This window comes from Helianthus annuus, chromosome 16 (genome assembly GCF_002127325.2).
Source record: "Helianthus annuus cultivar XRQ/B chromosome 16, HanXRQr2.0-SUNRISE, whole genome shotgun sequence".
Taxonomy (NCBI): Eukaryota; Viridiplantae; Streptophyta; class Magnoliopsida; order Asterales; family Asteraceae; genus Helianthus; species Helianthus annuus.
Window position 1 is genome coordinate 179,538,361 of NC_035448.2, and position 70,291 is coordinate 179,608,651.

General features: G+C 37.2%; 2 long non-coding RNA genes across 7 annotated transcripts; one reads left to right on the plus strand and one right to left on the minus strand.

Moving 5' to 3' along the window:
- Window positions 1–36,967: 36,967 nt before the first annotated feature.
- On the minus strand, window positions 36,968–43,551 carry LOC110918178. Of its 6 annotated transcripts, XR_004883091.1 has the most exons (14): window positions 43,166–43,551; window positions 42,783–43,052; window positions 42,427–42,491; window positions 42,020–42,143; window positions 41,855–41,947; window positions 41,392–41,576; window positions 40,316–40,498; window positions 39,664–39,758; window positions 39,255–39,512; window positions 38,839–39,152; window positions 38,684–38,734; window positions 37,948–38,211; window positions 37,759–37,825; window positions 36,968–37,493 (listed from the first exon to the last, which is right to left on the minus strand). It is a non-coding gene; the product is annotated as an uncharacterized LOC110918178 (long non-coding RNA). The 6 variants fall into 6 exon arrangements; XR_004883093.1 differs by lacking the exon at window positions 39,664–39,758 and having other exon boundaries at window positions 39,284–39,512; XR_004883089.1 differs by lacking the exon at window positions 39,664–39,758.
- A 1,599-nt stretch (window positions 43,552–45,150) lies between these two features.
- LOC110916093 lies at window positions 45,151–46,508 on the plus strand. The gene is made up of 3 exons (XR_004883095.1): window positions 45,151–45,252; window positions 45,654–46,261; window positions 46,396–46,508. It is a non-coding gene; the product is annotated as an uncharacterized LOC110916093 (long non-coding RNA).
- Window positions 46,509–70,291: the final 23,783 nt, after the last annotated feature.

Sequence of the window (70,291 nt, forward strand, 5' to 3'; positions counted from 1 at the left end):
CTATACAGTATATTTACCCTTCGTTGACATTTATAACCCTCGAATTTATATACATTCAAGGTTTGTCAACTTTAGTCCTTTATTTAATATTTAATGCCACGTGTAAACTCATGACACGTGTTAACGCATTATTGGACAAAATTTCGAGGTGTTACACAGATGCTTTGGCAAACTTAGGATCATCAGTCAGGATACCGAAAGGAACCCAGATACCAATACTACATATCCTATATCTTGCAGTGGATCTCTTCAAGTCTTAGGATAAGGAAATAGAGAGTATCCAGGATCCTGATGATGAATATCCTGAGGAGGATCCTAAGTCCTGGACGGCTCCGATCGTAAAATATCTCAAAGAAGGACACATCCCAAAGGACGAGAATCCTAAGGCTTTCAGAATGAAGGTATCTCGATTCACTGTTATAAATAATGTTTTGTATAAGAAGTCTCTTGCCGGACTATACCTGAGGTGCTTGGAGGATCCCGAAACTAAGGACGTACTTCAGGATATACACGAAGGAGATTGTGGCAACCATACTTGTCACACCCCGATATTTCCACGTACTACCGGTGGGGAGTATCGTGACGTAGTTGATATCATCATAGTCAATAATCACAGTTTAATGCACAGCGGAAGTCTTTGTAAAAATAATAATACAAACCGAAGTGAAAAGTATAATTAAATATTATACCAGCGGTTGTAAGTGGATCCACAGGCGGATCTAAAACAGAAAAATAAATTATGGTTCGACAGACTTTAAACACTAAGAATTTGCAAGATTCTTGGATTAGTGCTCAGGAGCTTCCAGCCAATTTCGCATAGTACCTGCCACTTAGTCTTTTTGAAAAATACGTCAGTTTACACTGGTAAATACAATTAAGTGACTCTTTTGAAAACCTTTATGAAAATTGATTAAAATGCACAAGGCACAAATATCCTTTTATAACTTGGGACAATTATATAAAATAATCTTGTATACAGATTCACATGTTTGTCGTACGTTCAGGGCCCGGGATAGAAGCCGAGAGAAGATTAATAGACACACCACTAATATAAACCCACAAGAAGTTTCCTCACGAGTGGGTATATCATTTTACATACGCAACTGTCAGGTGTATGCCTACACCCGTGCTTAAGTCGTGGCCATTTCAAATGAATGAGCCGAGGATATCCAGGACACGGTCATTAACCCCCAGATGCTTAAATTAAACCAAACAGATTATAACGGGTTATCTCAATGATTTAACCACTAATCGATTAAATATTCAATACCCGACCAAGCGGTAATAATTTATTGTATCCCAAGCCCGTATAAGGGAAAATAAGTTAAAAGTATTTACCTGAGCTTAAAATGTAAAATTTGTATTCTCATCCGTATCCTACTCAAACAAGTGTAGGTAGCTTTTACTAGGCTCCTAATCTAGAATGAAGGTTTTAATAACCTATTAGATTACTAACGGGTCTTATTTAAGTTATAACCTTGGACCGGTTAGTTTTAAGAAAGGTTTACGGTACGAAACGCAAGATTAAGCGGTGACCGGATTGGAATGTAATTTAGACTTGACAAGTATGGAGACTTGTATAAAATGGGTAAACTAAATACATTCTGGATTTTGAAGTAAAAATGATAAGGTTTGACCCGTTTCGGCTAATTCATGCAAACTAGTTACATAAACCGTACTGAACGCGTATATGCATATCGGGTAACCGGATGAGTCATATACAAGTTTCACAAGTTAATATGCTTTAAATATGATATGATATCAGTAGGATGTAAAAAATTATGCCCCAAATGAATTTAAGACTAGTTTAAGTCCCGTAAGGTTATTTTGGTCATTTTAAAGTTTATAAAAGAGATTTAATAGTAAACTGAGGTTCTGGTCTAAAATATTCAGTAAAACTATTTATTTTTTCACGTTTCATCAGTAAGATATCATATATATGTGAGGTTTACCATTTATAGCCAAACTATGCACCGTAGGGGCATTTTGGTCATTTCACATATGCTTTTAAGGTCAAATTTGGAAGTCTGAGTTCAAGACTTATACTTACTGTTAAGTATTTAAAATTCATTTATAAAATCAGTAGGTATCATGTCTTAGGTGCTAAATATGATTTTAAACCATACTATTCGCCTAGTTTGCGTAAAAGTCGATAATTGACGATAATCGAGATGTTTATGAAATTCTGAGATTTTGATCAGCCTTAACTGTTTAAAATATTTTATTTAATATATAACATCAGTAGGAAAAGTTTTGGTATGTTATTGATATGTAAATCTCATTTTATAAATGAAAAGGGCATTATCATCAATTACCGAATTCATACAAGAACTCTATGTTATGGTCAGTATAAAATCTGACCAAAAATTCCAAAAAGCACTAAAAATTATATCATAACAGTAGGTAATGAGTTTGGTACAAAAATTTGGGTTTAAACATGATTTATGTTAAAAATGTAATTTAATTAACAAAAAGTTTTGTTTTACGATATCTTGCATAACTTTTGTTTGAGACCAGAAACTGATGTCAAATTTATTGGACATACTTATAAATCAGTAATAAAGCTTTTTGTCCTCTCACCTTTTCAAAAATCTTGTTTTTTATAACATAAGGGCATAATAGTCAAATTTAAGCATATTAACGAAATCATGCAAATAACTCAGATTTCTATGGGACCATGTAGTATAACCTCAGAGGGTTTACTAACATATGCTACGGTCACAAAGGAACCTTAGGCATAACTAAACTAAGCTAATTCGGGTCAGAACTGAAAGTCAAAGCAAAACTCAACTTTTGCGACTTTCGGTTGCGAACCGAGCCTAAACTCAGAATTGTCGGGTTGAACATGTCTAAACATGTTCTTATAATATTTACCAAGTTATTTAAGTGACAAAACATGTTTCATAACTTCTGCATTATCAGTTTTAATTATATTTTGAAAAATTGACTGTTTTGACTTTTTGACTAGTTGCATTAACCCGACAAGTGACTGAGATAACATGATAATTAGGAGGCCCTTTTAAGGGTTATAACCTACTTAATTACCAAAACATAGCCATTTTCAATTCAAATAATGGCTGGACCAATTTTGATTAAATTAAAAGTCAAAGCAGAAATATGCTATCTTTGACTTTCGGTCCTTAAACTAATAAAACATGAACTACAGGAGCCACAAAAAGGTCCTTAGCACGAAGATTAAACTTAAGAGAGCTTCCTTAATGGTCAGGATGCTCTAGGGAATGCTCCAAAGCTTCAGCAATTGAGAAATTCTTTGAATGAGCAAGAACAAGTGAAGAGATGAGGCCCTTTTATAGGAGAATTGGATGTGCTAAGATTGATCTAAGTGTCCCAGGTGAATTATGATGCTTCCATGTGTCTAAATGGTTTTACAAAACCATTAGCATGCTGCTGTTTTCAAATCTGGTTGCAGAGATTGAGCAGGGATTGCATGGATTGCATGATGGCAGCTGCCAGTTTTGGCTGGAAATCGGTCCCCGTCGCGCCACGCGACAGATCAGGCAAATCCTGGCGCGCCACGCGAGGCTACAAGATTTAAAGTTGTTTTGTTTTGTTGCAACATCGGTCCCTGTACTTTCATAACTCGATTAACTGACATTATCAGCAAGAAGGGCCCACATAAACAGGTCAGAAATGATCTTGGGAGTAAAGCCATGCATTCACATGTTTTGGATTTGTTGAAAAGGTCTCCCGAATGAAGAATTGTCACTTTTATACTTTTAACCCCTCTTCTTGGAAATTGCAAATTATTTCACATAATTGTACCGAAATCTTAAGAAATCATTATCTGATATTCATGAGTGTATAATAATATATTACAAAGCCTCGGGATCATTAAAAGGTCTCTCAGAGGTAAGAATTAACATGTTGACACTTTTAACCCCTGTGTTTTGTAAACTTTGGATTTTAAGCACAAACGGCTTCTTGTGTCTGACAATTTATTTAATAAAGATTACGAACATCACATGAGATCAATCAGAGGCACAAGTTTGGCATGTTGACACATTTGGTCCTTCCACATACATATATTCATTATTAGACAACTTTAGTCCCTCAAGATAACTTTTAACATAATCAGGGTTTATGACACGTGTCAGCACTGTATTGGACATGATTTTTGCAAGGTGTTACAATACTGGGGGCAGATCATTATTCTCAAAGGTGCTAAGACATGATACTATTGGCCAACGATGAGGAAAGATGCTGCAGAGTATGCTTGAAGATGTGATGTGTGTCCAAGGCACAACAATATACTGCATCAACCCGCTGAACCACTATATCCTATTGCTTCCCCTTGGCCATTAATGAAATGGGGGTATGGACATAGTGGGAAAGTTGCCAAAAGCTCTAGGAGGAAAAGTTTTTGTGCTAGCAATGACAGACTATTTTTCCAAATGGGTTGAAGCTGAGGCATTTGTTCAAGTCAGGGATCAAGAAGTAGTGTCTTTCATAAAGAGGAATAGCCTGACAAGGTTTGGGGTACCAGCTGAGATAATTTGTGACAATGGCTCTCAGTTTATCAGTAAGGGACAACCAACTTTTGCAAGAGTTGGGGAATCAAAATGATCACATCCACACCGGTACATCCTCAAGAAAATGGACAAGCAGAATCCTCAAACAAGATAATTGTCAACAATTTGAAGAAAAAATTAGGAGCTAAGAAAGGAAGGTGGGCAGAAGAGTTACCCTTTGTTTTATGGACTGATAGGACAACAGTAAATAGTGCAACTGGGCAAACCCCATTTTCCTTAGTGTTTAGAGCAGAAGCGGTGATCCCGACAGAGATGGTGATACCTACAGCAAGATCCAACCTCCGGGATCCTGAGAAGAATCCTGAAGCTCTATGCCAAGAATTGGATAGTGTCGATGAGACTAGGGATGCAGCAAAGTTAAGGATGGCAGCATACCAACAGAGGATATCCAGAGCATACAACAAGAACCTGAGGACTAGAAGGTTTTAAGTCGGAGATTGGGTGTTAAGGAAGGGTTTTCAGAATACCACTAATCATGCTGACGGAAAGTTAGCTCCCAAGTGGGAAGGACCACATGAGATTGAATCAGAATCTGGGAAAGGAGCATACCGGCTTAAGAATATGGATGGGGATATACTGCCAAGACCCTGGAATGCTATACACCTTAAAGCCTATTTCAAGTGAGTTAAGAATTTAATTTCTAACTCAGGATGGTATGAATTCTATCTCTTTTAAATATAATTTTATTCCTATTGAACCCAATATTGACTTAAGCATTGGAGGGGTGTTAGCCAAGCTAACACCCACCTTAGTTTAAGGTTGTTTTGCAGAATATGCTTCGGGAGATAACTCCAGGATATACACTCAGGATGAATCGATAGATTAGAGGATTGGCCCCCTCTCTCACATTTAAGGGATTCTGATCCCTTCACAGGTTTAAAGGTATTTACCTTTCTCTCGAATTGGGATTAAACATGGTACGCGTGTGGTGTTATAGGTTTTGATGTATATTTTTAGCCCTTTTTTACACGTTAGTCAAGTTTTAAATTTATAAAACACCATATTTTACTAACACCAAACACACATATGGGCAAGTGCACCCACCGTGAGCGTAGTATAGTGTTGTTAAGATACCGAGGTTGTCCAAGGACACAAGAGCTTTTAGTACCGGTTTATCCTCAATGTCTAATCAAATCAAAAGTTTAGAAAAATGTTTTAAACTAGAAAATAAAAACTAAAATGCTGAAAAATAAAAATAAAACAGATAGACAAGATGAATCACTTGGATCCGACTCGTGTTTAGTGTAACCTTTGATTACTTTCGCACTTTTGCACTTTTTAAGAGATTATCTTAGTTATAGTAGTAGGCCCCTCTTTTGAAGGTGACGTTACCCTCAACCCAGTAATTTGAGTCAGCAAGGATACAATCCTAAAGGGTTGGATTATTGAAAGATAATTAATTAAGTTATTAATGCGTAATGTGGTAGGCCCCTCTTTTGAAGGTGACGTTACCCTCGGCTAAGTAGTTTGAGTCAGCAGGGATACAATCGTAAATAGTCGGGTTAAAGTTTTAATAGTAGTTTACGTATGAGAGGATCAAGGAGTTCGGACCCCCGCCATCCAATACCTGTGTGTATTGAAGGAGGTCCTACTAAAGTTGACCCAGGTCCTTGCAGGATCTATACACTGAACAAGGCAAGACTCTTACCAAACCATTCCCTTAACCCCCGACCAGGTAGCCAACATATCTCCATATAGACCGTGGAGATATGAATGGTGAAAATCTTTTATTTTATATAGACAGTAAAATAACGCCAAGACACCACGGACAAATGATAAGGAAGATTCACCTTCAACATAAGAAACTAGTTATTAAAGTCATTAACACATAAACAAATAAAAAGTGCAAAAATATTAAAAATAAAAAAGTATTACACTAGACACTTGTCTTCACCAAGTGATGTCAGAGACTTAGGCAAACATGGCCTTTGATTGTCAAGAACTCTTACGATCAATCTTGGATCCCGAGACTACTCACACACTCTATGATGGACGATGGATGATGGTGGTGGATGTGGGTTGTGATTAGGGGTGTTCAAAAGTATCCGTATCCGAAACTCCGATCCGAAATATCCGATATCCGAATCCGAAATATCCGAAAAATCGGATATCCGAAATTTCGGATATCCGAAATTCGGATATCCGAATTTTTCGGATTCGGATTCGGATAGTGATTTTCAAAATTTTCGGATATTTCGGATATCCGAAATATCCGAAAAAGTTAATTTTCATTTTTTTCGGATATCCGAATATCCGAAGTATCCGAAAATATCCGAAATATCCGAAAAATATCCGAAAATATCCGAAATATATCCGAAATATCCGAAAAATATGCGAAGTATCCGAAAAATATCCGAAATACCCGAAAAATATCCGAAAATTTACATTCGGATATCCGAAACAATCCAGAATATCCGTTTCCGAATATGAAAAAAATAACAAAAAAATAGTAAAAAAATTAAAATTAAAATGAACCGGATACGGATTCGGATAGTGAAATCTAGTATCCGAAAATTTCGGATATCCGAAATTCGGATATCCGAATTTTCGGATATCCGGTTTTGAACACCCCTAGTTGTGATGGTGGTGGTGGGTGGGTGAAGTGTGAGAGAGGTGGTTTGCCAAGGGATGCCTTTGAAATGAACCAAGCACCCATATTTATAGCCTGCACAGAAGCCTGGACACGGCCCCGTGTCCACCCTTTTCTCTTTCTTCATTAGTTGCAGTTTGTCTGTATTAGCTCCACACGCCCCCGTGTCCGCTGGGCACGGCCCTGTGTGCAGAAGTGTGTCTGTACTATCAAGATTTGCTTGGATTCTACGAATCTTAGCGTTAACCATGGCCCCGTGTTGAGCTGGGCATACCCCCGTGTCGGGAATAGAAGCTTCTATAGCTTTGTCTTTTCTGCAGACAACTGGACACGGCCCGTGTCCGCTGGGCACGCCCCGTGTCCGCTGGGCACGCCCCGTGTTGAGCTGAGCATGCCCCGTGTTGAGCTGAGCACAGCCCCATGCTCAGCTTTCTTCTTGTTTTTTGCTTTGGAAGATGCTGTCGAGGGGTCGGACATGCCACGTTTCTTCCTTTTCTTTGTATTTATATTGGTTTTGGCTGTATATTTGTTCCTTTTGTTCGTTTAAGCTCATTTGATCCTGTAAATTCAAAAGAAGACAGAAATACACTTTTTCCAACATTAGTACTAAAAAAGGGTTAGTTTTATGCCTTATTTGATGTAATTTATATGTTGCATTTTACACACATCAAATACCCCCACACTTGAATCTTTGCTTGTCCTCAAGCAAAACTCTTTATAATGTGGCTTACACACCCAAATGGAATGGGTAGAAGAGAAGGTTTTGGGCTTGTCTTGAGTGTCGGGAATCCAAGATTTTTATTAGGTTTTATTTTATTTTATTTACAATCCTATTCGTTATGATTTATTTAGAACATTACATAAGAGAAATTACTTATTTCGGCATAACATGCCTCTTTAAAATTCTATTTATATACAAGTTCACATACCTCACGGGAGATCACTCAACACTTGGCCGAAGATGTATTTTGTGAAACACTCGAGATCGGCATGGAACTTACTTCTACCATATGCTTGCCAAGCAATCAATCCTCCTCCTTTTTAACTATACACCTTTGTAAATATCAAGAGGACTTTTGGGGGAAGGGTTAGGCTTGGGTTAAAGGTAGGTGATTGGGTTAGTGGTTAGTAGAAAAAAGGTTAAAAGCGTAAAAAGCGTCGGTTGTCGTGAATTCTCTTTTTTTTGACACTTATTCAAACTAAGCATATTCAAACAAGATTTTTAAGGAACTTGTTTGGTTATTGCAAAATTCTTTCTCTGTCTTTTTTTTTTTTGCACAAGATAACCGAGCTTTTTACTAAAACAAAATGGGTTTGAAAAGAAAAAGGTTTTGGTGGGTAAAGGGTGTTTGTTTTGTGGGTTTAGAAATGAAAAGGTTTAGGCTCAAAGGGGTTAACTAAGGGGATTTTGGGTAGATGGTAAAAAAAAAAAAAGAAAAGTAATTGTGTTGAAAGAAAAAGGGTTAGTCCTAATGTCTGTATCATTTACTTACTTGGGTTTAAGTTGGTAAGGACGGGGAATGTATTGTCATGGTAAGCTCTAGAGTCGTAAGAAAGCAATCGGCTATTCACACAAGAAACGAAAAATGAGCATTTAGTTTAAAGATGTGTATTTGTATGCTCAATAAAGGCTCAAAACTCACTTTTTGTGGGAATGGGTTTTTATGTGATCAAGTATATATAATCAAATTTTAACTAGATTTGTCATGTCGTTTTATAATTTTCTTATGTTGGTTCTTTTTATCACGACGCTATCGGTTGTAAATTTGTAAAAATATAACCTTTTTAGAACTTGTTATTCCCAAATTAAACCAAGACAAGTAAAAAAATGAAAAGTTTTTGAAAAAATTTGGGATGATTAGCGGTTCCAATAGAATTTTGTGTAAGGCTTGTTATTAGGACTTGCAAAATTCAAGGTTTTAGCATCCCCCCACACTTAAATTACACATTGTCCTCAATGTGTCCCAAAAAATAAGTTTTTCGGTTGATTAAAATGTGTAAAACTGGGTTAAAAACAAGATTTTATATTACTGGGGAGCTGAACACGAGGTGTGTTGGGCTGAGCACGGCCCCAGACTGCAAGTACCCCAAAAGTAAACAGAAGGCTGGGCACGGGGGCGTGTTCAATGAGCATGGCCCCGTGTCCAGATATCTGAACTGGGCATTTTCTACAGCTCCTCGGGCACGGGGGCGTGTTGGGTTGAGCACGGCCCCGTGCTGAACTTGCTGTAATGAAGAAAAATTGTTGGGAGGCTCTGTTTTTGTGCATGGGGTGTGGGTTCAAGTTTCCCTTAGTAACCTTCACCATTTCGAGTGTGCTTTATTCCTGAAAATTAAAACTAAACTAGAAAACATAAAAGTTAAACTAATCTAAAACTAAGGATAGTTCCGCGGAATGCCTCCGTGGTGCGCCATGTTTATAAGGGTCCTTGGCTAGACCCTCCTTACCGGGTGGTTCTGGCTCATCTTCAATTAGGGGGTCCTCGTTGCCGATTGGATATTTCATTGATCGTTCAAGATCGACACACCTTTTGAAGGCCCCTAATTGAATGGGTAAGTTGTTTTTCTTCCAATTAATCAAAGCTTTGTGGGTTTTCACAAAAGGTTGTCCCAACAATAGAGGAGCATCATCAAGGATGACAAAGTCGGATGGGATTACCATTTGGTTGGTTTAGACCAAGACATCCTCAACTACCCCTATTGATTTTATTACTTTCCGATTAGATAGAAAAATGGGTATTTGAAGTGGAGAAAAATCACTAATACTTAATGTTTCGAAAATGTAGTTTGGCATTATATTAACACAAAGATCTTTATCAATTGTGATATTACTAATAAAGGAGTTTTCAAAAAAACATGGAACCGGTGTAATGTTAATTTCAAATGGATCTTCTTTTTTTAGCACAGTTTGATCATTTGTTAACTTAATGCTTACTGTTTCGTCAATTTTAGTGTTAATGTTTAGCTCTTTTAAAAACTTAGCATGAGTGGGTACTAAATAATGATTTTCGAAAGAAGGTGACAAGAGATTAATTTTTTTCAAAATTAGATTCTTCTTGAATTTTAACGTTGCCGGACTCACCCTTTTCGTTGTTTAACTCATATGTCGGTTTTTCATTTACTTGTTCTTCCATTTTTACATTTTCAACTATCTGTTTTTTATTTAATTCTTCTCTTGCGCGGGACTTTTCTTCCCTTGCGCGAGATTCTTTTATGCAACGTTCGATAGTTTTAATGTGTTCTATTATCCTATCCGCTATGTCAGTGATAGAGTAAGGATCAGGATCCTCAAAGCTTGAATCCAGATGTTCGATCTTTGGCTACTCATAATACTCATAGGAAGTAGATGGTTCACACCATTGTTCTTCATTGTAAGTATATGATGGATAAGAGTCGTAATTTTGTTCTTCATAATACTCATATGAGGTGGGTTGTTCACGCCATGGTTCCTCATAATAAGCATATGAAGGTGGTGGCTCATATCTTGATTCCTTAAAGCATGAGTATGAAGGCTCATACCTTGGTTAATCAAAATATGAGTATGAGGGAGAAGGTTCATACCTTTGGTCTTCATAGGATGTGTATGAAGTTGATGGCTCATACCTGGGCTCCTCATAGTAGGTGTATGAAGTGGATGGTTGAAATAAGTCACAATATTGAACCGAGTGCGGGTCACGACAAATGGTGCAATAGTCTTCCCTATAGTCATCCTCCCCATAGGTGTAGTTGTAGCCTCCTGAGTATTGATCCATAAGAATCACTCAGCAGACCACAACAGAGTCTCGGAACCAGAAAACAAAAATAAAAACGGAAACAGAGGCTGGACACGGCCCCGTGTTCAGTGGACACGGCCCGTGTTCAGGATCTGTATCTGGGCGTTTGAATAAAAGTTACTGGTTTTGTGCAGCACGGGGGCGTGTTCAGTGAGCACGACGCCATGTTCAGACTCTGTATCTGGGTGTTTTATAAAAAAATGCAGCACGGCCCCATGTTCAGTGAGCACGGCCCGTGTTTAACCTACTGTAAATGCAAAACTAACTAAAATGTAGAAAAATTGTGTGCGCGTTTTAAAAAGGTTTTGAAAAACTGATTAGGCCGTCAATTTTAAGCTTCTTAAAATCCTTGTGTCCCCGGCAACGGCGCCAAAAACTTGGTGCGCGTGTGGTGTTATAGGCTTTTATGTATATTTTTAGCCCTTTTTTACACGTTAGTCAAGTTTTAAATTTATAAAACACGATATTTTACTAACACCAAACACACATATGGGTAAGTGCACCCACTGTGAGCGTAGTATAGGGTTGGTAAGATACTGAGGTCGTCCAAGGACACAAGAGCTTTTAGTGCCGGTTTATCCTCAACGTCTAATCAAATCAAAAGTATAGAAAAATGTTTTAAACTAGAAAATAAAAACTAAAAATGCTGAAAAATAAAAATAAAAATAAAACAGATAGACAAGATGAATCACTTGGATCCAACTCGTGTTTAGTGTAACCTTTGATTACTTTCGCACTTTTGCACTTTTTAAGATATTATCTTAGTTATAGTAGTAGGACCCTCTTTTGAAGGTGACGTTACCCTCAACCCAGTAGTTTGAGTCAGCAAGGATACAATCCTAAAGGGTTGGATTATTGAAAGATAATTAATTAAGTTATTAATGCGTAATGTGGTAGGCCCCTCTTTTGAAGGTGACGTTACCCTCGGCTAAGTAGTTTGAGTCAGCAGGGATACAATCCTAAATAGCCGGGTAAAAGTTTCAATAGTAGTTTACATATGAGGGGATCAAGGAGTTCGGACCCCCGCCATCCAATACCAGTGTGTATTGAAGGAGGTCCTACTGAAGTTGACCCAGGTCCTTGCAGGATCTATACACTGAACAAGGCAAGACTCTTACCAAACCATTCCCTTAACCCCCTACCAGGTAGCCAACATATCTCCATATAGACCGTGGAGATATGAATGGTGAAAATCTTTTATTTTATATAGACAGTAAAATAACGCCAAGACACCACGGACAAATGATAAGGAAGATTCACCTTCAACATAAGAAACTAGTTATTAAAGTCATTAATACATAACAAATAAAAAGTGCAAAAAGATTAAAAATAAAAAAGTATTACACTAGACACTTGTCTTCACCAAGTGATGTCAGAGACTTAGGCAAACATGGCCTTTGATTGTCAAGAACTCTTACGATCAATCTTGGATCCCGAGACTACTCACACACTCTATGATGGATGATGGATGATGGTGGTGGATGTGGGTTGTGATGGTGGTGGTGGGTGGGTGAAGTGTGAGAGAGGTGGTTTGCCAAGGGGTACCTTTGAAGTGAACTAAGCACCCCTATTTATAGCCTGCACAGAAGCCTGGACATGGCCCCGTGTCCACCCTTTTCTCTTTCTTCATTAATTGCAGTTTGTCTGTATTAGCTCCACACGCCCCCGTGTCCGCTGGGCACGGCCCCGTGTGCAGAAGCGTATCTGTACTATCAAGATTTGCTTGGATTCTGCGAATCTTAGCGTTGACCACGGCCCCGTGTTGAGCTGGGCACGCCCCCGTGTCGGGAATATAAGCTTCTATAGCTTTGTCTTTTCTGCAGACAACTGGACACGACCCCGTGTCCGCTGGGCACGCCCCGTGTTGAGCTGAGCACGCCCCGTGTTGAGCTTAGCACAGCCCCATGCTCAGCTGGGCACAGCCCCATGCTTAGCTTTCTTCTTGTTTTTTTTGCTTTGGGAGATGCTGTCGAGGGGTCGGACATGCCACATTTCTCCCTTTTCATTGTATTTATGTTGGTTTTGGCTGTATATTTGTTCCTTTTGTTCGTTTAAGCTCATTTGATCCTGTAAATTCAAAAGGAAGACAAAAATACACTTTTTCCAACATTAGTACTAAAAAAAGGTTAGTTTTATGTCTTATTTGATGTAATTTATATGTTGCATTTTACACACATCAAAACACCCCGCCTGGAGCACAAGTTATCTAGGGATAGTTCAAGATAGCGGGACCAGTCCATGTAAAAGTGGCTGACAATTTCGTTATTATTGGCTATATCCTGGATCCTAAAGGTATATGAGGATTGATCACCCTCTTTCACGACAGGGTATTTTCATACTCTCTAAGGTTTAAAGGTTTTCACCTTTCTAAGTCTTGGAGTTTGTACACTCTCCCCTGTAGCGCACGGAAATCTGGGATTATCCCCAATATACTTAGGGTTTATCCCCAGAATGTTGAGGATCTATCTCCAGGATATTTAGGGTTCATCCCCTGTAATACTAAAGTTATACACAAGTGTAAAATCAGTTGCGATTGATTCCTAAGTATTTAAAAACAACATGTACAGGGGACATTCCTCTCAAGGCATTGTGAAAAGCTTAAAGGATCAAGTTTGGACTTGGTTTATTAAGTTTCCCAGACTGGGGACATCTTCGATGGAAGGGTTGCAAAAGAATTGAAGTCTAAGGATTGAGATGTATTCTATTTCTGGTATGATCTCTCCTTTTTATTCTTTGGATGCCTTATTCAAATTATCTAAGTTTTTGGAACTGTGTTCGACAAAACTCTTGATGGAATGTTTATGAGTATCCTGACCAGGATATATTCTCAGGATATTTGGTCAGAATATTTGAAATATTAAACTAAAACTAAAAATTAAAACTACATTCAAATCAAACAACACATAATAAGATTTGCAAAGTAAGAATAAACAACAATGAATAAGGCCCAAAAAGGTTAGTTTATTATTAACATTGCAAAATGTTGCTGTTTTTGGTTTCATCTCAAACCGAAATCCATCCACCAAAAACACAATTAGTCTTAACCATATATACTTAACAATTGAAGGCTTCGTCTTGAAACTCAAGATCCCTCTACCTTCAATTGTTAAACTGTTTAAAATAAAGCATACTAATGATTGATGACCTAGGGCTTCGTCCTGAAATTCAGGACCCCTCCACCTTTGGCCATCAAATTGTTCTAAAAGTGCAGGAAAGTAAATTGTTTAACAGACAGGAAATTAAATTGTTTGACAACTACCAAAACCATCAAGATTAAAAAGTGGGCTCCGGCCTCGGTATCAACATCCATCATCGCCCACTTCGCTGCTTTTAAGGGGCAGCAGCCTCTTCAATCATCGCCTCATCGACATCCTTCCCAGCATCCACTCCAGTATCACCACCAGCATCATTCCCAGCATCAGCGTCAGCATTGACCACCTTTTCAGCCACCTCAACAGGCTTCTCGATCACGGGCTTCACAGGATACTCCACGGGATTGCCACCAAGATCCCTCAACTTCGCCTCCCAAGCCTCAACATTCCATGAGGGGCATTCGAAGCCCATGGCCTTGGCCTCATAGGCCATTTTCAACCTAGCTTGGAGGAGGGAATGAAAACGGAATTCTTGAGGCCTTCCCGGTATGAAGCCTATCCTGCTCATGTTGGACCTGGGCAGCATCGGACTTGGCTTGAGCCTCGAGGGTGATCTTCTTGATGGCAGCCTGGTGTTCCTGGGTCATTGCTTTATACATGGCTTCATAGTGCTCCGACTTGGCAGTGGCAATTGCTGCTTGATCCGCGATGGTGGTTTCAGCCTTCTTCAACTTAACCTCCAACATCTTGTTCAGCCCGCATGAATCCTCGTAAAGGAACACTAGCCGCTCGAGACCTTGTGACCAGGTAAACAAATAACAATATATGTACTCAAAATATATATTTGGCATATATATGCAGGATATAAGACAAGGATACCTACCTGGTTGAGGAAGCCAGTCATGAACTTGCTAGACTCTGAGAATCCATGGTTCTTAAAGGGAAAGACATCCAAGGCATCGGGGGAGTCTGGTTCCTTCCTTTTACGAGAACTAGAGCCGCGTGGCTTTGAAGCAGTGGAAGGCTTGGGGACAGCGGCAGCCTTGGAGCTGGTGGATTTCAACGTGACTGCTGGTTTCGGATTCACCTCATGTTTGACTTGAACAGCGCCAGAATAGCTATCCAACTCTTCAAGGTCAAAGCCTTTTAGGTTTATGACTGGTGCTGCACAAAGGGAAGAAACACTAAGTCTTTATATATTTTTTCGGAATATAATCAATTGATAAATGAAATAACTTGTAAAATTATGCTTACCAGACATGTCGAAACTTGATTTATGGCTTGAGCTTATGAATAACAGGGTAAAGGTCTTTTCACTTTCTGGGAGCTGGTAGATTTCCTTTATTCTTACTTCTGATTCAGCACTTGGAGGGGCCTATTCCTTGAAATTTGCTACAAAAAGAAAATAGATATATCAGGATGTCAGTTTAAGATATGGTTTCAGGATACGACTGGGGATATCCCTAAACCCCTAAATCCTACCGAAGGTCAACCATTTCTTGGGAAGGTCAAGACCCTTGTCGATGGAACCTCTTTTTACAAAAAAGAATTTTCGTCTCCAATCATCCTCGTTCTTGGTAGCTTTGAGAATGAGGGGATCTTTGGAGGTAGAAAAAAGAAGGAATCGGCTGGAACCATTGGACCTCAAACGGTATGCAATCGGAAGATCTTCGATGCACAGGTCAGGCATGTGACGAGATTTAATCTGGTCCAAGGTAACTAACACACGCCAAACCATAGGCATTGTTTGGGCATAACTAAGGCCATTGAGTTCGAAAAAGCGAGATATGAAGGCTAGGAAAGGATATCGGAGCCCTATTGAGAAAGGATAAGCAAAGAAGCATACCCACTCGTCGGAATAAAAGTCCGATCGGACCTCTCGGTCGAACGGACGAATAATCGCTCCGGCGAGGAAGTCTCCAGAAGTTCGTAGGGCTGCGATATCATCATTATCAAACGAACACACCTCCTTTGAGGATTCTTTTAGCAGGTTCTGTTCATGGAAGGTAGGAACAAAGTCTGCCCTTTAGGATCTTGTTCGGCTGGCCATGGAGGATCTTAGCAAAGAAAAACAGAAAAGAGAAGGAAGAAGAATACCTGAAATTTGCTCGGAGTGTTATGGTCATAATGCAAATAATTCGAGTAGATATAGGCTGGATATAGGGGGTATTGAATAAATATCGCGTGGGAAGTTGCAGCTTGTCATTTCAACCATCTTATTAACTTAATTGCCTCGATCCAAGAGATACGATTTAAAATATATCCGTTTGAATTTGGGATTCCAACAGATATATTTTGGGGACAATTGTTGTGGGTGGTTTTCTGAACATATATCCTGGATTATATTCTGACTGTATTACTTTTGATTATGATTAGGATACCGGATCAGGATATTGGTAGCATCCTGATGCAGTATATTGGTAATAACTAACTAATTCACGTGCAGATTAGTAAGGCTCGCTTATAACGGTGAAGAAGACTGGTTCTCCTGAAGACTCACACTAAGTGGTTGAGAAGAGAACGTTGAAGCCACAAAGAAGGGGTCTCCAACATTCAAAGGGCAATATTTGAAGCATCCCCCATTTTTAGGATAGGTTGTTATTTCTTTTGCTATATAAAGGAATGATCGGATCAGTAGGAACACACAATTTTTTACGTACATTTCTCTGCTCTCTACTAGCTACAATCACTCACCTACACTTACACTTACACTCAAATCTCATTGTAACACTTAGTTGATCCGCATCATATCCTACACTTTATCCTGGAGTTTGAAGTAATAAGAAGAACAAGGCAGCTGCGATTGTCAGCTCCCGAGGTTTTGTGCCGGCGATCTAGATTGATCAAGGGCTTTCCTCGTATATCTCGTGTCACCCTTTACTTTTCTGCTCATTGTTTGATTGCTGATATAGCTCGGTATCCTGAGCTATATCCTGAAAACTATTTTTGCAAACAACCAAACCAGGATATTTTCAACACACATTGTTAGCACACTACCTCACTTAACTAATTTGATCACTAAATTGCTTCGGTAATTTTTGACCAAAACAGTTACATTTTGTTAACTTAACTATGAGCTTTGGTCTCTTACATAGATGCCACTTTTTTAAGTTTTAAGTCATGTAAAATTACCATACTACATTTAGCCTTTATCAAAATAGACAAAGATAAAAAGAGATAATCAGGAGACGTCAAACAGGATCCGTTGGCCAAGACGAATAGTGTTTAGCCTACACAAAAACTCGCGATAAGTATACGGAGTTTGAGAAAACAATAAAAAGACACATGTAAAAGTGAGGGCTAAATAGCCTACAGATGAAAAGGCATAGGCTAAATAGCTGGCAGATAAAAAAATTTATGCTAAAATCAGGAGGCTAAATCTTACTCGTTGGTTATTTAGCTGACGCTTTTGTCTATTTTTTCCAAAGCGGAATATACATGTTTATCCAATTAACTTTAAAGATCAACTTGTCTATTTTAACAATTTCCCTAAATTAAGGATTTAGTTGATGAAGTTAAAATTGTTATTCAACTTATATGTTAACAAACAAGCATGTGATTGTCCAAAACATTAAGTTGACAATGTAAAAATTCGTTATCTAGCTAAATAGCCATTAGAAGTTAGTTTTGAAACCCTTTAAATATGAGGGTCTCATATGTTAGGTTTATACGTTGCAACATAGATCTTAAACAGGAAAGTTCATATGTTTTCAGAAAAAAAACGTTCAAACGTGACTAAACGTACATAATATCCAAGTCAATTACTGTCACAACCCCCGCCCCTACCCTGGATGGGAGCCGTGAATAGTTCAAGCGGTACCGGTGTTTATTAAAAGGAATAGTGGATTTTAATACTCCAAACTGTTAGTCGTTGGCGACAATGATCCCAATTTTAAAAATAACTAGTGGTGGTCTCATCTTTTCACATATTGTAAACCAATGGACCTTTACTAAACCGAAAAGGATAAGGGGACAAAAAGAAATTAAGGTTCTGTTAGTAAAAGTCCATTAGTTTACAATATGTGAAACATAGGACCACCACTGGTTATTTTTGAAGTTGGGACAGTTGCTGGCCAATGGCTAATAGTTTGGATTATTAAAATTCATTATTCCTTATTAAAATCTTGGCAACAGAAACTTCATCAGGATCATTTGTCAGGAAAAATATCAGAGTTTTTAAACACCGAAGTTCTTATTTCATAATTTGTAGGATAAAGCCCACAATTACATAAAAGGTTTTCGTAGGGATAAACCCTTAATTACAAAACACGTTTCTTTATTCAGGTGACATAGCCACTTATTTAAATCCTTTATGCCTCGTAGCACTTTCCATTCCTTTCACAGTAAATTACCTGAAACGCGTTTAAGAAACATTTGAACAGAAGGAAATAGTGGTAAGTACATTCATTTGTAGAAAACGACACATTCTTACAGTTACAATATTAAGAGTTCTTACATTGTTTATATCTTACAACTACCTAATAGTATTTGTCACTCGACCAGATCTGTGACTGTGGTCATATCACTATTGGCACGTTATGTCCAATCGCAATGCTTATCAAGTATTGTATACAAACCACACACACTAACAGTAGTTTTTCCATAAGAATACAAAGACTTAATCCTTGTAAATGTAATGTAAAACTGGAAAAAGATTTACGGTTTTAGAAAAACATTTTCAATGTTGTCAGGAAAAAGTGAATTTCTTACCTTATAAATTTTAGGGTTTTCAAGCCTTCTGGTTTCAGATCCTAAATACAGAGAATGTAACACGTATTAGTGTAAAACCAAATCAAACCTAATAATAATTACAAGATCAAAACCATAACGTAGGTTTACAAAGACTCACCTTATTCAGCAGAGCTTTGGCTTTCGTTAATTGGTATACTGATCAATTGGACATGGTATCGTTCTGGTGATTAGGGTTTAGTATATATAAACAGGCAAAGTGTTTATAAATCAAGATTAAGAAACGAGAGTGAGCAGCTTGAAATTCCCATAAACTGCTCTATTTATAGCTGCTTTTCTCCTACGTGCCACGCGGCAGGATAGATTAACCCTATTGCGATGCGCGAATGGGTGATCTTATCCGGCTGGAATCTAGCTTCGTCGCTCCACGCGACAGCATAGATCAACTTTGTCGCGACACGGGAAGGGACCATCTAGGGCTTAGGTGTGCTTTGTCATCCACGTAGGTCTGCTGCGTGGCACCACATGGCCTCCGTCAAATCTCGCCCTGTCGCGTGGGGCGACAGGCTTCACAAATCTTGTCGCGTGAAATCCATTTTTTTTATTTTTCATTTCGGTATTCGTCATGTGCCTTCGGGGTTTCGATTATTGGTTGATCGGGATACTTTTGAGGGTTGTTACATCCTCTCCACCTTGTTTTAATCTCATCCTCGAGATTTACTGAAACAAGTATGGATATTTCTGTTTCATTTTCGATTCCAATTCCCAAGTATATCCTCTCCATATCTTGAAGAGGTACGATTAAGGATTCATCAGCTAAACATTTTCTTAAATTGCATACATGAAATACATCATGTATACCAATAATTTCTTCAGGTAACTTTAGCTGATAAGCTACTAGTCGAATTCATTTAATGATTTCGAATGGTACAACAAACCTTGGACTTAACTTTCTTTTCTTATCAAATAGAACTATTCCTTTCCACAAAGAAACTTTTAGTAACACTTTTTCTCCGACTTGAAACTCTAACTGTTTACGTCGATGATCTGCATAACTCTTTTGTCGATCTCGAGGTGTTTTTTTAATATCTATTTAACTTGAATGAAATTGTCGGTTGTTTCTTGTACAATCTTAGGACCTGATAGTTGCTTTTCTCGTATTTCCACTCAACATATTGGAGTTAGACACTTCCTTCCATAAAGTGCTTCAAATGGGGCAGCATTAATACTTGTTTGATAACTATTTTTATAGGAGAATTCCATACGATTTCCACCAAAATCTATTACACATGCCCTTAGCATGTCATCAAATATTTTTATAGTTCTTTCACTTTGTCCATCAGTTTGTGGAGAATAGGTTGTACTCGGATTCAGTCGTGTTCCCATGCCTTTTTGAAAACTTTCCAAAAATGAAAAATGAAACGACTATCTCGATCAGATACAATGGATAGCGGGACTCCATGTAATAAGATTATTTTGTCCACTTACAGCTTAGCTAATCGTTCCATTCTAAAGGCTTCCTTCATTGGTAGAAAAAGAGCTGACTTGGTTAGTCGATCGACAATCACCCAAATTGTGTCATTACCTTTTCTTGTTTTGGGTAATTTGGTAACAAAATCCATTGATATCGGTTCTCATTTCCATACTTGCATCTCCAATTGTTTAAGCAAACCTGAGGGTTTCTGATGTTCAGCTTTAACTTGTGAACAAGTTAAACATTTTGAAACATAACTTGCTATCCTTCTTCATTCCTATCCACCAGAAATTTTTCTTCAAAACCTAATACATCTTATCACTTCCAGGATGCATCATATACTTAGATTTAAATAAAATAAAAACAACATGGTAATAAAACAGGTATCGTACCGAAATACCGTTACCATACCCGTACCATACCAAAATATTTGGTACTATATTCGGTACCTAGTTTTGTTTAAATTCGGTACCTAGATTTTTGGTACCAATACAAGTACCGTACCGTGTCACACCCCCACCACGTAAAACAACAAAACGTGACGGAAACGTCGGGGAGTGTTGTAACAGAATCATTGTTTCACAACCATGGATTAAATAGTTTCATTTTATTGAATAAATGAACTCATTGTTTTAATACAATCAAATAAGTACAACTATTATCTTTCAAGTTTTAAAGTCGCTAAGGCACGAGTCCATACTAAGTGTAGCATATGTCATCAGTCATCACAAAGCAGCACCTGAAACATGTGTAAAAATAGGTACGTCAGCATAAAAATGCCTGTGAGATACATAGGTTTTATTTTATTTAGGATTCATGACTTATAAGTTTAAAGAAAAAGAATGTTTTAAGAAAAGTAGTCATGATCCTTGAAAAAGGTTTTCTTTTATAAATCATACTAAAATTTATAAGAAATCAGATGATACAAAGTAATAATACATAGGTAATTAAATAATTAAGTAAAATGAGTTTGTATAAAATATATTGTTTGAAAAACAATATTTTGATAAAAAAATTTATAGTATATATAAAAATATACTTCGGTTTTAAGAAAGTTGAATAAGTAATATATTAAAATATATTTCAGTTCCAAAATTGTTAACCCAAGTGTACTAAATAACCCCACGGTATGTAATGTGATGAAAACACTTATATATAAGAAGTACCAGCGGCGTATCTACCATGTTTTCATCATATTACACCCGTCCCGTTATCTAAACACTAATCAAAACCCAATTGTAAAACAAATAGTATATTAAATATATTTTAGTTGTTAAAAATAATAATTTTCCGTAGTATATCAAAAGTATACTTTGGATTTATAAATAACATATTAAACTATGCTTTGGATTATGAAAATAACATCTCAAACTATGTTTTAATGATTAACAAAATATATGTTGGTTTTTGTACAATATCCCATATGAGAGCATATCAAACTATACTTTTGGGAGCATAACTTAATGTACAAAAATAATGTGATTTAAGAATTCATTCAGACCTAGTGCATCAAAATACACCTTTGAGACTATAGGAATACCACAAAGGCAATCCCTATTTGGATGGAGCAACAAATTGGTTTCAGACATTCCATGATAACAGGAATGGGGTGTCAAATCCGATAGCGCTATATCATACTACCAACCGGTCTGGTAAACAAAAATAAGTACTATTCCAACAATTAACTTTATAATCTTTGAAAAATCAGTATTTATACCATAGATAATCATTCAGTTTGTAAAAAGATAAGTACTAGTATGTATAATCAATTATACTTTTGAAAACAAGAACATAACAGATAGGTACACATGCTTGACCCCAAAACATTGAAAACGGTAAAAGAGGGGACTATGTACTCACTTGAGAGTGCTTAGAAGTCTTGAACAACTACCAAGCAAGCTAGAGGGAGCACGGAATCAAACGGCACCTAATATTGATAACTACATAAATAAACCGGACCTAAATCGGGAGATCGGATAGTATGAGGTCTCGTGAAACAAATGAGCGTGGGAACTCATATGATATGGTTTAACAGGGCCTACATACTAAAATGAAACATATCCTAAGTGCTTACGACCTATTACGACCCGTTTAGGTAGCTCACGCTACTTTAACGCGTCGTTCGCGTAAAACGCGCTTGGACCGCCTAACTAGTCCTATGACAAGTATTATATGCCTAAACATGTTTAATTATGTTGCATAATCAGTTAAGTGACAAAAGTTTGGGTTACATATGCTTAAACATCAATTATGCATAAAAAGGGTATTTTGGTAATTTTCCTAAGGCATATAAACTACCTATCATACAACTACTTAAACGAAGTAACCATAAGGTATAACCTCGGAAGGTTATTCCTTATATAACTATGGTCACTAAACATGTTTGGTCGGATCCTAAAGATTGACCAAACGGGTCTAGTTCGAAAGTCTAAGCGGGTGTTTAGTCCGCTTGACTTACGACTCTACATAAGAACTAATCTAAAAAGTGATGAGCTAAACATGTCGAAACATGTTTAGTTACGTTAGAAAACAGGTTTTGATATCAAAACAAATGGTTTTGATACCCTAGAGTAGTTTGGTTACAAAATACGTGAGAATACGCATTTTGGCCGAAACTACGACTCGTCACGGAGCCTAGATAACGTGGTAATCAGCAGGTATAGTCACTAGGGACCATAACCATTGTGATTACGCTCACGTTATGAAGTTCAAACGAACTTCGCATTGACCATAAACTGGTCAAAGCAAAAAGTCAAACGCAGTTTGACTTTCAGACTCGAAAAGAGATAAAAGAACAAAAGAATACTTACAAAAGGTCCCCGCAAGCTCTTGATCTGATTTACCTTCAGGTATGAAGTATAAACTTCAACTTATAGGATTTCTAGAACCGTTAGGATCGTTTCTTGAAACCCGAGCTTCGATCAAAGCCCTACACATCATACCCACTGATTTGTGAAACTATGGGCATCCAAAACAAGCACATGGAATCAAAGAAACCAGGTGCTAAGGTGTGGAACAGCTGGATCAAGCTGGAAAACAAATTCTGATCTCTGGCACCTGCTTACGGACCGCAAGAGGATGTGCATACGGTCCGTAAGGCCCTTGCAGGTCAGCAAAGTTTGAAAAATGGCAGAACAGGCCCCTGCACCTCCAAACTTGCTATTTGATGCATTTTTGACACGTTTAAGCCCCGTTAACCCCATTTCAAAGCTCTAAAATGAAGTTAAAGTATAGGGAACTTAAAACACGCACAAAAATATCTTGGATATCGGTTCGTTTGGCCGTACAGTTGCGTTGTTCGGTAAATTACGACGGAAGTTGTAACGAACGCAAAAACGATCCAAATTAAGCGACGAATGGAAGTTTATCATGCCAATCACTAAAACATAATATTTTAATGATTACATAAATTTTTGGATGTCCGGATGTATTCCGGACGTAAGATATGAGCGAAAATGCAAACTTGTGCACTTTTTGACGCTTTTAGTCCCTGTATGACCAAAAGTTTATTTTTACGCACCAAACACCTCAAAGCCTATTTCTAAGCTATGTAAAGGATATTTAGGGCATGTTTAACTTATGATCAAGTTCCGGAATGTTCGTTACTATACAAATCGATATAGTTTCGCAATTTGACACAATTAGTCTCTGCGATCGAACAAACTTGATTTCAACACACAAAACCATCCAAAACTTATTTCTAAGTTATGTGGAGGTTATTTAAGGTATGTTAAGCATATTTCACTATTCCGGAGTATTTGTTGCATTAAACTGGTTATATTTACGCATCAGTGCGCGTATAACCTTCTAGAAAGCGATTTAGAGCTTGAAATCGGACAAGAATTGATATGTGCAAACGATACACATATTTTTACAAATCCCAAGTATGAAATACAATATTCCATTGGTTTGGAATTTGTTTGATGGTTGAAGTGACACAGGTGTCACAGTCTCCCCTACTTTAGGAAATTTCGTCCCGAAATTTAATTTTAGAGGAAACTTGTGAAGACAGCTGTGACTGTTTCGCTTTCAAATAAATCCATTGAACCCTAAGTAAAACTCTGGGCCATGTTAGGATTTTTAGCGAAATTGTCAACCCTCAAAGTGAAGTCCTTGTAGTAACAAAACATGGGGTTTCGAACTACGGATGAAAGAACGTTTCTCATGAAGACTTATCATAGGAAACTTGTGTGTGCATGAAATCTGAATTGGGGAGTGTAAGATAAAATGACATCAGTCAAGGTCCAAGACTTCTCCCGTATCATTACTCTTGTCACTATAGGTCTTAACACATGAAAATACTTCTTGTGGTTTCTGTGCACTGAATTCCATAATTATGTAGGCCTCCATAATTACGTAATTCCTTGCACAGTCCGCACAGTTCATTTCATAATGCGTAGGGGAAAAAATCAACTGAATAAACATGAAGCGACTTGACTAGACCACCAAAGGATCTTTTTAACTAGATCAACGAACGACCCTTTTAACTAGATCAACATATGATCTTCTTAACTAGACCGTCGTATGATCTCCTTAAATAGACCACTTAAGGGATCTTTTCAATTATATCATCACATGATATTCCTATCCAGATTTTCAAATCAATCTATTTAACTAGACCACTCAAGGGGTCCAATATTTGAATAGTACTTTAAAACCAAAGGGACTTTAACTACAATGTAGAAGTCCATTAAGGATTTAAGATAGTACCCTTAGATATCTTACTATGAATCCCTCATATGAGATATGGAAGATTCTATGAGGATTTGGATGGATCACATAAAAACACAAAACATATAAGAAAACACATAAGCACATAATCACATAATTGATTAACTTGATTATTAATTTGTTATCTTTGGACACGGATATTTAAAGTACACCAGGAATCCAATTCGTGGATTTCATTTGGCACTTTAAACATAAGAATCTAACTATGGAGATAGAAAGATCTTTAATAGTAATTCGGATTTATCCTTGTTGAATCGTAATATACGTATTAAGGCATACGAATAATTCCATTAAGGGCTCCGATTTGAGCGATAATCATCCATAAAGATCTAATTGTGAAGATAAAAAGATCTTATATGGATTCTGGAATTTGTGTAACGAGAAGTGTTTCGACACCTTGCACTAGGCGTGCTTAAGTCGATAAACAAGGTAGAAAGTTCATGAGGTTGAGGCGCTAGATATGCTAGGCGACATATGAAGCAGAGTTTGAAGGTTGAGCAGCAACAGGATTTGTAACAGCTTTGCTTTGGATTGCAAGGCGGTACATGTTAACCAAATGTCCCCATCGTCCACCGTGGGTACATTTGAAACAAGGTATTTGATTCGGATGATAACGGTGGCATTGATTGCTCTAAGGAGCGGTTCCCTTGTATGACTTCATCCCTGAGACGAGTCATAGTGATAGCTAAATCAACGGCCTTCTGGTAGTACAACGCCTAATTGATGGGCAATTGCAGCACCTAGTTTGGACATTGTTGTTGCGATGAAGATGCACCATGAAGAAAATGGGAGACATGGGAGGAAACAAGGGAAATGAAAACAGAATAACAATGCATAAAATTGCGATCATTTGTTTGTTACCTAAGGCAAACAAATGAGACGGTGAATAATCAAAGTAAATGGGTCAATATAATGTATCGCGAAGACATGCTCGCCTATAAGTGGACACTCACCCCAAGAGTTCCCAGGTAAGAGTAACTGGTCCGATACTGCAGATTTGTACGAACACTCTAGCCTTAGACAGAAGACCCAGGGTACAGGCACCCACCCTTCCAGTTTGCACGTGTTCACATTATTTAGACCCAACTTTGACGGGATTTTGAAAAATTAAAGGGTTCAAAACCATATAATAAATCATCCTAGAACAGATGATTAGTTTTCAAAGTGGGATAGAAATTTGTGCTCTTATTGTGGTTGTCACCTAAGGATAAGTGACGGTATTGTTTTAAAAGCTAAACACAAGGTAACTTGTGTTAGGGTCCTAGGAAGGTTATAGTCTAGGTCAAAGCATCACTAGTAACCTAATTCCCTATAACCATTGGCTCTGATACCAACTTTTCTGTCACACCCCGACCACGTAAAATAACAAAACGTGGCGGAAACGTCGGGGAGTGTTGTAACAGAATCATTGTTTCACAACCATGGATTAAATAGTTTCGTTTTATTGAATAAATGAACTCATTGTTTTAATACAATCAAATAAGTACAACTATTATCTTTCAAGTTTTAAAGTCGCTAAGGCACGAGTCCATCCTAAGTGTAGCATATATCATCAGTCATCACAAAGCAGCACCTGAAACATGTGTAAAAATAGATACGTCAGCATAAAAATGCCTGTGAGATACATAGGTTTTATTTTATTTAGGGTTCATGACTTATAAGTTTAAAGAAAAAGAATGTTTCAAGAAAAGTAGTGATGATCCTTGAAAAAGGTTTTCTTTTATAAATCATACTAAAATTTATAAGAAATCAGATGATACAAAATAATAATACATAGGTAATTAAATAATTAAGTAAAATGAGTTTGTATAAAATATATTGTTTGAAAAACAATATTTTGAAAAAAAAAAATTTATAGTATATATAAAAATATACTTCGGTTTTAAGAAAGTTGAATAAGTAATATATTAAAATATATTTCAGTTCCAAATTGTTAACCCAAGTGTACTAAATAACGCCACGGTATGTAATGTGATGAAAACACCTATATATAAGAAGTACCAGCGGCGTATCTACCATGTTTTCATCATATTACACCCGTCCCGTTATCTAAACACTAACCAAAACCCAATTGTAAAACAAATAGTATATTAAATATATTTTAGTTGTTAAAAATAATAATTTTCAGTAGTATATCAAAAGTATACTTTGGATTTATAAATAACATGTTACACTATGCTTTGGATTATGAAAATAACATGTCAAACTATGTTTTTAATGATTAACAAAATATATGTTGGGAGCATATCAAACTATACTTTTGGGAGCATAACTTAATATACAAAAATAATGTGATTTAAGAATTCATTCAGACCTAGTGCATCAAAATACACCTTTGAGACTATAGGAATACCACAAAGGCAATCCCTATTTGGATGGAGTAATAAATTGGTTTCAGACATTCCATGACAACAGGAATGGGGTGTCAAATCCTATAGCGCTATATCATACTACCAACCGGTCTGGTGAACAAAAATAAGTACTATTCCAACAATTAATTTTATAATCTTTGAAAAATCAGTGTTTATACCATAGATAATCATTCAGTTTGTAAAAAGATAAGTACTAGTATGTATAATCAATTATACTTTTGAAAACAAGAACATAACAAATAGATACATATGCTTCACCCCAAAACATTGAAAACAGTAAAAGAGGGGACTATGTACTCCTTGAGAGTGCTTAGAAGTCTTGAACAACTACCAAGCAAGCTAGAGGGAGCAAGGAATCAAATGGCACCTAATATTGATAACTACATAAATAAACCGGACCTAAATCGGGAGATCGGATAGTATGAGGTCTCGTGAACCAAATGAGTGTGGGAACTCATATGATATGGTTTAACAAGGCCTACATACTAAAATGAAACCTATCCTAAGTGCTTACGACCCATTACGACCCGTTTAGGTAGCTCACGCTACTTTAACGCGTCGTTCGCGTAAAACGCGCTTGGACCGCCTAACTAGTCCTATGACAAGTATTATATGCCTAAACATGTTTAATTATGTTGCATAATCAGTTAAGTGACAAAAGTTTGGGTTACATATGCTTAAACATCAATTATGCATAAAAAGGGTATTTTGGTAATTTTCCTAAGGCATATAAACTACCTATCATACAACTACTTAAACGAAGTAACCATAAGGTATAACCTTGGAAGGTTATTCCCTATATAACTATGGTCACTAAACATGTTTGGTCGGATCCTAAAGATTGACCAAACGGGTCTAGTTCGAAAGTCTAAGCGGGTGTTTAGTCCGCTTGACTTACGACTCTACATAAGCACTAATCTAAAAAGTGACGAGCTAAACATGTCGAAACATGTTTAGTTAAGTTAGAAAACAGGTTTTGATATCAAAACAAACGGTTTTGATACCCTAGAGTAGTTTGGTTACAAAATACGCGAGAATACGCATTTTGGCCGAAACTACGACTCGTCACGGAGCCTAGATAACGTGGTAATCAGCAGGTATAGTCACTAGGGACCATAACCATTGTGATTACGCTCACGTTATGAAGTTCAAACGAACTTTGCATTGACCATAAACTGGTCAAAGCAGAAAGTCAAATGCAGTTTAACTTTCAGACTCGAAAAGCGATAAAAGAACGAAAGAATACTTACAAAAGGTCCCCGCAAGCTCTTGATCCGATTTACCTTCAGGTATGAAGTATAAACTTCAACTTAGAAGGCCAAAATCAGATCAAGTTGTGGGTTTTGCAAGTGAAGGGTGGGGGGTATTTATAGGATTTCTAGAACTGTTAGGATCGTTTCTTGAAACCCGAGCTTCGATCCAAGCCTTACACATCATACCCACTGATTTGTGAAACTATGGGCATCCAAAACAAGCACATAGAATCAAAGAAACCAGGTGCTAAGGTGTGGAACAGCTGGATCAAGCTAGAAAACAAATTCTGATCTCTGGCACCTGCTTACGGACCGCAAGAGGATGTGCATACGGTCCCTAAGGCCCCTGCAGGTCAGCAAAGTTTGAAAAATGGCAGAATAGGCTCCTACACCTCCAAACTTGCTATTTGATTCATTTTTGACACGTTTAAGCCCCGTTAACCCCATTTCAAAGCTCTAAAATGAAGTTAAAGTTCCCTGAACTTAAAACATGCACAAAAATATCTCGGATGTCGGTTCGTTTGGCCGTACGGTTGCGTTGTTCGGTAAATTACGACGGAAGTCGTAACGAACGCAAAAACGATCCAAATTAAGCGACGAATGGAATTTTATCATGCCAATCACTAAAACATAATATTTTAATGATTACATAAATTTTTGGATGTCCGGATGTATTCAGAACGTAAGATATGAGCGAAAATGCAAACTTGTGCACTTTTTGACGCTTTTAGTCCCTGAATGACCAAAAGTTTATTTTTGCGTACCAAACACCTCAAAGCCTATTTCTAAGCTATGTATAGGATATTTGGGGCATGTTTAACTTATGATCAAGTTCCGGAATGTTCGTTACTATACAAATCGGTATAGTTTTGCAGTTTGACACAGTTAGTCTCTACGATCGAACAAACTTGATTTCAACACACAAAACCATCCAAAACTTATTTCTAAGTTGTGTGGAGGTTATTTAAGGTATGTTAAGCCTATTTCACTATTTCAGAGTGTTTGTTTCATTAAGCTGGTTATATTTACGCATTAGTGCGCGTATAACCTTCTAGAAAGCGATTTAGAGCTTGAAATCGGATAAGAATTGATATGTGCAAACTATACACATATTTTTACAAATCCCAAGTATGAAATACAATATTTCATTGGTTTGGCATTTGTTTGATGGTTGAAGTGACACAGGTGTCACATACCGATCCCATCCCTACTTAAGTATCATCAGTCCTTAACTTTGATAAGTTTAATATTTAGTATGTTCCTTTTTTTAATTAATTTGATGATGATGACTAGGGTTGTAAAAAAACCAAACGTTTAGTGAATAGTTCATGAACCGTTCGGCAGAAAGTTCGTTTGTGCTCGTTCATTTAATAAATGAACGAACACGAATAACATAAGGCTAGTCTGAGAAAGGAGGTGAGCCAAATGTCTCCTCATAATCCATACCATACCTTTATGAGTACCCTTTGCTACAAGTCTGGCCTTGTACCGTTCAACAGACCCATCAGACTTTGTTTTAATCTTATATACCCAACGACAACCAATTGCATGTTTACTAGGTGGTAATGGAACCAAATCCCATGTATGTGTCTGTTGAAAAGCAGTGAGTTCTTCAACCATAGCATTCTACCAAAGAGGATTAGAAACAACCTCTTTATACGATCCAGGTTCAGATAACTGATGTATGTTTGCGATAAAGGAAGCAAACGAAGCCGAGTAAGTAGAGTAGGCAAAATCTGGTAACTTGGTGGACTTAAATTCACGAGCGGACCTCCATAGAGGTGGATCTGTCTGAATTGGCGAAGAAGTTGTCTCAGGCATAGTAGATCCTGAAGTGGTGTTTGACGAAGTATGGGTGTCTTGAGCTGTGTTTGACGAAGTATGGGTATCTTGAGTTGGCCCATCAGGTTCTATTGGCCTATCATATTCTACTGGCCCATCTGGTTCAATAGTTATAGTTGGAACATCAGAAGATGTAGACGCATCAATCTCACAATCAAAAGAATCAATATTTAGAAGATCTGATTTTTTTACATTTTGCGATTTGGATGGAATCGAATAAAAAGGAATATGCTCGAGGAAGATAACATGCCTTGAAACATATAATTTCTTAATTACAGGATCAAAACAACGATATCCTTTCTGTCCAGTGCCATAGCCTTTTGGACCACTAGCATAACCCAAAAATACACATAAGGCTGACTTATTCGACAATTTGTCTCGCTCAACATGAGGACGAAGAACAAAGCAAGCACATCCAAAAACCCTTAATTCACCATAATCTGGGAGTTCACCGTATAGTTTTTCAAAAGGAGACATTCTAGAATTATAAGCAGTGGGGATCCGGTTAATCACATGTTGAGCAGTTAGGATTGCTTCTCCCCAAAAAACACTCGGAACATCGACAGATAAAAGAAACGAGCGAGCAGTCTCCATAAGATGACGATGTTTCCTTTCAGCAACACCATTCTACTAAGGGGTGTCGGTACAAGATGACTGATGTATTGTGCCATCAGAAGCAAGTAACTAGGGCAAATCATTAGACGTATATTCACCCCCTAAGTCACTCCTGAAACACTTTATCACAGTCGAATATTGCGTCTTTACATAGGCTCTAAAGTTCTTGTAAATGCCGAAGAACTCGGATCTACGTTTCATAAGATACACCCAGGTATAACGAGTATAATCCTCGATAAAGGATACATAATAGAATGACCCCCCCTAGTGGATACTGGTGATGGACCCCACACATCGGAGTGCACAATGTCAAAAGGAGCAACAGAACGAGAACTACTTTCATCAAAGGTAAAGCGGAGAACTTAGCAAGTTTGCAACCACAACAATCGGAGATATCATAAGTATTCAGCTAACCCAAAGCACCCGTAGAAACCAAAAACTTTAAACGAGATGCTGATACATGCCCCAAACGTGAATGCCACCGATAAAAATCAGAATATGAACTACTCAAACGAAAGGAAGACAAGTCAACACCAGAAGCAGCCACATCAAATTCTCTAAGTTCATCTAAGACATAAAGTTCACCTACTCGATGACCAGTCTCAACCACCCTCATAGATCGTGAATCCAACACACAACAAATGGAATCAGAAAAGAACACCAAATGACCAGATTTGCACAACTGACTAACCGAAACAAGATTTAAAGCAAGACTAGGGATATAATAGACATCAATGAGAGAAATATGAGGGGTAACAATAGATCCAACACCATCAACTAACATTGATGTAGCACTAGCAGACATAACTGACGCAGGTGAACCAGAAGTCAAAGATATAAACAATGATAAGTGGGGTGACATATGATGAGATGCAGCAGAATCCAAAATCCAAATGGATGAAGAAATACCTGAGGTATTAGATGAAGACATGCCTGAATTGTAGGTGGTCATAAGTTGCTGAAAAACTTGAGGATCTAAAGCAGGCATTGGGACATGACCGAAGTGTGCATTCAGATGTGAAAAGCATTGTCTCTGTTGTGTTGTCTTGTTAAGCAACAATGGACACTGAGACTTCCAATGGTTTTTCTGTTTGCAATATTCACATTGATCGAAAGCAACTTTCAAGCCACGTGTAGACGAAAAAGAATCATCCATGATGAAAATAATTGAAACCCAATAAAAGTAGTGCCACAAAAGAAAAAGGTCACCAAATAGGAAACTCAAATCAAACCAATCAAGTCAAGTGAAGCCAAACTTTTGATCCAAACTAACTTTTTGCAAAGAAATCCAACAATATGCAAAAGACCAACTTTTCGCCAAACCTGACAATTCGCAGTAGACCAACTTTTCGTTAAATCCAACAATTCGCCAAAACACAACAATATACGAACCCGGGTTACTATTAGTTTTCAATGGCCCAAACAATCAAAACAAGCAGCGGAAGCAAATACGAACCCTAATCCAAGCAAACAAATGCAATCTTGTACTAGAAATAATCAAGGTTGTCAATCGGACCAACCTTTGCTTAGTTTCCACTAAGACCATGCGTAGTGGTAAGGGTGAATAATGCTCCCACCCTTGGGTGTTTTCCGCCATGTGGCAGTCCAGTCAGCAAGGGGCATTATTGGGCGTTTTTTTCTAAAATGGGTGTATTGGGGATGTGGGTATTATGTTAAAAAAGGGTGTAAATAATTAAATAAAAAAAACTAACCAAAAAAAGGGAATGGCCAAGAAAAAGCGGGAAGCATGTGATTGGCCAACAATTTTCCATTTTGGCTTGATTCAAATCACGCTTTAGGGGTTTTTTTTTTTAAAGAAACGCCAAATCACGCCATGGGGGTGGGGGATCGGCGTTTTCCGACGTATTTAGGGACTTTTTTTGAAAACAAAACGCCCACTACGGACGGTCTAACAAAACCTGCAAAGGAGATCAAACAAAGCAATAAAATAATCCTTGACCAATTATTTCTTTATACCAAAAAACAAGATCTATTGTCGCATACTCCCAAACAAAACAATTAATAATTCTTCATCACTTTCAAAGAAGAGTTATTGGATTTTAATAATCCTAAGTTTCACCTGTTGGCCGATAATAATCACAACTTTAAAAAATCACTCCAATAATCCCAACTTGTAAAAATTTGGCCGCCATTGATCTTCAAACATATAAGAATTTGATCTACTCAATAGATTCGATTACACCTAGAGACTCTTTAATTGATTTAAGTGCACCTATGTTAGAAAAGGATCAATGACGGCCAAACTTTTACAAGTTGGGATTATTGAAGGGAATTTTTAAAGTTAGAATTATTACCGGCCAACAGGTGAAAGTTATGATTATTAAAATTTAATAACCCTTCAAAGAAAAGAAAACGTAGAACCTCTATTGTATTTGTTGTCACATACTCCAAAGAAAAGAATTAAGGGTCTGTTTGGTATGGGGTAATGGAATAGATGAGAGAATGGAATGGACGAGTTAATGGAATGGACAACGGAATGAAATGGATCATTCCATTCCGTTGTGATGTTTGGTTACTCATAGGTGAATAGAATGAATCATTACTTTGTCCAACTTGATACACAAAAAAATATGAAGTAACGAAACACAACTGTATTAAAAACGACAAAAATATAATTGTCTCAATAATAATAATAATAATAATAATATATTAATGATAAAAAATTAATAATAGATTTTTGATATATATTAATATTAGTATGAATATTAATAAATATAAATATAAATATAAATACAAATAAAAATATAAGTATAAATATAAATATAATAATAATAATAATAATAATAATAATAATAATATTTAGAACATATATACCAAGGAATGAAAATTATTATATTTGGAAGGAGTTACATTCCTTTGGAATGCTCCATTCAATTACCACATTATAACCAAACATGTTTCTTTTCATTCCATCAGAATGATCCATTCCATTCCACCTTTAATTCCTTCGTACCAAACGTTACCTAAGAATTCTTTACCGACAATTTATTATACTCTAGCCGCCAACTTTGAAAACAAATCCAAACAACAAAAAGTGACAAGGTGCGATGAGCAAGATGGGACGGTGCGACAAATCTTCAAGCCGAACAATATTCACTGAAAAACACTACGTTTTAACGTTTGATAATAGAAAAGCATAAGTCACAAATGAAAGAGAAATATAAAATAGATAGCCGAGCTATAGGCTTACTAGCTAACGGACTTAAGCCCACATTAAACAAAACTTATTTAGCTAACCAAGAATTTCATTTGTACTAGTGAAAAGTGAACACCATTATAAAAAACGTGAACTTATGTCAACTTAATTTGTTTCAATTGGTATACTGCGAATCAGAAGCGTTGGTCAATGTGAAAATGAATAATGTTATTAAAATAAACGTTAACTATATCAACTTAATCTATTTCATTCGTGTGTATCGAGAATCAACGCGTTGTTCAATATCTTGAGATAAACAACATTAAAGTAAGCATTAACTATGTCAATTAGATTTGTTTTCAACTAGTTTTTCATAGCACACGTTGAGGGGTATTAAGCCAAATTTTTTCTTTTATATACATATGTGTTTCGATTACTTGTATTTAATACTTATAACAACATGATCTGAAAAAACATTAAATCAAGTCAACCAATTAAAACAAAACACTACCAATACTTTTGCTAAAAAAAACTAAAACGATGAAAAGACTATCTGGGGCAAAATTGTAATTTTTCAGGACAAATGAGTGTGTGTCAGGCAGATAAAAATAACACCGAGTCTAACAATTAAAACAAAACACTACCATAGTTATCTTAAAAAGAAAAAAAAACAAAACGATCATATGACTGTAATTTTACACTAGGGTTAAAATCGTAATTTGATGAGAAAAAAACAAAAACAATGGCAAAACTAAAAATTTGAACGGATGGCAAAATCGTAACTTTGATGGGAATAAAAAAACCAATGATAAAACTATAAATATAAACGGAGCAAAATCATAATTTAGCTGGACTAATGAGAAAATATCAGACAACTGCCTACACTATTCCCCTCCATACCTTTTTGACATCATTTCCCTCCATGGCTTCCGTATCTATATAAAAACTAGTCTAAGTACCCGTGTAATACACGGGTGGCTACACAACAAAAAAATTTATACTTTAATACGTAAATAATTTATTACATATACATTCAAATATAAACATAAATCGTAGAAAGTACGTGATATAACGAAAATACATGAAAACCATAAATATTTCACAACTCATTGAAGATCTCTTTATATACAACATTCACTGTTCGTAAATAATTTATTTATTTTGATGGCTTTTCTTTTCTTTAGAAGGTTGTAAGACCCAGCGAGTTTCGCGGGTGATTTAACACACAAATATATAACTTAAAATTGTTGAAATATACCGTCCAGTCTAACAGTCTAACAGATAGATAAACAATCACTATATTAAATATAACTTTGATTTCACTTGAAGGATAAAAGGGGGGGAAATATTTTAAAGATAGATACATAACAGCCGAAATAAAGTATGTGAATCATAACATAAGAATATAAATACAAAACGTCCAACCTTTAACCGTACCTTTGACTCGTAATTACTAAATTATTTGATATTAACATATCACCTTAGAGTGCGCCATTACTCCATTGTGAAATAAATAAATATTGTTAATAGACCATTTGGGCATGCCTACATTGTTATTGTTGAATGCTGATGATCAACCTAACTTTCCTATGACGACAAATGTAAAAGGAGAGAAATCATGTAAGTGATAGAACTATATGAAATGATGTAAGAAAAGCGACATGCTCTTACGCCTAGGGGTGTTCAAAACCGGATATCCGAAAATTCGGATATCCGAATTTTGGATATCCGAAATTTTCGGATAGTAGATTTCACTATCCGAATCCGTATCCGAAATTTCGGATATCCGATCCGAAATTTCGGATACGGATTCGGATAGTGAATCAGATATCCGAAAATCCAACTTTTTATTTAATTTTTATTTTTTTATTATTTTTTTCATATTCGAAAACGGATATTCTGGATAGTTTCGGATATCCGAATATAAATTTTCGGATATTTCGGATATTTTTCGGATACCTCGGATACTTTTCGGATATTTCGGATATATTTCGGATATTTTCGGATATTTTTCGGATATTTCGGATATTTTCGGATACTTCGGATATTCGGATATCCGAAAAAAATGAAAATTAAATTTTTCGGATATTTCGGATATCCGAAATATCCGAAAATTTTGAAGATCACTATCCGAATCCGAATCCGAAAAATTCGGATATCCGAATTTCGGATATCTGAAATTTCGGATATCCGATATTTCGGATATTTCGGATTCAGATATCGGATAATTCGGATCGGATTTTCGGATACGGATACTTTTGAACACCCCTACTTACGCCCTGCGTCTCAACTGAGGACCTTATCGCCTTAGTGCGCCTCGGACTTTTAAAAACCAAGCGCCATGCTAATCATCTTTGTCATCCATTAGTGACCAACTCGACCACATAATTAATTATAGTTAGGGACAAACATGTAGTATGAGAGTAAACCACAACAACCATCCATGTAATTAACCTAAGAAAAATTTGTTAGTCACAACGTTTTTCTTTTTACTTGAAAAAAGTTATTTTTATTGTTCATAATAAAAAATAATGTTTTTTTATAACTTTGGCAATGCATAAGTTCTAAGTGACAAAAATATGATGTTCCTTATTACGTGTAAAACATCTAAGACAAAGAATGCTTGCTTTAATGAGACCATATTAACCATGAGAGATTCTTAACACCATAATCAACCATTTTAAAAGGAACATTATGATTTGTTCTGGTTTGCTAGTTATAATTCTTAGCACCATAATCAACCACTTTGCTAGTTATGATGGAACTATCTGCAAGTAATGTCACCATACAAAGGTTAACCAAAACACCCAAAATAGATTTAAAGAAACACTTAAATTAACTTCATCATTTATGCTAATAATTTTAATAGCCACATTACAAAAATTATCTGAGAATGTGATAATACTCTTTCAATCCTAAACAATATCACAAGAGGTCTGGCAAAGACATGCCAGAGTAGTATATTGAGATATAGCATGTATATATCACCAAACCTCATAACAGAATAATAGATCTGGTCTTACCAACGCGCAAGACTTAGGACTTGGCCTCCTCTAAACCCACGCGAACCACTATGTTGGCGGTAGGGATGAGCAAATGGTACTGGGTACCGGTACCAAATTTCCCGAACTGATTCGATTTTCGGTACCGATTTTTACCTTCAAATACCGGTAGGTACCGGTACCCAAATGTTTGGGATTTTTGGTACCGGTACCGGTTGGTATCGATCTCATCCCTAGTTGGCGTTTGGTTGTCAAATTCAACTCAACGTCCTCGGCTAGCCCAGATGGTCTTGATTTAACCAACCAATCTTTAAAGATTCATACACCACAAAATTGAGACCCACATCTGGTACCTGAATGCATCACAAAAAAAAAAGAAGTGGACTTGTTAAAGCTCTTGATACTTTAGAAGTACATATATGATTACAAAACCTGTACTTTTTGGTTAGGGTCTGCTTGACCAAAAACATTTTATGTTCGAATACTATTTTTTAGTCTTTTTAGTGTGTCAAATACCAATACGAAATGAAAAGCAATATAGTTTTTTAAGATCATAGCCCAAAATACTTAATAACAAAAGGCTAAATAAAAAAAGGCAGAACTTTAAGATTCAAGTACCAAATGATCATCTTCAAACGAAACCTCGAGCAAGTATAACCGCAGATGCATAAAAGGTTATGAATAACTGCAGATACATAATCATCTTAATATTGATCTCTAATTCTCTATAGTCGGTAGTTTAAAGAAAACACTTGAATAATCTTGTTAATGGAGCCGTAGAATTAGCTAATGCTGAAGAGAAGTTACCTTTAGAATTGGTGGAAGAATCAAGGTTCTCCACATAAATCCGAGAAAAGCCCATGTATCCTTTGCATTCCAGTTTCATCTTCTATTCAAGTGGAAGCGAAAAAAGACTTTTTACATTCTTTAAAAACAGTTTGTAACACTTGTTCCTATACTCCATGATTGAGATGAGGTAAAAGAAGCCCTAGTTTGTGCATATAACCAGTTGGTGACAGTGTCTCTTTCATTTTGTTTCCTTTATTTTAATGCTTCTTGAATTGTCCATACCTAGCCACACAAATAAGAAGAGCAGACTAATTTTCAATGGTCAATATACAAAGACAAAGTAGAATATATTGATTATGTTACAAATATATCTAAATCAATACTTTGAAGCATATCAAATTTTTATTCAAATATAGATTTCTTAGGTTTGAAGAACACAAGTTTGACTTTCATGGTTAGAGTAACCCAATTAGACTCGTTCATAACTCCTTGGTCACAACGATTACATTTTCCTTTTTTAGGTCAAATTAAGCGTAATGGGTTAACCTGACTGAAACACATTTTGACCAACATGTTTACTATTTCTATAAATATGTAGTCTAAATAACTAAATACGATTTAAAAGATTTAATGAATTGGTATCTGTTTAAATCATTTCATTTAATTTTACACATTCACTTGTTAGAAATAAAATTGACTACTAATAAGAAAACACGTTGCAAATGCAACCTCGTTCATATTGAAAGTTTCATACCTCGAAGAAAATGGCATCCTATTTTATCCAACGTATAGCTCTTGTCCACCTCTTTTCATCAAGAACAACCACAAGACCGAAAAGTATTATATACGTTAGATCTTTTGTATAAATAAACGAACAGATGGTAATAAAGTTTATTTTTGTGATTGTACCTCATCAAACGCTATAAATATATCGATGCTTGGTTGACAAATGGTGAAAATAGTTCTTCCTGTATCCACCGTGTTCCTAACCGTTATCATCACAATGGCTGCAGCCATGTTCTCATCACAGTGGCTGCAGCCCTGGCATCTAACTCGAGGGTTGGCTCATCCATAAATAGTATAGACGGGTTAGCCACAAGCTCAACAGTTATGGTCAACACTTTTCTTTGATTAGTTGATAGCCCGTTGACACCTGGTAACCTGACTAATGCATCCTTTATCGGGATGAGTTCCATAAGGTCCATCACCTCATCAACAAACATCTGTAGATTTTTAAAACAATAATCACCATTCCTAAAACTGGAAAACAAGATTTTTTTTTTAAATAGGCTTATTGAGCACAGTAAGGACTCGTAAACTGTTACATGAGGTGAATGGATGTCGTTTTGCTCACAATAACTGAAAATTCAAGCAAATGTTTCTTTTTCCTTTGGATACCCAGAAATCTTAACATCGCCTTCAATATACCCGCCTTTGTTTCAACCCGCTAACACATCCATGAGAGTAGTTTACCAGCACCACTGACACCCAGTAGAGCTGTGAGAACACCTGGCCTCAAAAGCCCTGCTGACGCCTTTAAGTAGCAGCAACCGGCCTTCACCCACCCCTTGATCTTTCATTTCCTACAATAGTTTTATAGGTTACTTTTATAAGTTAAGTATACATAAAACCACTAACATATCTTTGACTTTTAAAAAAGCAAAATATACAAAACCACTAACTTATATTTTCTAGCCACCTGAACAAATTTAAAAAGGATATTCACTTAAATACCTTTCGTTAGTGATTATTTTCCATCATAACTCATCCCATGTATAGTGAACCAATTTCAATATCACGTAATATCACCACCATATATCGCCTTCACCCTATGTATGTATTTTATAGAAAATTTCATCAATATTCACACGTAATTTGAATAACCTAAACTAATACAAAAGGTAGAATCAGATCTACGAATTCCATCAATATTAACACGTAATTTGAATAACCTATACTTTTCTTCGTAATCTTTTATATAATTCAGTTTATTCAAATGAATTCGAAATCGATTCGAATTCAAATAACCCTTATTATTCGAATTCGATCGAGCTTTAAACTTTCAAATTCGAATAAGTCAATTAGAACAATTCGAAAAACTTGATTAGAATAATTCGGATAACTCGATTTTGACCCCTAAGGAACTACTACTTCACTATCCCACTCCACAGCCTTTTAATTAGACTATACTATTATCATTTCTAATAATATTTAACACATTAAATATTTATGAAAAATGATAAAAATAACAAAAGAGTGTCCATAGTGCAACAAAATAGACAAATGTTACCAACCAACATTTAAATTATCTAACTGAATATATATATACAAATAGTCACTGAATGCCTACATCAGTCTCTATAAAGATGGAGAAGTGAGAATATACCCGAAAGCAAAATGATTATGAACTTGCGACTATTTGGCGATCAATGTGTTGAGTGGCTTCCTCGATAGAGAGTAGCTGTTGCATCAATGAGGCGAGTTTTGCAACATTTTCTTCTTTGATATGAGCTGGCACCTTCTCCTCGTACCCTTGGCACTCATCGCCTTGTTTAAACTATCATTTTGCCTGCTCAAATATAGAGACGTCAATCAATGAGGGAAACTTTCGACCCGTTTACTTACGAATGGGTCAAATCAAGTTGGAAATATAAATAAAGAATGCTAACTAAAGGATCAAGTCGAACGGGTCAAATGTCGCTAGAAGTGTATTTTTAAAGTATAAAACCTTAAAAAATTATATTATTATTAGAGTTACGCCCCAATTTAGTCCCTGAACCATAATCGTAATTCCACTTTTAGTCCCTAGGTTTCAAGATTGAACATTTTAGTCCCTGAACTATTCTTTGAGGGTCAATCAAGTCCAATTGACCAAAAAAGTTAATAATTTAGTCCCTGAACTATCACCGTAACTCTCATTTTAGTCCCTAGGTTTCAAAATTGGACATTTTAGTACCTGAACTATTCTTTGAGAGTCAATCAAGTCTAAGTCTAATCGACCAAAAAAAGTTCAGAATTAAGTCCCAATTTAGTTCCTGAACTATCACTGTAATTTCGGACAACACAAAAAACTTAGAAATTAACTATTTTGTCCGAATGTTGTAGGAAATATTTTGGGGATTTTTTGTATTATTTATTCGTTGGAAAGTCGTCGCTAAGTTATAAGAAACTTCATTTTTCGGTATTTTGTCAGAAACTTGTGCGAAAACTTCCACGTTTTAGCAGTGGATATTATGATTTTTGTTTGGGTAAGATAGTAAATATGATATTAGAACGATTATGAGAAGGATATATAATACTATCTCAAAAAATGACAATGGGCTTTTAACCTCTTTGACCCATTACCCAACCCACCAACTTTCCACGCCTAAAATGGATTCCACAAGATTGATTTCCCATCCCACTACTACTACTATTATTACATAAAGAAAACATGTAACGACTAAGAAGAGGTTTGCTTACTTTTATTATTCTGTAAACTTAGCATTGAGCTTCTCTCGCTCCTTGTTAACATCAATAACTCCTTAATTCTTCAGATAGATACACTGAAAGGGCTTCATTTACAACCGCCACTGTGCATCCGACTGTGCATCCGACTGGAGCAGACCAGTAACTTTCAAGGGGGATCCTCCCAAATGGAGGTTGCACTATCCGAGTACAATCGATAAGATCACAAAACAAATGTCACTTTCGTCATAAAGAATTCAGAAAAAAAAGAAGAAGAAGAAAGATACATATTTTTCCCACTATCTTGTTAACCTTCAAATGGAAATTAAATATTATTACATACAGATTCTAGCCTCCGAGAAACCATACATCATGAAACAACTACAAATCACAATAAATCATGTATCTATATTCTCATAGTAACCAAATAATCCAAACACTACATCAGTTAGACCATACAAACAAAACACGCATATACCAGACTGGAGAGACGTTGATTCAACGACGCTTCAACGAACGATTGAGCTTGTTGATTAGTGTCAACAGTAGCATTCAGTGAGTTAATCAGCAACTGCTGTAAATAACTGTGAATAGATAAATACCTCATCATTTATACATAAATAAAAAAACAAAAAAATCATACCTCATCACTTCTATTAGGAAGCTGGTGACAAATCATATTCGATTCGTTGTAAACAGGAAACGCTTCTTTAACCGGACTTCGATAAGCATCCTCATCGTTCTGAGCTTTGCAAAATCCCTAAGAACTATCAAAACAATACAAATCTCTTAGACACCAGTCAACTATATGATATTAAATTAGTGGTATTATAATACAGGAAGTGTTAAGTATTTACCATTGGAACCGTCTCAAAATATTATGTTTTGACCCGTTACGAACCTCAACCCACACATCTTGCCACCTCTACTACTTACCATTTATTAATTACCAATTAATTACCACCATAAGTCCATTTATAAAAATGACTGCCATCTTTTATATCTTTAACGATAGTAAAATACCAAATTAAATCTATCATATGATTTTACCTTTTGATTGTCTTCCACAAAGAATCTAAAAGAAACCAATTTAATACTCATATCTTGACCGTAAGCTGCATCGCAAATTGGATCCCATCATTAATAACAGTACTTACATTAGTTGCTAAAAAAATTCTTTAAAAGAAAGTTTTATATAGCTGGTGTAATTGGCATAGTTGTCAAACTCGTACAAATAGCATTAAAAAGAGCAGACTCGGTCCCTAACACGAATCACAAGTGACTCGCATCAAGCTTTACGGATTTTGGACCGACTCATTTAGAGTCGACTTGATTTGTAACGATCAGTAAACAAAAAACAAATATTCTGCATTTTTTATCCAAATCAGTAGTCCATCATTTCTCACCTCAAAACATGCAAGATTATAGTTGTATTTCTTAAAGAAAGATTCATCTTCATCGGTCTCTCCTCCCCTGATTTGAGTTATAAAAATCTCCTTTTCTTTGAGTGTATCTCAGATTTGAGTTATAAAAATCTCCTTTTCTTTGAGGTTTAAAGATTCATCTTCATCGGTCTCTCCTCCTCAGGTGTAACACTGGTCTACAATTTCATATCCATCACTGCTTTGCATTTTTTGAGGGAACACAATTTGGTTCCTGTCGAATGTTTTGAATCCCTAAAATACAAACGTGTATGAACAATGAGAAGATTAAACTACATTAATACAATCAACAATACTGACAATACTGAAACAAATATCAAAATTAGCATCATCAACAATTTAATTACCATACAACAGTTCCAGTCCACTCGGGTTAGATCTCAAAATCCGCCAATAACTCAAAATCGCAACAAAGAGTGTCACCGCCGTCGAGAGTTCATGGCAGAACCCTAGTTAGTATTCTTTTAAACGCCACTGGTAAACATTTAACACCATAATAAAATGAAAATCACACTTTACCTGGCAATCCTCGAAAACAAAATAATCGGCCGAGATAGAGAGAATCAGAAAGGCGATGAGGAGATTATCGGATAGAATAGAGATTAGATGATTGATTCACCAAAGATTTGACATTGTCGTGTATGATAATTAGGGTTAGTGAACGACGATGATTCTGTCCAAAGAGAAATAAAATTTAGGGTTTCTCAATGAAGAATAAGGAAATGAGCGGTGATTGATTTGATGATAATGAATGAGGAAAAGAGAAATATTAAAAAGGAAACAAAGTGGCGCTCAAAAACCAATTCTCTGGATTTAGAGCATTACCACATCAAGGTCAAAAAGTCAACATTATTTTGCTTTAATATAAGAGATAGATTTTCATTTATTTATCAACAATATTATAAAGATAATAAATAAATTTGATGAATGATTCCTGATAATATATTATGTTATATGATATATTATTATAAACACAAAAGAACGATATATACTTAAGAAGATGGTTTGTAGGTCTAGATAATCTTTTAAATATGAATGCAATTTTCGAGATATGATTAAAATTGAAACTAATAAGACCGTGGGGTATGGTGGGGCTTGGGTTGGGGGCATGAGTTGACACGTGGAGTTGGAGCCCCCCACCGGTGAGTGACGTGTCCGTGGGGTATGGTGGGGCTTGCGTTGGAGGCGTGGCTTGGCAGTTTATTAAAAAAAAATTACAAAAGCTCGCTATGACATGGCGGTGGATAGCGAATAAGAGGCCGCCACATCAGATCTCAAGCTCACCCCACGCCCGGCTTCAAACCCAAGCCCCAAGGACCACGCCCCAACCCAAGCCCACCCGGGGTGGTGGCTTGGGCGTTTTCCCCCAACCCAAGCCCCATACCCCATAGTCTAAACCAGTAGTTATACTTTTTTTAAACTCAAGACCTTCCACTTCTCAACCTAGATGTTTTTAAAGGTTTTACCTTTACTAATATACTAATAGACCACCACCCTATGGGTAGTAGTTATACTTATAAAGGTCTAGTTCTTTATTCTGCGTGACATATGCGTATCTTTAACGTGCATCATGTGTCTGATTATAAAATATATAACGTTCTCTAAGGTGCATAATCATGTGTAGCACGGCAAACATGGAATTTATTATCTTCTAGTTAATTACACATGACATGATAAGAGTTTATAAAAAATAAAAGTCAGAATTATGTTTCCAATAATCAATAAAACAATAGAATACAAAAACACCTTCCTTGTGACCAAAACATAAATCCGGTATTCGAAGGCTTGAGAATAGAGTCAACGACAAGTATCAGAGGCGTCTCTGAGAATTCACGTATCCTGTTCGAGCTTGGAAAAATGAGGCCTTTTGTTAGGGCTTGAGAATAGAGTCAACGATAAGTACCAGTCACCCTACTGCTAGGCCACAGGCAGTGGATTAAAAATTCATATAACTAGTTGGGCATCCTTTGGTGATAACTGGCAGACAGGAAAATGAATAGATTTGGATAACGATTACCCTTCTTTATGTAACAGATAAAAAATCTGAATAAAAAGGTTAAGGATGTGGTTATCAACTAATTTGAGATAAATATGTATAATTTTTATTTTTAATCATAATTATCAAATCTCCATACAAGGTAAAAAAAATGGTATATCTATACCTATAATAAAAGAAAACGAATTAGGGACACGTGTCCTCACCATATTTACTTTCACATATCTTTTGCCTCTCAAACAATATATGACCTGAATGTAATTTCTCGCGGGCCTAAACCGATCCATCAACAATTTTGTGGATCCTATAAATCTATTATAAGCCGTTGCAATTATAGTTGAAACCCTACTTTTCCATCACAATTCTGCCCCCATTCGTATTCTCGAGAAGATCTTAAACACGTTTATCACTCTGAATTCTGCAAACTATATGTCAATTGTAAACCCTACAACTCAACTCTTTAGATCTTAGATTCATCTCAACTAGCCTTTTACAATTAACGATTGTTCATTGTTTTAAGTCTTTTTCTAAAGTTTCTTTCACTCCGAAGACGAACAAATTTTCTCTATGTGATGTTCTTAATGATTAAAGATGATATACATTTGATGCAGTTTTATAATTATCGGGTGATGTTTTGTGGGAATATTGGAATGTTTACAAACCTGGTTAGTCAACACGGATAGGATTCATAATTCTTTTCTTGATGATGATGCATGTACACGATTTGTTTTGGGATTAGTTTTTACAGTAATTCTTTGATACAATATCACTTCAAATATTTTAGTTTCTAATTAGCTAATTAATTAATATTTGATCTATGATATCTTGATATACTGCAGATTTTATCCACTGAGCAGGAGTCTTTTGCATTCTCAAATTAAAGGTGTTTGTTTCTTTTCTCCTTCATCTTGCTTAATAAAGGTGTTTGTTTCCTTTCTCCTTCATCTTGCTTAATTTGATGTCTTATTTTATTTAGAAGAGAATGAATCGCAATATCACTCACATAATATTAGATCGATTAAAAAGGTAATTCTTTGTTCCACAACCCTTAGCTCTGGTACTGCAAATCTTTGTTATTTGTTTGTAACTTACGCTTATCAAAAGGAAAGCATTTTGTTTGTTTTCGTATTTTTAACATATTACATCTTTTTATACGGTTTTTTTACTAATGCGTGATTTAATTTATATCAAGGTTTTGTTATTTGTTTGTAACTTACACTTATCAAAAGGAAAGCATTTTGTTTGTTTTCGTATTTTTAACATATTACATCTTTTTATACGGTTTTTTTACTAATGCGTGATTTAATTTATATCAAGGTGTTCTTGAGTTCTTCTGAGGGTTCATGTGGAATCTGTATTCATGGGTCATGGAGGCTACTGATCATGGTTATGAAGGGGTATCTTTTGGGAAGAAATTGAAAGACAAACAAATTGAAGAATGGAAAGGGTATGCATCATTTTTCTTAGAATATAGGTCAACTTAGTCAATTTGAAATAATTACATAAATGACTATGATATGTTATGTTATATCAATTACAAGCTCATAGAGAAAAAAGTAAAGTGATATCCTTGCCATATAGGTGCTAGAAGACTTGGGCGTATATATGTTCTCGAAGACTTCTTAAGAATGCTCGATAACCAGGTAAAATATACCAAAACTTAACCTTTATATTTAGAAATACAATTGATTGTTTGTATTATTTTTGTTGGGTCGATGCATGCTTTTGTACAATTAAATGGCTTAAAGAAAATGGGTCGAATTTGTCCCACAATGTATTTTTTAGCGTATAAAACCTTTTGAATCACATCACCAAAGAATTTAAGTGATAAAGCAAACATTGTACTTTTGTAATTTATTAATTTTATTTAATTGATAAACTATCTGTAGAAGCATTGGACAAAAACTGAACCATCTTGATTTAGACCAAAGTTTCTTTTTTTACTCATTACCCCTCTACAGCATATTCTCATCATCAATGTATATAAATGCAAATTGTGAAGATTAATCTTTTCATATTGGAGCAACAAGGGCTCCTTGAACGCATGTAAGATCTTGGGAAACAACAAGATGCTCTTCAAGAGGAACTAAATTTTACAAAAATATTTGTTTCATGAGAAGCCTATAGAGAAGCTGGAAGAGACTGTTAAAGCTTTTATTAATTGTTTAGATTAATGCCATAGTTTAAGATAGATTTGCTTTTGTTAATTATTTAGATTTAGATTAATGCCATAGTTTAACGTATAGATGTTTGAATTATAGTTGTAATATTTCTTTTTTCATTATTTAATTTCATACATGTTTCCTTTATTTATAAACTTATGAAATATGTAAGTTAAATTGTTTAACCCGTGTAACACACGGGGTTCTAACCTAGTTATGATGATATAAGATAGCATAGTACCGAACGTATATTACTAAAAAAAATCCAATGCCTTTATTTAGGGTAGATTATCTATCAATAAAGGTATTTTAAATAATTAATTTGTTAATATTTGACATATTAACTTTGAAGCAACATTTAAATTTTATAAAGTTCTATTTTTTTGGACAAACTAATCTAGAAACTAGATCTATATTTTGGGTCTTAAACTTAGCAAAAAATGAGACTTTACCATCATATATTTTCAAAAGAATTCATCTATTTTAGAGGTTATAAATTCACGTTTTAATGTTACTTAAATATGATAAACAACTAAAAAACATGTATGTGGATATTGTATACAATCTTAAAGGAGAAAGTGGATTTTCCACCGGCTTTGCCCTTCAACCCCTATACTTTAATGATATTGTAATTTTAGCTCTTTAATTTTGTTACCTTTAAAGTTTCATAAAATGGCAAATTTAGTTCCTATACCTTATACTTTTAATTTCCAAAACTACAACCTCATCTTTCAAACTTTGACAGCACCAACCCTCTACTTTGGTTTTCCACCATCACCCCCTTAACTCTTACAAAGTTACGCCATCAACCCTTTTCTTTTATATTTCCACCAACACCCCCTCATCTTTTACACATTTTTTTCCACCACCCCTATACTTTTACACTGTCTTTTTTAGACTTTGATTTTTTACGCCTTGCACTATTACTCCATTTTTACATCCGCCTAACTTTAAAAAAATTGCAATTGTAACCCCTAGATTATAACTCCTACTTTTTCAAATGCCAATGCATTGTGTTTTACGAATTGTCTTTCGCATTGTGTTTTACACTTTGTGTCTACCTTTGTGTTTTACATTTTTTTATAATTGTCTTTTACGCACTGCGTTTTACGAATCGTGTGTTGTCTTACTATATGTTTCCACCTGTCGCGCGCCGCCGCAACGCGCGGCGGGCAAAATACTAGTATATGTATAAAACTAGTAGTTGCCCCGCCCGTGTTGCGGAGCGATGGCTGAATAATTGTCAATCAATTAAGAAAATACTACTATAATTTTGCTAGGAAAAAAACTAAAACGATAATAAGACCGTAATTTTCTGCTCAGAGCAAAACTGTATTTTTTTAGGACTAATGAGCGAGTGTTAGGCAGATCATTGACACGGGAAAAAATTAAATGGAGTTAACCAATGAAAACAAAAAACTTTTATAGTTTTACTAAAAAAAAACTAAAACGATGGGAAAAACGTAATTTTTAACTGAGGGCAAAATCATAATTTTATTTCAGGGATAAAATCGTAAATTAAATGGACCAATGGGGAAGTGCCAAGCAGCTGCCGGCATGACTGTAATTTTACACTGGGAGCAAAATTGTAATTTAACAAGGAAAACAAACAAAAACGATGGGGAAAATGTAAACTTAAGTTGAAGGCAAAATCGTAACGTAGCTATTAGAAAAAAACCTAATGGCAAATCTGTAAATTTAAACGGGGCAAAATCGTAATTTTGATCCAATGGAAAAATTGAAATTTTTAGCTGGGAGCAAATGCTTAATTTTATTTTTAAGTAGGAGTAAAAACATAACTTTGAACTGATGGCAAGATCGTAATTTTAAGGGAAAAAAAACTAATTGCAAAAGTGTAAATTTAAATGGGGCAAAATCGTAATTTTGAACCGAGTGGAAAATTTAAATATTTAGCTGGGAGCAAAAATGTAAAAAAATTTTTATGTTGGGGCAAAAACATATTTTTAAAATGATGGCAAAATCGTAATTTTAAAGCGAGATAAAAGCGTAAATTTGTTGGGCCAATAGAAGAGCCTGACACTATTACCTTAGCCGCCCATTTCAGCCAATAATGAGCGAGCACTATTACCGCCATGACAATTATATATGTTGAAAATGAAAATGAAAATATAGAGAGGATAAAGGCAAGGATAGGGATAAAGTTGTAAATCGATGTGCAAGGTATTTCATGTGCTATAGGAACCCAACAAAAGAAAACAAAAGGGAATGGAAGACTTATGGTCCCAATTTCAGTGGCACGTTTTTGCGTTTATACATGTTTTCTTGTTAATTATAATCTTAATGTCATGAATGCAGACATTTAGGTCCATAGGTCAAGTCTGACCAAATGTTAATGGGCTTTAGGGTTGTTGTATTGATCTATATATATATATATATAATATATGTACATGAAATACTTGTGAATGAAATCTTTTTCTTATGTTTGCTCTCTTGTTTATAACACGTTATCAGCACGATTGCTCTCTTACATCAGTTTTTTTTAATCTCATTCTTTTTCACAAAATTACCATGGGAGATCCTTGACAATCTTTCGAAGATCCTTTTTGATTATTGCTAGCATTGTGAAAAAAAAAATCAAGCGAGCACCGTAGATAAAAACCGAAGGAGATCGAGTTACTAGGATAGGTGATAGTTGTAATAACTACGTTGCAGTCACAACTCATAATCTCCAGAAACTATGGCATGTGCCCATAGTGATTGACACCAAATTCTTCTGTTTTCCTTTTTAGTCGGCAACCAGGTAACAGCTAATTCCTTTTTAATAATATATATTCTGATCATAGCACAAGCTAGGTAGTAGCTAAGTTTTAAATGAAAATATAATGTTGGGTTTCTGACCGTAAATTTAAATGGTGGTCGGAGATCTGTTATAGGTCTCGATTAAAACCTACTCAATCAATTGGTATGTTACTTTCATTGTGAATTCGATCTGTGATGCAACATCCAATTTTTTTTTACGGTAACACGGTCAGTTGTTCGTGAGGGCTCAAGAAAATGGAGTGACCTGTAACCGTAACAGCCGGCAAATTTTTCGCATTTCCCAAGGGTTCCTGAAAAATTAAGTAATCACAATATATAATGCTTTTAGTACAATACTTAATTAGCTTTGTCAAAGGGCAAAATTATCTTTCTACATAACTATTAAATTGTTAACACTCCGTAGAAGTTGTGTTTGGATTGACTGACTCGGTGGTGTACGAGGGTCTAAAAAGGATTTACGATGAATGACGAAGGGGGAGAACCAGATAATGGGGGACCGTGGAATGATGTACATTACCGGAGAAACAATAGAGGCAGGGGTGACGGTATCGAGTGGACCTTTCTGGTGCAAAATCTTGCAGACAAAGTAACAAGGAACGTGTTATGGAGGGCTTTTAAGCCGTTTGGGTTTGTGTCTGATGTGTATGTTGCTAGAAAAAAGGGATTCGAAAGGTAGGTGCTTTGGGTTTGTCCGATATGTGGGTGTAGAAGATATGAAGACTACGTTGACCTCAATGAACACGGTGACAATGTTTAACATGAAAGTCTCAGTCTCGTTAGGAAAATATGATAAAGATCATAAAAAAATAACCTACTCGCCGGAAATGTTGGGTCGGAGTGTTTGGAGACAGAAGGTTGGACAGCAACAAAACATGAATCGAGGTGAAGATTTTAGAAGTGACGGTAATAATTACTCGAAGTATCAAATGCCTAATCAGGGACCGCCAAACAGGATGGACTGTCATGATGGGAGGACGTTTGCGGATCTGTTTAAAGGAGGTGCAGGAGGAAATAACAACAGAGGAAATAGTAATGGGGCTAAAGTGATCAATGTAGGAGGCAAAGGATCACTTTATCCACTTCACTGTATTGGGAGGTCTATCCTGGGTACTGCAAAATATGTTACTTCTATTGGCAGAATGAGACAATCTATCGAAGATGAAGGTATGAGAGAAGTTGGCTTGTCCTATGTTGGTGGAGTAACTTTCCTACTAACTTTCAGAGATAAGGAATATGCGAAAGTCTGCATGGACCTACATGAAGGTTTTTTCAAGTCTGTGTTCTCGAAATATCAACTGTGGAATGGTGAAGAAGTCCCCTATAGTAGATTGGTCAACCTGAACATTACCGGAGTGCCCTTTATTATCAGAGATAACACGTTATTCGATAATATTGGGAATTTGTTTGGAGAAGTTGTAGAGAAATCACCCTTTTCTTGGCAGGAGGAGGATAACTCAAATGGTTCGATGACAATAGTTACCTCCATTCCATCCAAGTTAGAGGAGGCGATAGTTATTAAGTGGAATAGTAAAACGATCGTTGCGTGGGTGATGGAGGTAGCTCAAAGATGGATACCTAGTACGGTAGGAATGTCCATGTTGGATTCAGAGGAGTCCGAATCAGAAATGGTTTCGGAATCTGATGAAGATTCAGCAGAGATGGAGGATATGGAGGAAGGGGAGATTAGACAAAATCTGGAAAATTCAGATCATCGGAATGATGGGGTCGATGAACCTGGCCGGTCAGAAAATACTCCAGTGAATAATGAACAGCCATTGGATAACCAAGAGCCGGTGGAAGTGGAAGGGTCCCCGTCAATCGAGGATGATCAGAATACCAAAAGCTTGCATGGGAATGTGGAAGAAATGACGCATGTGGAAAAAGTTAATGATGCTATTAATGATCACGTGGATTCTCCAAATAATATATTTAAAGATGGTTCATTTAATTCAGAATTAGGGGACACAAATGTTGGGTCTGATATAGTTTTTAATGAGGCTGGCCCAGTAATGGGTCCAAACCTAGGAAAGAGGAATAGGGAGGACCGTAGCCCACCTTCGATTGGGTCAATGCAGGGGCCCACCCAGAGGCTGTTCAGTACGTCCACTAGAACCTGTATAGAGCCTATTGACCTCAACACACCTGTTCGTGATAAATCTGACAACAGTGGAGGAGATAACTCGGTGCATATCGATCCGGTGTCTGCTGATAGTCTGATATTCCGGCTCCCCCCGTTGCAGCTTCGGGTCTCAGGGTTCGTGACTCGGGAACGGAGTATGGTGATGACCTAGTCGATGGGAATCCACAGAGGGATGTTGAAGATGAAGTGGAGGCTACAATCAGGGTTGGGTCTTTAGTTGGGGTTGATCTTAACGGATTTGTGTCTGCGACTGAGAAGATAGCAGCTGATGAAGGTGTTTCCATTGGTTTTAGATGAATTGCTTATCAATAAATTTAAGGGGGGGGGGGGTAAGGAGCAGTTGTAAATCGGACTGGATTCGGGGGCTTAAAACAAGTTATGGGATTCACTTTATTGCTATTCAGGAAACAAAGTTACAAGATGCGCAGAATTTTTCATTCAATCACTTCTGGGGTAGAGCTGAATTTAAATTGCGGTGGAAAATTCTCAAGGTAGATCAGGGGGGCTTGCGTGCATTTGGTGTCCATCAATATTCAGGTGCGTTGATGTAATTAAAAATAGATATTATATTGTGGTCTCGGGTTTCCTAGTACAATCAGGATGCAGAATCAATTTTATAAATATATATGCCCCCAATGAGGCGGTGGGAAGACGAACATTGTGGTCACAATTATTGGTTATCAAGAATTCTCTACAAGGCTTATGGGTTATGATGGGTGATTTTAATGAGGTTAGAGACGCTAGTGAACGGTTAAATTCAGAATTTGTAGAAGCCAATGCAGAGGTGTTTAATCAGTTTATCCTGTCTGCTGGCATGGTGGAATACAATATGGGTGGGGGAAACTACACTTACATCTCGGATAATGGTAAAAAGTTGAGCAAATTGGATCGGTTCCTGGTGAGCCTGGGTTTTAGGGAACAATGGACAAATGCAACGGTGCTTGCGTTGGATAGAGTTGCATCGGACCATAGGCCTATCATTCTGTCCACTGTCCAGTCGGATTTTGGACATATTCCGTTCAGATTCTTTAACTCTTGGTTTGAGCTCCCTGGTTTTTTGGATTTTATAATACAGTTGTGTGGTACTTTCTCGTTTTCGGGACCGGAAGATCTTGCGTTGGCTATTAAACTAAGGTGGTTGAAGAATAGGATAAAATCTTGGTTGAAAGTGGAGAAAGGAAATAGGGAGGGCATGTATGACAGCAAAAAGAAGAGACTGGCTAGCATAGAAAATCTGGCAGAAGAAAGATTGTTGTTGGATGAGGAACTGGCTGAAAGGGCAGATTGCAGGAACTACATGGCCAAGTTCGATAGATTAAAAATGTTAGATTTGAGGCAAAAATCCAGATCCAAATGGGCTATTGATGGTGACGAAAATTCTGCCTATTTCCACCATATCATCAATTCCAATATAAGTACGAATAGGTTGAATGGGCTAATGATTGATGGAGCTTGGATCACGAACCCATTGTCAATCAAAGAATCCTTATTCGAGTTCTTTATTCACCAGTTTACAGAACCTTTGTCTGTTAGACCAAACTTGGTATATCCGAATCTGGCTACCATTTCGGATAACGAGGCGAGTATGTTGGAACAGCCTTTTTCAGTGGAGGAAATAAAAGCAGCTGTATGGGATTGTGATGAAGATCGGGCACCAGGGCCAGATGGCTTTAACTTCAAATTCATTAAAAGGTGTTGGTCCTCTTTTCGGGAAGATTTGGTCAATTTATTTAACAGATTCTACGAAACAGGTACCCTAAATTCATGTTGCACATCTTCGTTCATCGCATTGATCCCCAAAGTTAAGGATCCGGTGAGCCCAGCAGATTTCAGACCCATTAGTCTTATTGGAGTAATCAATAAAGTTATCTCCAAAGTTCTGGTTAATCGATTAAAAGGTGTGGTGGGAAAACTGATTTCTGAGCAACAATCCGCATTTCTGGCAGGGAGAAATATCATGGATGGCCCTCTTGTTCTCAATGAGGTCTTTAGTTGGTTATAAAAGACTAAAAGGAGTGGCATGAATTTTAAGGTGGACATTAACAAGGCTTATGACTCTGTTAATTGGTCCTTTCTGGATTCGATTATGTTATAAATGAAATTTCCAAATAGATGGCGTGCATGGGTAATGGCTACTTTGGTATCTGCTAGAGCATCGGTATTGTGAACGGATCACCAACTCGGGAGTTTGAGTGTTCTCGTGGCCTTCGACAAGGTGACCCTCTGTCACCTTTTTTATTTGTAATAGTTATGGAGGCCCTCACATGTATTATGAAAAAAGCGGTTTCAGTTGGGCTGTTTAATGGGATTAAAGTTTCTAATGATGGGCCTTCTTTGTCTCATTTGATATATGCGGATGACGTAATGTTCATTGGAGAATGGTCGGTATTGAATGCTAATAACTTACGACGGATCTTGAGATGCTTTTACTTAATCTCCGGATTAAAAGTGAATTTAGCCAAATGTAGTGTGTACGGATTGGGAGTGAATGAAGATGAAGTCCAAGCCATGGCACATCTCTTGAGATGTAGACAAGGTACGTTCCCTTTCAAACATCTTGGCTTATTGGTGGGTGCTAACATGAATTTGGCTAGGAATTGGAAACCGGTGATTGAAATATTCCAAAGAAGACTATCAATATGGAAAGCTAAAACATTGTCGTATGGTGGGAGGATAATATTAATTAAATCGGTGTTGAATGCACTACCAACGTACTACTTATCTTTATTTAAGGCACCATTAAAAGTCATTGATGCTTTGTGGATAAGATTCGTAGAGTTTTCTTTTGGGGTGGTTCGGAAGAGAAAGCCAAAATGAATTGGGTGGCGTGGGATAAAACTATTGCGTCAGTTGAATATGGGGGATTGGGTTTCGGATCGTTAAGAGATGCCAACTTGGCCATGCTAGCAAAATGGTGGTGGAGATTTAAAACAGAGAAATCGGGTTTGTGGCGTAGAGTCGTCTGGGCAATACATCACAAGTCAAGGGCTTGGAATGACATTCCGGTTAAAAATTCAGTGGGTGGTCCGTGGAGAAGCATTTGTAGTATTAATATACCTCTGTTAGAAGCTAACGTCGATCTAAAAGGGGCCATTTCAGCAGTAGTGGGAAACGGTCAGAATACACAATTCTGGTTGGATTATTGGGTTGAACCAGGTCCGCTCTATTTACAGTTTCCAGAACTTTTTAAAGAGGAGATGCATAAGGAGTGCCTGGTAGCAGATCGGTGGAGTATTACGGGTTCTGGGCCTGCCCCGAATTGGGCCTGGACAAACACAACCCTTAGTCAAGTGGCTGCAGCCCAGTTACTGCAAATGGTGGATAATCTGAATAACAGATCATTATCGACGACACCCGATGGCTGGAGATGGAAGCTAGAAACAAACGGTTCTTTTAGCGTCGCAAGTATTAAGAGAGAATTAAGCTCCGTTGGCCGCACCGGTCCTGATAATGTCTTTGAATGGAATAGTTGGTTACCGAAGAAGGTCGGTATAGTGGCATGGAGAGCAAACATGGAGAGACTACCGACAAAGTGCGCGTTGGCAAGACGTAATGTGCCGGTTCAAAACAGAATGTGTGTCCTCTGTGGTGATTATGAAGAAACTTGTGACCATTTATTTGTTTCGTGTCACTTCACACAAATGGTCTGGCAGAACATAGCGAATTGGTGCAGGATTCAGCCGGTGATAGCATTCGGCATCAATGATCTACTATCACTTCACACTTCTACCTCGGGACCGAAGAGAAGGAAGGTTATCCACGCAGTAGTATTGGTGGTAATTTGGTGTATATGGAAGATAAGGAATGATGTGGTTTTCAGACATGCGACCCCTAATTCTACAAGAACGTTGGATGAGATAAAGTCAATGGCGTTTTTATGGATAAAGAATCGGTCAAAAGTAAGCTCGTTAACTTGGGAGGATTGGAGTCGTTTTAATTTAGTGGGTATGTAATATTACTTTTGTTAATTTGTTTGGTGTAAGCGTTGTACATTTGGTGTGTAGCATCTTGCTACTATGAATAAAATTTTTGTCGGCCGTTCAAAAAAAATATAACTATTAAATTGAGTCGAATTAATAAAGAAAATAAATTTAAAGTAAATTAATTGAATTAGTCTTATGCCATTTAATACTACATTGTCGTTTTACATATCCTTAAATTGAATAAAGAAAAAACCTCTAAAATAAATTAATTGAATTAGTTTAATGCCATTTAATACTACAATAATGCATTACATTGTATTTTAATTGAGGTATATAAAACCGACCGTGAATTAATGATGGAGCCCAAACAGTCATCTTTCAATCATGTGAAACTATTACCAATAATTACGGACACTTGAATGCCCATGATTGGTTTAGCCAAATAAATATTTGCTGTTAGTGATCCAAAAAAAAATTTGCTGTAACAAAAATATTTCTCAAATGCACTACTTCATCTCTCCATCTCCTTTTTCTTTCAAACGCCTGAATCAAGTCACTAATGCTCGGATCACTACTTCATCTCTACATTAAAATGGCACTATTATTATTGCAAAAAAATTTGGAGCCCCTCGTGACTTAATGGCAAAAGCCCAAAGTCCCACATGCACTTTACAGGCAAATAAATGACACCTTTATTAATAAGTTAATTTCATAAAACAATGTAACTATACATAATTAATTAATTAATTAATCAATTAATTAATTAATCCATTTAATAAAGTTAGTTGACCGAAAACCGATAACACACCAGCGCGTTATAACAACCAACTCCGCCTTTCCTGCATCACCTAACTTGGTTAATATATAGCGAGAATACCTATTCATCGAGTTTATCCAATACCACTACAAATGTTGATAATCACTAAAATTACCAACACTTTCTTCAATCCTCAGAAATTCAATTGTTTTTTTTTTCTAGACATGACAAGCAAATTAATATAAGCTTAGTCTCTTTAACACTCACACACACATATATGTATACGTATAATGTCCTAGGATTGTGTGTGATTTATATATGTATTTGACTAGGTTATAACCCGGAAACTTTCCGGGTAGGAAAATTTAATTTACAATAAATAAAAGTATATAAATAACATTTTTAACCTCTAAAGTATCCTCTTTCCCTTATCTCTACCACAAATCTTTAATTCTGTTTCTTAAAGTTTTCCTAGTTGTAAAGAGCCATAAAACATGCAAAAGCAAGATAAGTATAACTTAATCGTTTGGTTTCAAGTATAACTTAATGGTACTTGGATCTTGTATGTTAACTTGAAATTACAAAAATACCTTTTCAGTTAACATACAATATGGATGGAGTTAGAGCTGGGGAGCAAATTGGCGATTAAGTAGTGACCTTCGTTTAAGAACTCGTGAAACTTTAAATAACTTTGAATTATACTTATACATTTTGGTATTAGTAATATGTAATGCATCTTTTATAAAACAATTTTCATTTATTTAATATGGGTCTTACAATGTTATACACAAACTTGTCATGTATTTTATATTTATACTATAGGTATTAATATATCTGAATTATAATGAAAAAATATTTTGTAAACGTATGCAACAATTAAGAATTAGATGTTAACATATGTTTAGGAAAAAAGTATTGTAATATCATTAAACTAAAAATAAAAAAAATTATTAATATTCCATAAGACATTAAACATTATTATATTCATTCTTCACAACAATCGAATCTCATCATCACATGTTAAACCAATACAAAATATAAAATTATAATTTTGATATTTGAATTTAGTCAAACCGTAATAAACATAAAATATAGTTAATTCGGAAAGTATTGAATGCCAATTAACTACTAAAATAAAATGTAATTTACATTTTTTGAAATTCGAATTGAGTCAAACCGTAATAAACATAAAATTTAAAATACGGAAAGTACTAAATGGTAATTAACTACTAAAATAATAAATAAATCATCATTCTGAAATTCAAAATAAGTCTAACCGTAATAGAGATAAAATAAAATATAAGGAAAGTATTTAATGGTAATTGAGATCTAAAAATATAGGTTCCGATTATAACCCGAAAACTTTCCAGATTTGCTCGGCATTCGAAAACTGAAACTTTCTTAGGAACACACCTGTTCCAGTCATAAACCTTTACAACTTCTTCCCAGCTTTTTACACTTTTAATTGAAACCCCACTCGTCTCATCTATCGACCACAAACCACCTATCCTCTCCGAACACAAGACAACCTGTTGCTCCATGTTTGTTATTTGAACCAATTCTCCTATCTCAGCCACCGTGCTTGGTTGCTTTGTCCAACTCCATGAAAAGTTATTCCATACAGGCTCTACTTCAATCTATATGCAACACAACACAACACAACACAACATAACACAACACAACACAACACAACACAACACAACACAACACAACACAACACAACACAACACAACACAACACAACACAACACAACACAACACAACACAACACAACACAACACGCCATAGACTTCTCTACTTCAAACAAAGCTGGGATTTTGAGAAAGCAAGAAAGAGGAAGATTATATGGGATTTTGAGAAAGCAAGAAAAAGAAAGATTACAAAAAATGTGAGCAAAGGTAAAAAAAAATAAGAGGTAGCACATCACAAACAGAATATATGAAACCAAATATATATCAAAACTCAAGTAAGAGTACCTTGTTCGACAAACTTGCTTCAATTAACGATTTTAGCTCAAGTATATATTTCTCCTTAGGCATTTATGGCTTGAGTCTCCACATATTTGAGAACCAACAAATGAATCTGCATATAATGTTAAAAATAAACAAATGACAACCAACAAATGAATCTGCTTACACTCTTGTTAAAACAATACACCATCAGTGGCGTTTCTATAGTCACTTACTTTTATATACAACAAATTTCATGGTTAGTTTCTATTGAAAATCATATAACAATGTTGGTATATGTATATGTGGTTAGATATATATATATATATATATATATATATATATATATATATATATATATATATATATATATATATATATATATATATATATATATATATATATATATATATATATATATATGTTTTGGTCAAAAATTACCGAAGTAATTAAGTGATCAAATTAGTTAAGTGAGGTAGTGTTTTGGTCAAAAATCACACAAGGATAATGTAACCAAACTTTATGTAAACGGGGTATGATGCTTGGTTAACTATGAAGGTAAAGGATCACTTCTGTGATAAAAGATGCAAAGACACAATGATTTATACGAGGAAAAAGCCCTTGATCAATGTATGATCTCCGGCATAAAAAACCTCGGGTGATGGCAACTACCGATCACCAACTTCAATATATCAAAAATGTAGTTACAACTTCGGATAGTAATGAGCTGAGTACAAGGATCACTGAGTATCTAAGTGTTTGAGAGTTGTGTCGTATGTCGTGTGTGTTCTTCCGAATGAGGAAGAGTGGTATTTATACATGTGTTGGTGACCTATTTTAGGTAGCTAAACTAATATTCAGCTCATTACCCCTTTAGAAATGAGATACAATCTAGCCTAAATAGCCGCCCATAAATCAAGCCAAGTTTCCATATCCTGTGCAACGTCTATCTTCAATTAAGCTCTTGCCATAATTGTGAAGACGCGTCCCTGGATCATGATGCCTAGAGCGTATCCTGCTAGATGTTCCTGCAAAACAATATTGTATTAAGCGGAAGTGGCCGTTAGTATGAGGATCACCATAATGTCCCATGATCCTGATCCTGAAGTCCTGCTGAGGATCACTGTCTGCCAAAGAAACAAGGATCACTGGTTAGGATCATGTGTAAGGATCACCTATAATAAAAATCCAGCCCTAACAATTGCCCCCAAAATATAAGGAGTTAATTGTAAAATAGACGAGTTATATTTTGTTTCGATCTTATCTCCAACGGGCGACTCCGAATAACTAGCCGTTACACATGGACTAGCCGTTGTGATCATTACGTCATAGATGTGACAATCCCTGCAAATCATGATTATAAATAGGAGATAGGGTGAGGATCAGTCTGCATTTAAATTCAAGATACACTCCCTTTATATTCTGCACCGAAGATTGATCAGGTATCTTTCTCTCTTTCTTTTCTCTTTGCTCTGTTTTCTTCTTCTATTCTGTTTCCGTCCCGTCACAAACATGTTGCTCCAGAATTCTCCACACAAGGATCCCAAGAAGGATAGTCCCTTAAAAAGCCAGGGGATTATCAAGGATTCTCCTACGGAGAGGTGTTGTTTCACTGATGTTCACATAGACAGAATTCGTCATTGCTTCCCGGCGAATGCTGTTTTCAAGTCCTTCACACCTACCGCTCTGAGTGACTCTGTTTCGAATACCTGGGTGGCTTTTCCTGCTACTCCATTCACCATAGGGTATTCATATCCTTTCCCATCGTTCACCCAATCTTTCTTTTCCTTAACCGGCATCTCATATATCCAAGCTATGCCGATGATCTGGAGGGTTCTGTATACCTTTGAGAGGATCATCGAGCAGGAAGGGATTGATCTGGGGATGGCGGAGTTGGCCGAGTTTTACGATCTTACCACTTTTGGTTCTTACCGGTATCTGCTGAAACGGAAAGCCGGTGAGGATCACCCTGTCTTCAAGGTCACCAAGAATGATACAAACTGGAAGCGTCGTTTTTTCTTTGTTAGAAGGGATTCTATCCCAGATGGGAAGGATCTGCCCAAAGAATGGGCCACTCATGGTAGGATAGAGGATCCTCGAAGGATCACTATCAGCCCTGTCTCATATAATGAGGATCACTAATATCTCTTTTTATCTCTTATGCAGCTATATCCATTGCTCATCTGAAATTAAGCCCTGCTGCAAAAGAGAGAGTCCTAGCTTTTAAAAAGCTTAATCCTGAAATCAGAAGTTTCCAAGTCACCGTCCAAGATTCTCAAGAAGTATCCTCTGCATCTGCCACTATGTCAAGTAAGTATCCTTATAGAAAATAGATTAAATGTAGGATTGTTTGATTAATAAAGCAACTTATCTTGTTTTTGATTGTGTAGGTGCTGGAAAGTCTGCCAGGTCTGTCAAATCTGCCTCCAAATTTGGGATAAGTGATCTTGCCAATGTCACATCTTCAAAGAAGAAGGCTCCTGCTGCCAGTCCTTCAGTATCAGCTCCCAAAGCACCTATCCGAGGCAAGGGGAAGAAGAGGAAGACTACTGAGGATCTACAAGGATTTCCCCTCCTCCGTCAGCAATTCCTTGACTATGTGAATGAGGTAAGGATCACTGCCCCTGTTGGTTATCCGTCTCGCATATCCTGTTTGTGTATCCTGCTTTTCTTGAGGATCATCTGATCCTAAGCTTATCTTTTTTCCCCTGTTGCAGAAACTTGCCGAGATTGAGACCTATCTTGGCCATGTTGAGGACCAGGAGAGCCAAATTGCCGAGCTTCAACAAATGGGCGTGCTTAAGGATCTCAAAATAGCAGATCTTGAGAAGGAACTCCGGGCCACGAAGGATGAGGCTGCTCAGAGGTTGATCGATATGGATAACGAGAAGCGGGAGATCACCCAAGATGCAAAGGTCTCCGCGGCAATTGCTATGTACAAGATACAACTTCAGATGGCTGAGGAGGCTCAGGATCCTACCTTTGACAAAAGCTCGTGGGACGTTGAAGGTTGGAAGGCAAGGCTGGCGGACCTGGAGGACGAGGATGAGGCTGAGGAGATCCCCATGCTGGAAGGCGGTGATGCTGGGAAGGATCAAGGTGGCGATGCTGGTGGTGATGAAGCAGCGAAGGTGTAGGCTGCATGATTGGGCGATGATGGATATTTCGAGACTAGGTCGGAGCCCAATTTTTTAGGATTGGTAGTGGTTTTTTGTGGTAGTGGTGTTTGTGAACAATTATGGTCTGTAATCTCTGAACAATAGATTTTAGGGTAAAGGATCCTGGATCCTTTGAACAATAGGTAGGATTACAAAAGGTGGAGGGATCCTCTGTTTGGGGGATGAAGCCTTTGTGATCCTGCCGCTTTTAATTTCCTGCAAAATGCTAAGACCGCATAGACAATGGACACCCTTTGCCAACCCATGTGGACGGGCCACGTTTTGCTGGTAGAAATGTGGGTTGGCAATTTTGACAATCTTTTGAAAGGGTTAATGATCCTTTTATTTAATAATATAACTTAACTTTTCTGGCTTATCTCGTGTCGTTATCCTTTAATTATCCTCTTTTTTCTCAATTGTCTTTGTAGTATATTTATCAAGAGTTGAAAATATGTTTTAATAAATTTAGGATATGATCCTGGATCAAATATCCTGATATCGAAAATATTCAAAGCATTTTAGTTCAAGGATCATAGGTTTGGTTGTCAAAGTATAAGGGTCGGTTAGGATAATGAATATAATCAAAATAGTCAAGGATCATACCTGAGGATCCAAGTCAGGATCCTAACCTTCAATCGAGACAATCGTAGATAAGACTTTGACAGTTAATAAGGATTAAGGACCCTTATGTGTTTAGACTTCCAAAACCTGAAAAGTGAGATATAACTTGGGACTAAGCCAATGTAAAAGATAAATTAGTAACTGGGGACATGCCCAAAGGATAACTGAGAATGATCCCAGAGGATCACTGGGGACAAGCCCATAGGAATCTGGGGACAAGCCCAAAGGATAACTGGGGACAAGCCCAAAGGATCGTATGTAAACTGGAGTATGGCCCTTTCTGGCAACTATCCAAACTTAGTGACATGAAAATGTCAAAACCTTAGCTAACGTGAAAACGTTAGAAACCTTAGGAACGGATGTATGGTACGTCTACCATTATACGTAGGATCCTAAGTATAGCCAGTACGATGAGGTTGTCAGCCCCGAAAGTGGGTACTGGTCCCAAAGACGTGAACTATACCAGGATCATCGTGCGCTGCTGGTGGAAACTGGGGATAATCCCAAGGATAACTGGGGTTAGACCCAAGGATCTGCGGTGCTTTTGAAGATCTTTGACGATATGCTGAAGATACCTGAACTTATCATAACTCAAATGGTTTGTGAGTAGAGGATGAAGGATACATGATCCTTATCCTTAGGTAAAAAGTAAGAAAATGCAATAGTTTCAGGATAAGCATATTACCAGAGTAAGGATAACTGATATCTCCGGGATCCTTCAAGGATACTTCAATGTAAGGATCACATTGAAGGATCATGTTTACATGAAATATCTCTTTAAGTGAACAGCATTCCAGGCTCTTGGTAACAAGTTTCCTTCCATGGTTAGCAACCTGTATGCCCCCTTTCCTGCTTCAGCTTCAATCAAGTAGGGGCCTTCCCATTTTGGTGCTAACTTCCCGTCAGCAGGATTGATAGTATTTTGAAATGCTTTTCTCAACACCATGTCTCCGACTTGGAACTTCCTTATTCTGACATTTTTGTTGTAGGCACCAGCCATTCTTTGTTGGTAGCTAGCCATCCTTATCCTAGCTAGATCCCTGTTTTCCTCAATAGTATCCAAATCCTGAGCTAGGATTGTAGCATTTTCTTCAGGATCACGAGCACTTGTTCTAGCAGTTGGGATCACCATTTCTGTTGGGATCACTGCTTCTGCCCCAAATACTAAAGAGAAAGGTGTTTGACCAGTGGCATTCTTGGGAGTTGTCCTATCAGCCCATAGCACATAAGGTAATTCTTCTGCCCATTTTCCTTTCTTGGATCCTAGCTTCTTCTTCAGATTGTTGATGATGATCTTGTTGGATGATTCTGCTTGACCATTGGCTTGTGGATGAACTGGTGTTGATGTTATCATCTTGATTCCCCAACTGTCACAAAAGTTAGTGGTTCTGCTTCCAATGAATTGGGAGCCATTATCACATACAATTTCAGAGGGAATGCCAAATCTAGTTATAATGTTTCTTTTAATGAAGGATATGACTTCCTTTTCTCTGACTTGAGCGAAGGCTTCAGCTTCTATCCACTTGGAAAAATAGTCAGTCATGGCAAGCATAAATACTTTTCCACCAGGTGCTTTAGGGAGCTTGCCAACTATATCCATTCCCCATCTCATGAATGGCCAAGAGGATGGTATGGGGTGTAGTAATTCAGCTGGTTGGTGAAGGATATTGCTATGTCTTTGGCAAGGATCACATCTCTTAGCATACTCTACAGCATCCCTTTTCATGGTTGGCCAGTAGTATCCTGTTCTGAGGATCCTTGAGAATAATGCCCTGCCCCCAGTGTGGTTTCCACAATCTCCTTCATGGAAGTCTCTCAACACTTCTTCAATTTCAGGATCCTCAATACATCTTAAATATGGTCCTGCAAGGGATCGTTTATATAGCATATTATTTAAGATTGTAAATTGAGATACCTTGATCCTGAAAGCTCTAGGATTTTCTCCCATTGGGATCTCTCCGTTTTGCAAGTATTTCATGATTGGTGGGATCCATGATCCTGAATAAGATTGAGCTTCTTCACTAGGGATTACTGCAGTATCCTCTTCTATTTCCATGGCTACTTGATTTTCAATAGCAGGCGCCAGGATATGGATGATAGGGATACTTATATCTTCTGGAATTTTTAAGGATGATCCTAGGTTGGCCAATGCATCAGCTTCCGTGTTATCCTCCCTTGGTACCTGTGTTAAGCTAAAAGAAACAAAAGAGAGTGCCAATTCTTTGACTATCTCTAAATATTTGGTTAGTTTTTCACCTTTAACAGCATAGGATCCATTAAAGTGATTGGTGATCAATAATGAATCTACATATACTTCGAGATATCTTACCCCCATATCCTTAGCAATCTGTAAGCCAGCAATTAAGGCTTCATATTCAGCCTCATTGTTAGTTGCTTGAAACTCACAGGCTATGGAGTGGGGTATTATGTCCCCCTGTGGCGATTTTAGTAGGATCCCTAGCCCTGTGCCTTTGATATTTGAGGATCCGTCAGTATGTAGTATCCAAGGATCCTTGGTCTCATCCAGCTGCTGAACCTCCAATTCTGCTTCTATTTGTAGATCACTACTGAAATCAGCCACAAAGTCAGCTAGTGCTTGAGATTTAATAGCTGTTCTTGGTTCGTATCTTATATCATGGGCACTAAGCTTTACTGCCCACTTAGCCATTCTCCCTGACATATCTGGTTTCCTGAGGACATTCTTAATTGGAAAATTAGTTCTAACGACAATAGTATGGGTTTCAAAATAATGTCTTAACTTAGTTGATGCCATGATTAATGCGAGGATAAGTTTTTCGAGGTGTGAGTACCTGGATTCGGCATCAAGTAGACTTTTACTTACATAGTAGATAGGATATTGTGTACCTTCGTGATCCTTGACAAGGACAGCACTTACAGCGGTTGAGGATACCGCCAGGTATAAGGATAACACATCTCCTTTTTCCGGTTTTGCTAATGCTGGTGCTGAGGACATATATTCTTTAAGGGCTTGTAAAGCGTTCTCATGTTTCTCAGTCCACTCAAACTTCTTATTCTTCCTTAGGATATCGTAGAATTCTTTGCATTTTTCTGAGGATTTCGATATGAACCTGTTTAAGGCTGCTATCCTGCCTGTCAGTCTTTGAACATCCTTGGCATTGGCAGGAGATTTAATATTTATCAATGCTTTGATTTGTTCCGGGCTTGCTTCAATGCCCCTCTGGGTTACCATGTATCCTAAGAACTTTCCTGCCTTAACACCAAAATGGCATTTTGAAGGATTAAGCTTCATGTTGTAATTATCCAGGATATCGAATGCTTCTTCCAAGTCCCTTAGGTGATCCTCAGCTTTCTTTGACTTGACCACCATATCATCTATGTACACCTCCATAGTTTTTCCAATTTGATCTTTGAACATCATATTCACCAGCCTTTGATATGTTGCACCTGCATTTCTTAATCCAAAAGGCATGGCAATATAACAATACAAACCTGTTGGGGTCATAAAGGCTGTATCCTCTTGGTCAGATGGTTCCATCTGAATTTGTTGGAATCCAGATGATGCATCCATAAAGGTCAACAGTTCATGCCCCGCTGTTGCATCCACCATGGAGTCAATGTGGGGTAATGGGAAAGGATCCTTGGGACATGCCTTATTCAGATCAGTGAAATCGACACATACCCTCCACTTTCCGTTTTTCTTTTGGACAACGACCACATTGGCTAACCATTTTGGATACTTTACCTCTCTGATCATACCTGCTCGAAGTAGTCTCTCTACTTCTTCTTGGATAATGGCATTCCTTTCTGGTGCAAACTTCCTCCTTTTTTGATGGATTGGTTTGATAGACCTGTCAATGCCAAGTTTGTGAGTAATAATATCCTTAGATATACCTGTCATATCTTCATGTTTCCAAGCGAAGGTAGATTTTCTTCTTTTGAGGAAGGATATTAAGTCTTCTTTCATCTTGCCAAGGATCCCTGATCCGATATAGATTTTTGATTCAGGATCACTAGGATCCAAGAGGATTTCATCTACATCTTGTTCCCTTGCCTCCAAGACATTCCTTGGAGGATACTGTAATTGCTATTGCTCCCTTGGCTTCGAGGTTGGCTTCATAGATGAGGTATAACAATCCTTAGCCTCCTGCTGGTCACTATCGATCTTGATTATTCCCCATGGGCTAGGGAGCTTCACACATTGATGGTAGGTAGATGGAACTGCTTTCATGTCATGTATCCAAGGCATGCCAAGAATAACGTTGCAACAAGATAAACAGTCAATAACACAAAATTTTTGGTAATTATGTAATCCTTCCACGTAGATGGGGAGTTTGATGTCCCCCAGAGTTTTCTTCGTTTCCCCACTGAATCCTACAAGCACGGAGGATCTTGGTGTGATGTCTGATTCTGGGATTCCCATCTTCTTCAAGACATCAAGCTGGATAATGTTCACTGAGCTCCCTCCGTCAATAAGGATCCTGCGGACAAAGTGGTTAGAGATAAAGAGAGTGATAACTAAACTATCATGGTGAGGATCCTGAATGTTAATGCGATCATCCTCATCAAATGTTATCATCTTTCCTTCTGAGACACTTGAGGTTCTAATAGGCCTTTCTCCATTATCCATTTTTGATTCTTTTGCATGTCTTTTGGCCGCTGAAAAGGATGTACCACAAATGTCTGATCCTCCGGATATAAAGTTAATCACTTGTGCGTTTGCCGGAGGTGCTGGAGCCTTTTCAAGGATCCTTTCAGGATCCTGGGTCCTTTGCTTTTTTCTCCCCAACAATTCTTTTAGATGCCCCTTGCTTAGCAGGTATCCAATTTCTTTTCTTAAGGCTATGCAATCTTCAGTTAGATGCCCGAAATCCTCATGGTATGCACACCATTTGGACTTGTCTTTAGTCCCGGATGGTTTATCATTCTTCTTGGGCCACCTAGCCTTTTCACCTAGATTCTGCATTGCAAGGATTAGTTCATGATTATCAACGGAAAAACAATATTCTGAGATTGGAGGATATTCTTCATCATCCTCTTCTTGGTCAACAGCATGCACATTCTTGTTCTCGTTTCTATGGTAGGATTTGAACTTGTTGCTTTTGAAGGAGGATCCTTGCTTATCTTGTTTTGAGGATCCTACTTGTCTTTCCTGGATCCTCTTGTCATCTTCTAGCCGGATAAACCTGAGTGCTCGAGTTCTTACTTCATCTAAATTCCTGCATGGTGTCATAACAAGATCATCATAGAATAATGAATCCTTAAGCAGTCCCATTTTGAAGGCTTCAACAGCCGTAGCCATATCCAAGTTAGGGATGTCCAAGGATTCTTTACTAAATTTAGTTATATAATCCCTTAATGATTCATTATTATTTTGAGTTATCCTGTACAAATCACTAGTTAATTTTTCAAATTTTCTACTACAAGAGAATTGGTTATTGAATAAATTAACTAAATTGGCAAATGAAGTAATAGAGTAAGGGGGAAGACTTAGCAGCCACTTAAGAGCTGATCCAGTAAGAGTGGATCCAAATCCTTTACATAGGCATGCTTCCTTCAATTTTTCTGGGATAGGATTGATCTCCATCCTCTCCCTGTATTGTGCTATATGCTCCTCTGGATCCGTTGTGCCATCATACAACTTCATGGTAGGGATATGGAACCTTTTGGGTACCTCTGCATCACAAATTGGTGGTGCAAAGCGAGATACCTTGTGGCTCCCATCTGCAATCTCTGGGATAGGCTTGACTACCCCTGGAACACTTGAGATCATGTCCTTTAGTTTCTGTAATTCCCTGGCCATAGCATGATTGGTACCTGTATCCTGCATGAATCCATGGTTAGTGGTAGGATAATTATTTAAAGTGTTACCTCCCATTGGGTTCAAGTTAGGGAATCCGAATTGCTGGGATTCTGGAACAATGGAGGGACCAGTGGAAGCAATGGTCTGCATTGGAATGAAATCCCCTTGATGGACATCTAGACTTCCTGTTTGCAAACTTTTTAGGGATCCTGGCATCTGTAAGGATCCTGGTATCTGGGATGATCCTGGAACGAAGGAGGATCCGTGAACCTGGGATGATCCTGGAACAAAGGAGGATCCTTGGCCCTGGAATGATCCTGGAACAAAGGAGGATCCTTGGCCCTGGAATGATCCTGGAACAAAGTAGGATCCTCGAAACTGCTGTGCCCCCGCATAGGCTCCCGGATTCATGAAGGATCCCATGTATTGAGGATAGGATCCTACAGGCTGAAAATGTGAGTCTGATGTCTGAGTCATTGCTGCCGAGTTGAGATGTGATCCTCTTGACTCCCCTATGACGTTCATCCACCAAAATATTCTCCAGGATCCGGAGAAAGAAATTTGCACCTTCGATGGTGCACACTTATCGGCCCTTAAAACCTCCGGCATTTTCCCAAAAGGGACAGTGTTCCGGCCGTTTGATCGGGAAATCCGATCAGACATGGTTTCCGACGAGTGGTTGTGTTTCAATGCTTTCCCCTTTACTCTAGGGCTACAATTTCCTTTTTCTGAATTTATCACCGAGTTCTTTGACGTCACAAAAATTTGTTTTAGTCAAACAATGCCAATGCTTTGGCGAGTCTTGTCCGTTCTTGATCAAATCAAGAACAACCATATCCCTGATCTTTCTGTTCATGATCTCCCATTAGCATACCGACTTAGGTGCCACGGTTCTTGTCGATTCTTGTTTTATTCTACTTCCAGTGACCCACTAATCCTCCGAGCCACCAGGAATGAAGAGGAATGGAAATCCAAATTCTTTTTCGTAAAAAGAGATTCAATCCCTGGTGGAGCGGATTATCCGGTGCATTGGTTGAAGAAGGGTAGGATTTAGGGTTTAAAGATGATCCTGCTTGTTATCCTGCTTTATATCCTGAACTGACTTTGTCGTTTTCTTGTACAGCTGATTTTAGGAAGCTAGCACCTCCCTTGCAGATTCTCAAAAAAGAATAGACGCTATCAGGCTCCTTCCGGAAGCAGAGAGAAGTTTCAACCCATCTCCAGCAACTCCAAGCCCTCTTTCAAGCGCAACCATGTCTGGTAAGGATCCTGCAAGATATCCTGTAGACACATGTTTTTTATTTGATATCTTTAGGAAAGGTTTAGAATTTTACTCCCTGTGTGCAGATTCCAGCAAAGTTCCAGTCTATCTAGACCTTGACGAACTCGACAGCTATCCAACTCCAACCTTAGTCAAGAAGGAGGCTCCTACTGCCACCAGCTCCAAGCCACTTCCAGCTCCCAAGGCCAACCCAAGGACTCGTGCTTCCACAGCGAAAAAGAGGAAGGGCCTTGAGGTCAGTGCTCCAAGCTCAGGAGGGTTCTCCTATGACGATCTCAGCTTTACCGATTCCTTAGAGCCGATGACATCCTTCCTTAACAAGGTAATATCCTGACGCATACCCTGCATATATATCCTGCACACATATCCTGCCTGGATATCCTAACAGGATATCCTGATAGGATATCTTGGTCATTATAGATATATAGATTCTAACTCGTACCTGTTATTGATGCACAGGGCCTCCAGCATTTGCTCCACTTGTACAACGATGCATGTGGTACTGTCGCCCTCCATGAAGCCAGGATTAAGCAGCTCGAAACCACTGTTGCCGACCAAGGTGCCATTGCCGAGGCAAAGAGCCGGCACTATGAGGATAAGCTGAAAAAGGTCACCCAGGATGCTGAGCTCAAATTGGCCACCATGCAAATGGATCACGATCAGGCCATGATCAATTTCCGGGAAGGAATCAAGACTTCCGCTATTGTCTCCCTGTTACAAGCACGCATCAAGATGGCCTATGAGGCCAAGGAGACAGGTCTTGTTTGTCCATCCTGGCCAATTGAATCCTGGGTAGCCAAGCTGAAGGAGCTCGGAGGCAAGGCTGTGCCACTCCCATCTGAAGCCGGTGAATCTTCCAAGTCAGCAGAGGTGGCGGATCAGGCTGGAGACAAGAAGGATGCTGGAGCGGATGCTGGTGAGGA